This window comes from Daphnia carinata, chromosome 4 (genome assembly GCF_022539665.2).
Source record: "Daphnia carinata strain CSIRO-1 chromosome 4, CSIRO_AGI_Dcar_HiC_V3, whole genome shotgun sequence".
Taxonomy (NCBI): domain Eukaryota; kingdom Metazoa; phylum Arthropoda; class Branchiopoda; order Diplostraca; family Daphniidae; genus Daphnia; species Daphnia carinata.
The window spans coordinates 9,170,344-9,240,223 of NC_081334.1; the positions used below are offsets into that span (position 1 = coordinate 9,170,344).

Below are 69,880 nucleotides of genomic sequence, written 5' to 3' on the forward strand. Positions count from 1 at the left end.
GCAATAGCCTTATTAAGTGTGAGGTTTTTGGCCTGCTGAATGTTGGCCAAACCAGTAGAAGTTAAATGTGTAGTCTAGTACCCTTTCCGTTATGGGGTTGTCAACATTTCAGGCACCCCATGCTTTTAGGTAAGAGGGGGGATGTAGCGCCAATGGACTTTGTCGCCTATCGCGCGATGATAGGCGATCCACAAGTCAACCATTGGCTATTATTTGTCGCTCTGACCGGATGTCGGGAGCTTTAAAACCCCGACTCTGACAAGTCGAGTGAACGAGTAGTCCAGTGAGTTGGTTAGTGAGTTGGTTAGTGCGTTAGCTAAGCAGTGGTCATTCATCGAGTTGCTGTGAGTTATCACCTGCGTTTAGTGCTGTATCTTGTGAAGTGAGTCCAATAAACGAACCTTAACCCGGAGTTGTTACAGTAGTCTTGTTTAAAGTGTAGTTTGACATTTTTCTCAATTGTTTTCGTTAGATTAAGACAGACCATGTTGTTGTTGCTGTCGGTCTGGATGCTAACACGGATTTGGTTATTGCCTCTGGTTTGGAAATCGAGCCCAATTTCGGCGGTTACAGAGTCGATGCTGAACTTGAAGCCCGTTCTAACGTCTGGGTGGTAGGAATTTCTGTTTACGTAACGTTATTATGGTTATAAATTATGGTTAAACATTTTCCAATATTGATTTCCATGATGTTGTTGCTAGATAGTATATGAAGCTATTGCAAACACAAGTTCTTCTAAAATGTGAGTTGCACAAAATTGATTCGGAATTTGTTTATGGAAATTTTAGGCTGGTGATGCTGCCTGCTTTTACGATATCAAACTGGGTCGTCGTCGTGTTGAACATCATGATCACGCTGTCGTGTCTGGTCGTTTAGCGGGAGAAAACATGACCGGCGCTGGCAAACCCTACTGGCACCATTCCATGTTTTGGTCAGACATGGGACCTCATGTTGGCTATGAAGCCATCGTCATTGGAAACGATGGCCGTTTTTGCCAAATCGACGGCCGCAGACACCACGAAAGCTGTCGTCGAAGCTACTGGCGAGGGTATTCGATCAGAAACGGAAAATGTACCATTGACTTTGTCCGATGAAATCTAAATTTTGTACAAATTTTTATTTGTATAATTCAATACTGCTACAGAACAATCTTCCACATGGCTTCCTCCCGTGCTGACGCCATCAAAACTGCGCCGGGCTTAGAATTTGAGTAATTTTTTGTTTCATTATTTGTATTTTGTAAAAATAAATGAAATGTAATTCTATTACAAAGAATTTATGGTTTTATTTTAATTGGAAGCTATTTCCATTACAAATTTTCCTGCGTCCTTTGGCTGCCGTGATCCGGACATTCCCCGGATGTTCCAATACGTACGTTGACTGAACTTACGGATTTGCCATCCTGCAGACGTCCAACTAAGGACGTCCGTAGTACTCCCAACTAAGGGACCTTAAGAAACAACCTGATAGATAAATGGTTTTGTTTCTTGGAGTTTCACCTACGAAACGATTATTTTTGTTACCAGTGTAAAGCATCTTCCCGTGTGGGAAGATGGACTTTACCGAAATTAAGACAATAAATGTAAATCGAACTCGAGGCGTTTTACCCACAATGACGTCTGTGTTTATTATAAGCTAGGACATAAGAAATAAGAAGACAAGAGAACAAAAGACGAGAAGAAACATTCAGAAAACAAGTTAAAAGAGGGAACAATTAAACAGGGTCTTACCGTGAACTCACGAGTGCAAGAATGGAAGATAAAATGACACAAGACGAGCTTGGAATTCAGCTTCCACACAGACAGAGTTTGGAACGCAAGAATTGGCACAGAACGTCTGAGAAGACTCAAGACGAGAACGAGTTTTCTACTCAAGGGTTTGGTTACTGAAACATTAATTAAGGCACAATACTACTCAAATAAGCAAGGAAAAATGACTTAGGGCAACTACTCGGCACGGTTGCAACAACTTGTCTGATCTTCCTCAGATGCTGGGTTAACCACGGAACTTTGCATATTGCAAAGTGGCGTGATTGGGAGGAGCTTGTAGGCTTCACGCGGTTAACCAATCAAAAGGACGCGTTCAATATGGTGTGATATTGGTGACGTATCGTCTGCGTGAATCAGCTTGCAGGTGTTCATCTAGGTCAGCTGTACTGCGTATAGTGTTGCAATTGTCGTGCCCAGACTTGTATTTACTACTGAAGCAAAAGCGAGAAAAGTTAAAGTAAGATATATTCGGCTTCGTTACATCACTCCCGGCGGCGTGAGATTACGTCCCGTAATCAGAGTTGATGCATCGGAATCGATTCGGGAGCCGCAGGTCTTGGATCATCGGAAGGGCGACAGCAGACAGCCCAGATGAGGGTAAAAAGACCGCAGGCATAGCAAATGCGCAAGAAGATAAGCACCAAAAGACATAAAATGCCGATGAAGAAATAATTCGTGATGGTGTCCCACCAAGATGTATAAGTTCCGACACTGGCTGATGTCATTAAGACGGTCGACGCACTGTATTTGTGGTGTAAGGCAAATTCAGGTGCAGGATGTTCATTAATCGCGGCGGCTATATCGGCCATAATGTTCATATGATTTAGCATATTGTCAGTATATGCCGGGTTGCTTCGATGGTCGTAGTCGAGAAACTCGACATTTTCATACCGAAAAGAATGTGCAAGTGTTTGTTCCGGTAACACAATGTTTGCTTCGATTGGTTTCCATGTGTCGTTACGGAAGGCGTAAGGTTTGTCGTTAAAATTAACGAAACCGTTAGTCCAATAACAAGGGGAATATTTAACAAGTTCCCATCCGTCGAGATTAATGGTGTAATTTTGAAATTTCGGCTGCGGTCCGCAAGATGTCAGTATAGTCTCAAATGTAACATTTAAAGTTTTACATTGAATTAATACAACTGTTTTTCCAAAGGCTTGTAATTTCGTGCATTGTGGTAAATTTAACTGCGAAGCTGCTAACCATCCGTTATATTGAGCCGTTGTAACGGCCCTTTCGTGTTTGGCCTTGCGAGCTTCACATTGCATTAGTCGAATTTGTCTTGCTAATTCATTTTCATGATCAGTAAGTTGGTCTCGAATATATTGTATATTCGCGGGTACGTTTAAATTTTCATCGGTAGATGGCGCCGGAGTCTCCAAAGTGGTTGGTAAATTTTCCATGATGGCCGCCGCCGAAACGGTGAGTTTCGATTGGCCGATGATCTCGAACGACGAAGTTCTATTGGTGCATTCGTTTTGTAGGGAGGCACAGCGTGTTGTAGGTGTCAAATGAAAATCAAGTTGTCTGGCGTCATCTTGTAGCCTGAAAATTATTTCGTCGCCCGGTAGACGAACCAGTGTACCTATCCCATCTTCCACTAGTCGGGTTTTCGGTTTAGTCTTTTGTGTATAGGTTTTGTCCCAAATTAATGTTAAGTGATTGTGTGATAAATTTCCAGTCGTGGCGGAAGCTGTTCCGATTGGTGTTGTAAAATCGGCGTCTTCGTGTAGTTGAAAAAGTTGCACTTTCTCCAAAACACAGTTTATAATTTCAGAATCAATTGTCTGTAGCCAATATCCGAAAATGTCAGGTTCACGATCAAATATAAATTTATCGTCTGAAAAAATCATTCGATTTTCGTCACATCGTTTTTGGTTAATCATTTCATTGCACTCGGCGGGTGAAGTGTCAATCGAAATTTTATCCGGCACAATCACTAGTTGACCGAAAAAATTCATTGTTATGCGCCGTATATTCTTCCATCTTGCGCAAATATATCCAGGAAATTTAGCCGCGGCACGGTCTTCACTATAAATCGCATATTTCACTTTCACGGCCTTATTATCGGGCGCAATCGCTTGGCAATTGTCGTCGGAAAATTGGAGTATTCCCGTCTTTAATGGTTCGGAACAATCGCATACGGTTGTTTGAAATGCCTGCGGGTGTAGCCCGTAAAGACATAGCAACAGTATGAATGGAATCAGCGACATTTCTATAGAGGGCAACATATAATAAACATTACAATCAACATCAACAGTGGAAGGTATAGATAAAAGCATAATACAACATCATGTGGGTTTCTTAAAACTAAATGAGTAATATATAAAGAAGGTAAAATAAAAGCAAAAGCAGACGGTATATATGACGGCAATTAAAAAGGTCAACGATCTTCCGTCGGCCCGTAAACAGTTGCCGATGGTCGCTAGCGAGCAAAAATACGCATGTAGTGCACGGAAAAACATTATGTATCTAATATAAGAGTAAGTATTTTTATGCGGTGACTGGTGTCATTGGGAAGAAGAAAGAATAATCTCAATGATGCAAAAGAAAAATTCGGGAAACAATGCATCGTTTAGACAGGAGAAGAAGAAAATGCATGATATAATTGTAACGACGGGGAAAAACACAGGTCAATTTTCATTAGAGTGACACAAAGGCGCATACGGATAGGGTACAAGGCAAGTGAAACACGAGCAAGGGAAGAGAAAAAAGGGCGCGCTTGGTGGGCTTGGAGGGTGCATTTTTCCTAAGCTCAACGTAAGGCGTAACACAGATGCTAATAGCTCAAAAGGTAGAGCGCTCGGCTGTGATGCTGTGGGTCTGAGGTTCGAATCCTCAGTAGGACTAGATAACTCATCCATTAATGAGGGTTCTAACCTACGAAAAAGGTTATACTTCATTCTTTATGGTAAATAAAACGACGCGAAAGCTAACTTTTATTTTCTAAGTCCAACGCATGAGAAATGGTATGGGGAAAGAAGTAAAAGGGCGCTAAAGGGAATGAAACATATGGGGAAGAAAGAGAAGCGGCTCGTGCGAGACAAGGGAAATTTGTCCCAGACACACGGAGTTGGGGAAAAATAGGCGGAAGATAAAATTTTGGGAGCTTATGTCTATTGTTTTGTTTAGAAGGACCAAAGGGGCAGGGAAGAACTGCATGAAATGAGAGAGACGAGAAGTTAAAAGAAGAAAAGGAGAAGAAGAAAAAGAAAATTTAGGGGGAGTTTCAGAGAATTCTAATTTGTATAGTAAAGTCGAACGCATGAGAATATCTTTCCCATGCGCCGCTATAGGGAGGGCCCTCTTTTTTTTTTTTTTCTTTTTTTGTTGTCTTTTGGATGGAAATCTTATGGATCGTGACATATTTATTTAAAATCAAGTGGGGCGAGTATTGTTGGTAGCTGGGTGTATTTTTTGTTAGGAAACATATGACAGCATACAGATACATTCGGGATTGGGGTTACAAGGGAAGACAAAATTCAATTTTCTTCCGGCGGCGGAATGGGACGGCGGTTTTCCGGGTCCAGATCCAGGATTGAAGCAAATACTTCGGTTGCCTGGCTCCATTCTTCACGTTCGAGGAGTTGAACGAGTTCCTCCGTGCGAGCTCTCGTCAGCCTGGCGATTCTCCACCGATTTTGGAGATGGTGCTGGAAGTTTCTCAGCCCTGATCCGGATGGGCGCCGGTGGTCTAGGGCTTCCCGCATGGCCCGGTCCTTCTCTTCCACTGTTGAAGAGGTGCTAGTAGCTTCCGCCACTATGAAGGATCGTTCAGCGGTAAGACCGTGACAGATTCGTTTCCAAGGAGGCATCCCCGTTTGACGGGAGTGATTTTCGGCCATCGTGTAGAATAGCAGTGGTTCTCTTGGTAGCTTTGGTAGTGCTGTTGATCTCCAGTGATGAATTGAGAGTGGAGGCTCAGCGTTCGAACCGCGTTGACTTATATGGTCAAACCTTCCACTTGTAGGTTACCACTTCTTCACATCTATGTTTTTTTTTTCTTCAAAAGTTCGAGTTCAACACTAAGTCCCTCGAGGTGGCCCTCGATTGTTTTAGCAGGTGTCAGTTTTCGCTGCCGTTGTCATGAGAGGAATTATTTATTGCTGTGTAGGGTCGAGTAGCATTCTTCCAAGGGCGCACATGGTTCGTTTTTCTTTCATTTCTTTTTTTAAAATTTAGATTCACTACTGTTTATTAAATGGTTATAGAGAAAGAAGGAAAAGTGAAAGAAGAAATGACGAAGTATAGTGCTTCTACACGTGAATAGGGTTGATTAGGCGTAAATTGGGTATATCAACTTGAGAGGGAATCGGGTTATGGGTGATGGCTGTGTGGTATAATGCTATAGTCTCTGACTGTCATTCGGGAGTCTTAGTTTCGAATCACGCCGTGACCTTGACTAAGAATTTAACTGGTAGATTCCTCTTGAGTTGCTGAGGGTAGCTAATTCTTAATTGTTATTCTGTGGGTTGATTAACAATAAACGTTAGAAATTCTAATTATCCTGTTTCAAATTTTCGAATGTTGCTGAGTATTGAAATTTATATTTATACAACTATATGGATAGTTGTTATAGCCCTAGAATATGGTTCAGAATTCGAAGGTTCAAACCGCGCTATGATCATAGCTCGAAAAATTTTGTAAGTACCTCACGAGTTGCGAAGCTGATGAATTTATAACTAGTTTGCTATGATTAAAAATTTTTTTATTAGATATTTGAAGGTTCTGGTTTGGGCTGAGATTGGTTTGATATATAAGATGGGGTGTACATATATCTCTAGACGCCATAGCGACACAGCCCTCGACCACCACTCGGGAGTCTCAGGTTCGAGTCTCGGCTCAGCCTTCATTGCAAACCTTAAAATGAACTATTTTCTTTTTTTTCTAAATTTAGAGTTGTGAAAACTTGAGGGTCTTTGGTTCAATCCTTGCCTCGGCTGTTTTTTGAAATACCCCTAAATCGATATGTTATTTTTTTATTTTCCTACATTTCCTTTTCCCTTTTTCATTCGCCTGTTCTAGATCGTCGGTTTATTTAAAAGTTTGTTTTAAATAGTAATATAATGAAAGATCTATGCATCCTACTGTGTTTATTCGATTTACTTGTAGAGAATATAATGTGAAGGGGGAAACAAAATTGTTGGATAGAGTCCTAGCCTATGGGGAATAAACACATGTTTCTACTGGGGTAGGGGTAAATAAGGGGAAAGAGAATAATGTCTTGTTCGTGGTCTTGATCCTTTTTTGTTTTCCGTTTTCTTATTGTGGGATGGTGATAGGGTCGCGCCTCGGTCTTTTACGACCAGTGTCCCACTGCTCAGGCAAAAAGCTGTAAAGAGGGGGGTAGCGCTTTGTTGGATCCAAATCCAGAATTTTTTTCAGGGTGCTGACTGCTCCCTCCCAATCTTCGGTGTAAAGATTGGTATTTAGTTGACGGATGAACGCAGCCGTGCGTTCCTCGATATGGCGCTCGTAGCGGTCACGTTCCATGTCCCATTTTTCCATGTCGTCGAGCTCCGGGGACTGAGGCGTTTGGCTGACGATGTTGCTAGATTTTTCCGGAACGGGCGTCCAATCGGCGTAGACGGGGATGGCAGCCATTGGTGCCATTACTTTCTCTGCTTGCTCGTCGGCACTTAGCCACTCGCAAGCTGCCTGGGATTGCTGGTTAGCAGAGTTAGCGCACGGGTCCATTTTTCGGGTTTTTTTTTTAAATTGTGGAGCACGATTGAGGAGAACTTTACTCAACAAGTGTCGAAAACGTTGTGAAGTCCCTTTGAAATGTCTCGCTGTTAAATACACGACGGTTGTTATGTGATCGTTTTGATTTTGTTTCGACGAAAATATACTCTTCTAATTCCTATAACGCATTGGTAGTTTTCGATTTCTTTGCGGGCGTCCGGTAGCATGTTGGGGTGGCAGTATTTCTGATTGATTGATGGCAGGCGCCACCTGTCGGGCGTCAGATTCAAGATTTATTACCGCAGCTGCGTTGTTTCCGTGAATTGTTGTAGTGTTATTTGTTTTATTGGACGCACCAACATGAGTTGACTCATTATCGTCTGAATTATATATTCCTTGGGTTTCGCTGACGATATGAGAATGTTTATTGTTTTGGGTGGCGGCCATTTGCAATTCCGCTGCCTCCAATTCCACAGTTTCAAGTTCCACACTTTCCGCATCCACATTTTCAACATTTCTTTCCGCACCCACATTTACTGTTTCCAAAGGTTCCAATTCCATATTTTCCCATTCACTCGCGTTTCGCTCTATGTTTTCCATAGTTTCGATTGTTTGGGTGGAAATCGATTTACGAAATCGATTCTCGAACTTCGAAGGCGTCTCGATAGGGGGACAATGTTCGTCTTTCCATAACATTGTTTCGTACAGGGGTTTTAGGCGGTTAACATGAGTGCGTTGACAAATGTATGAATTATCAGCAATATCTACTGTATTATTGGAATATACTTTTACAATTCTATAAGGACCTTTATATTTAGAGGTAAATTTCCTACTATCGCCTTCTTTGACTACTCTAATATCTAATAATACTCTATCTCCTACCACATATTGTTTTACATTTGCTCTTTTATTATATTGTTCCCTCTGACGTTTTCTTGCTTTTTCGCTCTCCTCACGGACGCGTTGGAAACTATAACGTAAGCGATCAGCTAAATTACCTACGTAATCTGATGCAGAGATAAATGTTTTTGGGGAAGCGTCAAGGAATTCATTAATAGGTATATTAGGATCTCTACCGTGCAGTAAATAATATGGGGTTTCACATGTCGAAGAATGGACAGAACTACGGTAAGCAAATAAAACATCATCCAACATTTCTTCCCAATTGTGATGCGCGCCGTCGTCTAATTCCTTTCTTAACATTGTGGTGAGTGTTCGATTAAATCTCTCTGTTTCTCCATTACTAGCTGGGTTGTAAGCGGTAGTTAGCTTTTGATCAATTTTTAATTTCTTACAGAAGTAACGGAATAATTTGGACGTGAAATTAGTTCCACGATCGGAAAGGATGGCTTTAGGCATACCATGTCGAACTATAATTGTTTTATATACACAATCGGCTGTCGTCTGCGCTGTTTGATCTTTTAACGCAATAGCCTCTACCCACCGGCTAAAATAATCGGTAATAACTAAAATATAATTATTTCCATTAGGTGAAGCCGGCGTAATAGGACCCAAAAAATCCATTCCAATGACCTGGAAAGGGGCCTTTGCTATTTCATGAGGATGCAACAATGCTTTATATGAAGAAGAAGTGTTGGCAATGCACACCTCACAAGCTTGACAGTATTCTTTAATTTACTTTCTCATATTCGGCCAATAATAATGATTCTTTATTTTCAAATAGGTTTTATAAAAAGCTAAATGCCCACCCATCGGTGCGTCATGTAGTTCTTTGAGCACTAGATGGCGTAACGATGCAGGCAAGACTAACTGATGGTTAGTTTCGTTTCTTTTGCTATCGGTAGATGGCAGCACGTGCCGGTAAAGTGTTCCATCAATAACTTCGAAATACTCAATTTCTTTCACCCAATCTGGTTTAGATTGAAGAAAAGCTTGATCAAGTTCTCCGTTATCCAAATAATTACGAATGGCTATGCAAAGCTCATCGTCCAACTGTTTTTCACAAATTAAGGTAATATTGCTCACTGTTTGGATACTAGCTATTTTTAAGCGGGACAGGCAATCTGCGTTTTGGTGAACACGTCCTGGCCTATATTTCAATTCATAATTCGTTGCGGCCAATAGTATAGCCCATCTCCCTAATCTACCATTATTATCTTTCTGTTCTTTAAGCCATTGCAAGGGACGGTGGTCACTAATAATTTCAAAGGGTTTATCTAATAGGTAATGCCTAAAATGCTTAATGGCATCTACGACTGCTAAGGCTTCCTTTTCTGTCGTACTATAATTCGATTCTGCTTTTGTCAACTGTCTACTGGAATAGGCTATGGGATGTTCCTGGCCATTTTGAATTTGGGATAGCACTGCTCCAATACCGTAGTCGCAGGCATCGGTGAAAAGAATAAAATTTTCATTGAAATTGGGGTAAGCAAGAACTGGTGGCGTTACTAGAGAATTGCGCAATTTCTCGAAAGCAACTTGTTCCTCAGGTCCCCAATAAAAAGGCTTTCTGCTAAGATCTTTATGCGTTAATCGAGTTAACGGTTTGGCAATTGATCCAAAATCTTTAATAAATCTTCTGTAATATCCAGCTAATCCGAGAAACGATCTGATTTCGTCGACTGAAGTCGGTGTTTTATAATTGACTATTTTGTCAATTTTGCTCGGATCCGGTTTAATACCATCGGTCGATATTACGTGACCTAGATAATTTACTGAGCGTTTAATAAACTGGCATTTCTTGAGTTTCAATTTCAGATTAGCATCTCGTAATAATTCGAAAATTTCTCGAATATCACGTAAATGATCGTCGAAAGTGTCTGAAAAGATGATAACGTCATCCAAATAAACTAATGTTTTACGCCCCAAGACGTCTCTCAGTACGTAGTTCATTAGCCGTTGGAATGTGGCCGGTGCATTGCACAAACCAAATGCCATACGTTTAAATTCGTAGAGGTTGTTTTCTACCACAAACGCTGTTTTTTCAATAGCTGGATCGTCAATTTGAATTTGCCAATAGCCTGAAGCTAAATCAAGAGTTGTGAAAAATTTCTTCCCATATAATTTGTCTAATGTTTCGTCTATTCTAGGCATAGGGAATGAATCTTTTTTCGTAATACTATTTAATTTTCTATAATCAACACAAAATCTTACTTCTCCACACTTCTTTTCTACTAAAACCACGGGTGAAGCCCATGGGGAATGCGAATATCGGATTACATCTGCATCAAGCATTTCTTGAATTTTATCATCTAATAATTTCCTTTGGTTATTTGTTACTCTGTATGGGCGTTGTCGAATGGGGCCTCGTCCTTGTGTATCAATCGTATGTTTTATAAGGTTGGTGTTTCCTAATTCCGAATCTTTGGACGCAAACAAGTCGTGAAAGTCGAGTAATAATTTTGAAAGCGGTTCTTGAAATTCTGAATCTACTTCTGTGAGTAAAATTGGCTCAATTACTGGTTTAGGATTATCTTCTAATTTCGCTAACGAAATTTTTCCGATACAATGTTTAATTATTTCAATTACGCCTAATTTAGTGTTCCTATGAATTTTGATTTGATGTAGTGAATGATTCTCGACCAAAATTTTATAAGTTCCATCTTCCGATACATTTCCGATAAATTCTTCGATATAAATGCCTGCTGGCAAATCTTGTGCTGGGGTAAATATAAATGCCGTATTTCGTGGGACATACGGAAATGAATCTTTCATTTCCGCTGCAATTACTGTCGACGTCTGACGAAATAGCGTCGTCTTTTTGACCGTAGTAACCGCCATGTCGGGTACCTCAGAGATGGCTGATCCCTGCTCATCCCTCGCTAGGTAAATGCTTCTGGCTTCTCCGTCAAGCCGAAATCCGTGCTTCTGGATTGCATCCCATCCAAGGATACAGTCCTCAGAAACACCATTAGTTACAATAAATTCTTGTTCAAAAACTGTTTCTCCGTATCGTACGGGTAAAATAACTCCTCCCAGCGTATGTAATTTCTTCTCCCCTACATCATATAAATCGAAATCAAGTTGACTGCAGATCACCTGACCTCTAGGGGGTAACTTATTAAACAATCTCTCGTGGATAATACTTTTAGACGCGCCTGTATCAAATAATGCTTGTAACGGAATCTGGAATATTTTTAATGGAATTCTAGGGGTCGATTCATTCGTAATAGTGGTTAATTTTGCGACTTGTCGGGGTTTAATATGAGGCTCGTTATCAACTGACCCGAAGCTACAGTTGATATTTACTGGTTTCCCTGATGTTGCGGGGGTCCTGGAATATTGGTCTTTGTGAATTCCTAAATTTTGGACAATTATTAGACTTATGTCCGATCTCTCGGCAGGAGTAGCAGATTGGAGGCTGGGCTTGTTCCAGATTGTGACGCTGAAATTGACGACAATTGGACTGAGTGTGACCGCGGTGACCACAAAAATTACAAGTTATTATCTGCTGATCTGACCTGTTACTATTATTATTGTTAGGGGCCTCGAGAAAGGGGCGTAGCTTGCGCTTGTCTGTTTGGAAATCGAGGAGGTTGGTGTTGGTAAGGATTAAGATTATAATTGTTATTATTATAATTATTGTTGTGGCGTTGCTGGGGAGGCCTCCAGTTCCTGCCTTGATCAGGGTTAATCGATTGAAATGAAACTTGTTTCCTATAAGGAGTTCCTGGTGCAGCAGAAGAATAATCTTTCCTATCTTGCTGGAGTTGTTTTACAGCCTGTGTGAGTTCGTGAATAACCTCCTTAATCTCATCTTTATCCGACTTTGGATTATCCCCTTGCTTATGGCTGTGGCGAATATTAGCAACGGCACTGCTTACAATTTCTTTCTGGTCAAGTAACATTTGCTTAAGTTCCTTTAATTCCGAATTTTTGTTGCTAAATGACTCGTCAATTGCCCTAACAAATTCATGCTTCTCGCGGTCTGTTTCTAAAGCTTCCAACCGAACAGCATAGACGCGTGTTGCTGCTACGAGTTCGTTATAATCTTTAAATTCCTTATATCTGACTTTAGCTTGTAATTTTGAATCTAATCCTTCGATAAATTTCTGCATGAGAATAACTGCGAAGGATTTTTCCATATACCCATCAGGATATGCCTTTTTAAAAATTTCCTGTAAACGATGAGCATAGTCAACAATTTTTTCTCCAGGTTTACGTTTAGCTTTATTGAATTTCTTAATATACACATCAACATTTTCATCACCGTGGAAGTGATCGAGCAAAGCTGTTTTAATGGAACCATAGTCGTATGGATGATTTTTGATTAAGGTTTGTATGACAGAAAAAGCTTTATCTGTAAATTTTGCACGCATCATTTGAATAATTTTCCCTTCAGACCATCCTGCCCCATCAATTATACTCTCAAAAGATTCCAGCCAAGAGTCAAAACGAGAAATTGGACTTCCTGAAAAAGGAGGGAGAAGTTGTAGACGTGAAAAGGTATGCTGGTTGTTTTGCATATCATTCAAATCATTAACTGTAGCTGCCTTGATAGGGGAATAAGAGTAAGCCATATTGTCGGTAAAAAAAGTTACAGGGGAGTTTGGAGCTCCGTGATGGTGAGTTTGCGTGATGCCTGGGATGCGGTTTGAAACCGACCGGGATTCGCTTACTTTATTGTCGGTCAGTTGTATCGACGGTTTTTGAATCGTAGTCGTTCTGTTTGGCGCTTGTCTGTCTGCTGTGATGATGTCGGACAAGTTGGGTTGATCTCCAGCTCTTCCTGATTTTCCCGAATGGACGATAGCAACTGTTTCAACTGTTTGGCAGTCGCGGTGAGTACGTTTTTGATGATGGCCGACAGCTGCTTGTTGCACGGTCTTGCCACTCTCCGGAAGTGGGTCAATCTGGTCTCGAGCAGTATCAGTTCGGGTAACAGTGGTTCCAAGCAGGTGATTGATTGAAGCTTCCTCAGGAACGAGAGTAGGTTTAATATTGCCGTGAGAAGAGTCAGCTGGAACTCTAACAATGTTTTCTCCAGGTGGATCGAGAATTCGAATGTTTTCAGGATGAGAAACTCGTAATGCCTCTCCTCCTCGCTTGCTTGCGTTGTCACCTTCGGCACAATGCCGAAGAGGGCCTTGTCCTTGGCTGGTACGAACGTCTGTAGTTCCTCTATGCTGTACGTTTGTCCTAACAGGAACGTCGTAAACTGCCTCGCATACGTCGTAAAGGACGTTGTCAACTCGGTCGCCTGTTGGTCCGCCTTTCGCGTTGTCCGCTTTATCCTCCCGCTGGCCCTCACTTCTTGAATCGCAGCTAGGTATCTCAGGAACACTGTTGGCGTCTCCACGTCTGTCAGCAAATGTGGTTTGCCCAAGGGGCGGCTCCTCAGCCCGAAGTCGTTCAGTAGTTGGGTCAGCTGGCTCCAAATTTTCGGGTCGTGTGACTGGAAGTCCAACACCCTCTCCTTCAGACACTTGAGTGCTAATATTAGGGATGGAATCGGACTCGACGGCGTCGGAAATACTTTGGATGGATTGCTCTGGATCTCGTGGTATAGGTGATGGAGACTCAGGTTGAGGTGATCGTCCATTCACTGGGCTTTTCTTTTGAAAGAAGCTTAAAAGAGTACTCGAGAGGAGACTAGCCTTTGATTCGCTTTTCGTAGGTGATTTTGGAGGAGCAAGACGAGAAAAGAATTTAGCATAGACCGATCGTGGACGTTGAGTGGCTGCGGCGGTAGACTTAGCACGTGTACCAGTTTGTTTATGGGTGGGTTTAACGAACGGAGCGACTTCCTCATAAGCAGGATTCGACCGTAATTTACGTAACTGAGTATTATCTGTCTGCACTTTAGGTTTCAAAACAGGGGAAGCAGATTTCGTAACGACCTCAGTGTCTGCTTCTGACGCTTTACAGCCCTGAAACTTATCTAACGTGGACGACGAACGACCTGGTAGTTTCTCAAAATCAATTAACTTAGCAACTGTTTCGTCGGTTATTTGAACCACTGGCGTTATGGGAACAAGGGGGGTGCTTACAGGTGTGCGAGGTATCTTATGGCCGCCATAAATAACATCATCAGTCATTGTGGTTGAGTTCGAGAAACCGCTGCCACCATAATGTAAAGCATCTTCCCGTGTGGGAAGATGGACTTTACCGAAATTAAGACAATAAATGTAAATCGAACTCGAGGCGTTTTACCCACAATGACGTCTGTGTTTATTATAAGCTAGGACATAAGAAATAAGAAGACAAGAGAACAAAAGACGAGAAGAAACATTCAGAAAACAAGTTAAAAGAGGGAACAATTAAACAGGGTCTTACCGTGAACTCACGAGTGCAAGAATGGAAGATAAAATGACACAAGACGAGCTTGGAATTCAGCTTCCACACAGACAGAGTTTGGAACGCAAGAATTGGCACAGAACGTCTGAGAAGACTCAAGACGAGAACGAGTTTTCTACTCAAGGGTTTGGTTACTGAAACATTAATTAAGGCACAATACTACTCAAATAAGCAAGGAAAAATGACTTAGGGCAACTACTCGGCACGGTTGCAACAACTTGTCTGATCTTCCTCAGATGCTGGGTTAACCACGGAACTTTGCATATTGCAAAGTGGCGTGATTGGGAGGAGCTTGTAGGCTTCACGCGGTTAACCAATCAAAAGGACGCGTTCAATATGGTGTGATATTGGTGACGTATCGTCTGCGTGAATCAGCTTGCAGGTGTTCATCTAGGTCAGCTGTACTGCGTATAGTGTTGCAATTGTCGTGCCCAGACTTGTATTTACTACTGAAGCAAAAGCGAGAAAAGTTAAAGTAAGATATATTCGGCTTCGTTACACCAGCTGCAAAATTTGTTACTCGACAAAGATGGACACATAACGATTGCTGACTTTGGACTTTGTAAAGAGGATACCACGTACAGACGGACTGCCAAAACATTTGCTGAACCCTCGAGTACCTTGCCCACGAAACTTGGAAGAGAACGACTACGGGAGTGCAGTACGTTGGTGGGGCTTGGGTGTTGTCATGTACGAGCTCATTTGCAGTCACTTTCCGTTTTACGACCGGGTTCGCGACATTCTCTTTCACCGTATTCTTTTGGAAGAAGTTAGATTCCCTCGAACACTATTGTAGGAAGCGAAAGATCTTCTTGGTGGGCTTTTAGCTAAGGATCCACATAAGAGATTAGGAGGCGGCTCGGAAGATTATCAAGAAATCATTCTACATTCATTTTTCCTACCAATTTCATGGACAGATCTAGTTCAAGGGAAGGTACGTAGGCGTACAGGTTGTATTTGAATGTTTTGATTTTACCCTGTCTCCTACACGCAGATTCCACCACCGTTCAAGCCGCAAGTGGTAAGTGAAAGACACCCAATAATTCTGTATCTATGCTTATGCTCAATGAGAGAAATAAACTATTTGTACAATTGATAAAAATCTTACGAATGTTTGCGTAATCCATTTTTTAATTAGTACTTAAATTGAAAATTTTAGGAAACTAATTCCTAAGTGTGAAATGCATGCTGCGGAATTAAAAATGTGATAAAGAAATAAATGGTATTTGAATCAAGATTGAATTATAGTAGTCTTTTTCTTTTGTCCTTGCTTCAGACGATAGTTTATGTAAGATTGTAATAATATTCCTATATACATAATTCATCAAATGTTAGTAATACTGAACTAGACATCATGATAACAAATCTCGTTCCTAGCACCCACCAAAAACCCCACGGAACTTATTCAATTTTCGTGCTTACTATGTAGGCCTAGTTCTTTCCTTTGTCCACAAAAGGCAAGAACATAATTCAAAAAAAAAATTATGATGGATTGAAAACACGTCATATTGATACCGGTGTTTGAAGTGCAGAAACCAATATAAGCCGTTCGGTTTTCTTCTTAAATATCGGACGAATAATGCTCGTTCGATTTTTAGTCCTTTGAAGCTGGAGAAATAGGACCCTTATGGTGGAGAAATAGGACCCTTCAAAAAATGTTTGAAGATTGGGTCCTATTTCTCCTGGTCCTATTTCTCCAGGTCCTATTTTGAGGTCCTAAATCTCCGGGTCCTATTTCTCCAGGTCCTATTTCTCCGGCTACCCGTCAGGGCACATTGCAGAAAAACGGGTTCCAAGCGTATAGTATCAATTCCACTTGTTGTTTTTTTAGGTATAAATGATACCAATTCATTCGATGCGTTCCATTAGACACTGGCCATAAAAGAAACGTGCTTCACTTGTGTTGGGTTGGGAGCATCTCTCGGCAGTGGAAGTGACGAGCGAGTTCTCATGTGGACGGCTGTGACGATCGAACTGACACTCGATTGTCAAGGAATAATGATGGCCGTATTCTTCACTTCAGTGACAATAACATAAAAGGAAAGGGTCTGTTTTTACTGATTATTTATGTTGTTCGCAGTTATTGCAGAATTGCAACCATCCTACTATCACCTGGAACTGCCAAGGTTGATCGAACTGACTTTGCTCTCACAACCGGACTGTCTGCCTACGTCGGCTGCTCGGTGTTGTGTGGCACCGTTCAAAAGCGATCCGGATCGATTTAACATCTGCTCCGAAGATGGTTCTCTTCACACTATACGAATCCTAAAATTTGTTTTGATTTTTTTTAAACTTCATTTTAATTAGGATTTTCTATTAGTTTTCTTTCCTTCAAAATTATGTCCCACTCTTAACGAATCAAAAGGCATGCCGGGGCAGTTGTTCACATGGAAAGTACGTTTTACATTAATGAAAAATTAGATTTTTGTAACACTTAGAACAATGAGGCAGGATAGCTTTCGTTCCCAGTTAAGCACTAAATTTAACATTTTTGAGCTGTTTGAAGTAAAAGCAATTTGTGGGAAGGTTTATTATGGAAGGTGTGATAGGTTTGGATGACAAGATTTGTTTCATCACAGGGATAGATTTTGAAGACAAGGAATTTGTAACGAACTCAACAAAATACAACTTTTAATTATATTTTATCTTGCTGTTTGTTTTCTTTATATTCAAATTCTATTTTGTGTTTGTTCTCCGTTTTGCGTAGAAGTATAGCTTATAAATATAAGAATTCAAGTGTCATTGATATTTCGTTGAATTCTATTTTTATATTATACTTTGTGTCCTACTTATTACTATTGGATGAGTCTTCATGCGTAGGACATCGCGCCATGCATTTCCGGGAATACGAAATGTTGCTGCGTGTGACATCCGGAGCTCATCTGTCGGAAATGCTATGTTTCCCTCAAACATGTAAACTCTATAAAAGATGCCCTTTTGTTCCCAAAAGTTAGTTCTCTCTCGTTCCTGTTTCTGTTCTCAGTTCTCTTCCGTTTTATCCCTCAAGTTCCAGTTCTAGTGCTATCGCACCCATCAGTGCTGTTCAATTCAACAAATTTAGTGAGTTCAGTTTATATCTATTTCCATAATATTGTGGATGCTTCTCATCGCTTCCGGTGCGACTGGCGACTGGCCTATTATCTTTATTTTTCCCGTACAACATTTATCATCTCTATTCTATCTTCGCCACGGCGGTAAGACCAAATTCGCATAACTCCATTTTCTATTTCCGTTTCCCATTTATGCCGTATAACTGTGTATTCTTTTGTTATCAGTTTGGCCTATTAGAACAAAATATATTCGACATTGTGGTAACGCCTTCCGAGTTTGTTTATTCATTTATTATTATTATTGCTATTATTGTCTTAACAACGTAAAACATTTATTTTCACGAAGAATGTTTTACAAATCCCTCATCTCTCTTGGAAATGATAACATGATATACGTAGAGACACTGCTAGCAAGAGAGAAGAGTCTCTTACCTCTTATTTCCAGAGCCCTTGGTAAAAATATTTATTTTGCCAAATTAATAATGCTGTGTGAGTAACGCACAATTTATTTGTGATGTCAAACAGGGATCTATCATGAATTTCACGTGTAATCCTGATACTCCAGAGTTGATGGCCACCTTGAAACCTGATTCAATCGAACTGTGGAAAATATTTCCAGCGGCCATGTTTTTAATCAGCGATCGCAGAATGCCTGATCCCGCCTGTAAAACTTCACGACTCACTACCGTTTGTTTCCTTCCTTATTCAAACGTGAATCAATGATTCGATACTTTAATGTTTAAGTGCCTTAATTTCAGCTCCGGATTTTACCTTGTTGTGTATAGGCTCTTCTCGTAGGCGATGACATTGACAAAATCCATGTTTATTCTCATACCTACACATCGTGAAAGTAACATGTATTTATTGTACTCATACACAGCAACCTTGTCGTGTCTTTAAAGTAAACTCTTACAATAAAACAATCACAACTCGATTACATTCATCAGACAGGCATATTTAATTGCGAATAGTTTTGTTGCCAATAAAAGGATTTCATTTTTAACTGCATAAAGAAAATTTTATAAATTCTTGACCAGGTCAACTTGAAACAAAACCAGGTTCTAAAAAATTATATAGGCTACAACGTATTCACGTTTAATAATGTACATGTAACGTGAAACCAAATTGTTTTAATTACAAGGTGTCATTACAATTAAGGGACAGCGGTGACCGTTTCCGAATTCAAACGGGCAATAAAACAACTTATATGTCGGTCTATTCAAACGATTGACAAAAACTGCAAACTGCATATTGGGAAATGGGGTCTTACGAATAAGATTGTCTTATATTGCCCAAGTAGGATTGCCTTATGAATCAAGGCAAGCTCAAGAACTCGAAAAAGAGCAAAAAAAAAAGATCACATGCCAAAGTACATAACTAAAACGTAGCGACAGAGGTATTAGCACCGTGAAAGGAAGTTCATCGTAAACATACTTGTGGCAGATTTGCACTGCAACATGATGAGTTTCCATCTTATATACGTACACTTCTTCCTATCATCTTTATATAGCTATACTTGAGAGCTCTAAGAGCAAAAAAGTTAACTAGCACCACAGTTCTATTTAGGCTAGATAAGATAAGAAGGCGAAAACTATTATTATACTGCTTCGCTTTGGTAGAACATGAAAGCAAGCCGGCAGGTAAGCAAAAATTTTGTCATCCCACGTTCATCGCAAATTGACGCGAAACCAATTTGTTTTATTATTTCATTGTTTTTAATACTTGCATACTATTAATTATTTTAATCCGTATCTTAATTGAGCAATGCTGACGACGCAGGCTCGGTGCATTCAGCATAAATATTCTGTACATAAACAAGTTCTTGCATGGAGGTCTGCTGTCGAGGCAGAGAACCACTGCAGTAAGCGAGGCCCCAAGAAGACATTGGCTAACAAAAAGTATTGAAACATCTTTAATATTCATATTATATTTACACTATAAAGATTAATCTGAATTACATAGCCTTGATTTTTTCTTTTCCTTGTTAAAGCGATTGACCAACCATATTCGTGATGAAGCAGAAAGTTGCAAGCAAAAAAGGTATTCAGTTAACTGTTGCAATTTTAGCTCTCGCATGGGTTTCAAGCTTCAACTTGGCCACGGCGGCTTCAATCGAAAACACTGATGGCATATCGACCACCAATTCGTCATTAGTACGAGCAGCTGCGATTAATCCCACGGCCGAAGACAGTAGCTTTGGTAGAAGTGCGGCTGCCTTCAGTAGCGAATTGAGCGAAGGTTCTTCACAATCATCCAGCGTCGCACAAGAAGCAGGATCCTCCTGGACAAAGCTTCAAATATCGCCACTTGCTCTAGGATCAATGCCGTACGGTGCGTTCAGAATTAACATTTACGAGCACTCGGCCAATCTACTGGCCAGCACTCCCGAGTCACGCAAACGATACTACTACGCACCGATTGCTCTCTTGGACCACATCAGCGTCTTCAGTTGGTTTAACAACGTTACTGGAGTGCCTGAATTGCGATTCCGCGTACAGCTCTGGCAAGACGAAATCGAGAAGAAAATTACAACTTACACCACCAAACTGTTGCAAAGAACGATTTTACAGGAGCAGGTCGAGGTGATCCCATTCAACAAGGTGATCCTCGTCACAACGTCTCCGTCAAAAGCTTACTGGCCGTCGAACGACTGGATTCCGTATCAATTCCACCAGTCGATCGAGTTCCAACTAACCTGCAACGAAATGATCAATGTCACCAACTCGCGATCAATATGCGCGTAAATCCCTATCAGTTCTCTCACTTCAAATTGCTTTTTAGTTTGGACTCGCAGACGACGCAGAGGCGCGAGACTGTCATCCGCGTGGAAAGCATTTTGTCTGGCGAAATGATGAGCACACTACATCAACGATACCCAGGCAAGCCCGACGCTCTTTTAACAGCTCAGGACGAGAAGCGATTGTTGACCGAATCGGCCACCAACGTCATTGTCGATTCTTTCGACGATTCCGAGGTCATCACGTCCACGTCCGAAACGCAGATCTATAGCATGTTGAAAGACATGCTCATCAGCGCACGAACAACGATCAAAGATCAGGGAGACGAAATGTGGGAGTCAGTATTCTGGAACGAAGACAACTACAGGCCTGACAAAGCAACCAAAACATGGAACGAGATATACAACAAACTGGACACGGAAACGCAACGTCGCCTAAGAGAGGAGTTCAGCGATTCAAACAGTTTCAGTCTTTCAACAGAAGTACGCGTACCACTAGTTAAGGTGGGCGCATCTGTGAGCGCAGCCTGGAGTAAGAGTGGCTTAACCGAAAGCGAAGCCATGGATAAATTCTACCAAGAAACCAAGAACTCCGTGCAATGGGAAGGTGAACAGTTCAAGCCGAAACAAATGGATTTGAGCCGAGTGAACCTGAATGCTTTGCGAGACTCGCAGAACTATCAAGACCGAAGTGTTCGCGTTAGTTACTCGATGGCCGTTTTGTCCATCGGAATCAATTTTGCCGAGTACAGTGACGTTCAGTCTAACAATATTATTTTCCAGCTCCAGAAACAAATGGACGGTAATAGCGTTTGCCATGTCTATGTTTCGATGGGTCCTAAGCTTGCACTTTCTTAGATAAAATTTAATTGTGCTTTTGAATTTTGTAGATTTGAAGGTATCTCTGGACGTTACTTTAACAAGTAAGTATTTCAAAAAATTTTACAGGCTACACTTACTTTCAATTGGATTGTTCTACATCGTATAACGAATGTTGCCGCTTGCTGTTACTCTTTACCTTTATCTCATTTACAAAGCTTGAATACGTTTTCAGGTTTGAAAACTTCCCAGGCCGCTTCAGACTCAAGTAAGTATAAATTCTTTTAAAATATGATTTGTGTACCAAACTTTTAAGGCGGTACATGTTACCGCTTAGTGGATCGTTTTACTATTCGACCAGAAGTGTACATAGGCTTACATAAATAGTTTAGAGATGGATATGCATTAGAGAATTGTATTTAACGCTTAAATCCTTGAATTCAAGGAATCACTACCAACGAAAACCGACTCACTTTTCTCGAGACGAAGAAACCTGGCGTTTACTTCAGCGTCTACAGAAATTCGTCCTTTAACATTCAAAACGCTGTAATTCCTTTCCATGCCGCTCGTCTTAACATCGGCAATGGAATGAATATTAGAACAGGAATTTTCACGGCCCCCGAAGCCGGCATTTACGCCTTCCATTTCAACGGGTTCAAACACAAACTATCCGATGGTTTACTTACTAACCAAAACGGCGCAGTTTTTATCGGTTTCTATTTGAACGAGCAGCACATGGGGAGAGCTGAAGGTGGACTTTCAACCGAAATGGGAACAATCGCCTACAGTACAATTTTAGAACTAAAAGCTGGTGACCAAGTCAAGTTGATGCTTCACTACGGAATCCTCCACGATTCTGGAATGTATCACACTCGGTTCTCAGGAGCATTGCTGAAAGAGAATTAATTCGATATGCAATCGTGACTGTATTCATCTTCTACAAAAAATGACATGTATCTTTTCTTTGTTAAATACCAAATGAGTGGATATCTATATTCATTAATGGTACCGTAGGCTACCAACATCAGATTTGATAAAGCAAATGGGTTAGTATAGTTCCACTGTAATAAGTGAAAAATATAACAACTTCTGCTACTATATGATACGGAGTTCTTTTTGTTGACGTTATTACAATAAGACAGCCACAGTTCAAATACATTCATCAGACAGACATATTCAATTGTGAATAGTTTCGATGCCAATAAAAGGATATAACTTTTGGGTGCATAAAGAAGATTTAATGAAATTCTTGACTAGGCCAACTTAAAACAAAAACCATATTACGCGAATATATATTAACATGAAACCAAATAAGTATAGTTACTACGTGTGATTACAATTAAGAGATAGCGGTGGCCGGTGGCCTTTTTCGAATTGAAACGGGCAATAAAACAACTGGTCTATTGGTCCATTCAAACGATAACGAAAACCGACAAACTGCGTATTAGGAAATGGGGTCTTACTAGTGAGATTACCTTATATAGCCCAAGTAGGATTTCCTTAGCAAATGCAACATCAAGAACTCAAAAATGAGCAAAAAAAAACTATATACCAATAAAGCAGCGACAGAGATATTAGCACCGTGAAACGAAGTTCATCATAAGCTTACACGTGGCAGATTTACAACGCAACATGGTGAGTTTCCGAAATGTTTCGCAGTCCTGCGATAGATATACCATTTGGAATAAAATTATGATAAAAGTCATATTTATATACATTTAACAACTCTAAGAACAAATAAGTTAACTAGTACTAAAGTTCGATTTAGATAAGGTAAGAAGGCGAAAATCACTATGATATTGCTTTATGTTGGTAGAACATGAAAGTAAGCCGGTAGGTCAGCAAAAAATTTGTTAAAAACTAGCGATGTTTTGTTACGTTTTAAGTGTCATCCGACGACCATGGCAAAGTCACGCAAAACCAATTTGTTTTATTGTTTAATTGCTTTTAATACTTCATGTTGTTAATTATATGAATCACGTATTTTAATTGAGCAATGTCGACGACGCCGGCTTGGTGCATTGGGTATAAATATTCTGCATATGAGCAAGTTTTTGCATGAAGTTCTGCTCGCACGGCAGGGAACTACTGCAGTAAGCGATAACACAGGAAGAAATTATTCCTTGGCTAACGAAAAGTATTGAATGTCTTATATATTTACACTATATAGATTTATCTGAATTCTATAGCTTTATTTTTTTCTTTTCCTTATTCAGGCGATTGGCCGACCATATTCGTGATGAAGCTGAAAGGCACAAGTAAAAAAAGTACTCAGTTAACTGTTGTACTTCTAGCTCTCGCATGGATTTCAAGCATCAACTTGGCCACTGCGGCTCCAATCAAAAACACTGATGGCGTACCGGCTAACAATTTGTCATTAGTACGAGCCGTTGTGAGTAATCCCACGGCCGAAGACAGTAGCTTTGGTAAGACTGCGACCGCCTTCAGTTGCGCATTGAGTGAAGGTTCTTTACAATCATCCAGTGTCGCACAAGAAGCAGGATCCTCTTGGACAAAGCTTCAAATATCGCCACTTGCTGTAGGATCAATGCCGTACGGTACGTTCAGAATTAACATCTACGAACACTCGGCCAATCTACTAGCCAGCACTCCCGAGTCACGCAAACGATACTACTATGCACCAATGGCTTTAATGGACCATATCAACGCCTTCAGTTTGTTTAACAACGTTACTGGAGTGCCCGAATTACGATTCCGCGTGCAGCTCTGGCATAACGAAATCGAGAAGAAAATTACAACTTATACCACCAAACGGTTACAAAGAACGATTTTACAGGAGCAGGTCGAGGTGATCCCGTTCTACAAGGTGATCCTCGTCACAACGTCTCCATCAAAAGATTATTGGCCGTCGAACGAATGGATTCCCTATCAATTCCACCAGTCGATCGCGTTTAAACTGACCTGAAACGAAGAGATCATATGTGAACAGCTCGCGAACAACATGCGCGTAAATCCCTATCAGTTCTCCCACTTCAAATTGCTTTTTAGTTTGGATTCACAGACGACGCAGAGACGCGAGACTGTCATCCGCGTGGAAAGCATCTTGTCTGGTGAAATGATGAACACTCTGAATCAACGATACCCAGACAAGCCCGATGTTCTACTAAGAGCACAGGACGAGAAGCGATTGTTGACCGAATCAGTCACTAACGTCATTGTCGATTCTTTCGATGATTCCGAGGTCATCTCGTCCACGTCCGAAACGCAAATCTATAGCATGTTGAAAAATATGCTCATCACCGCCCGAACAACGATCTAAGATCAGGGAGACAAAGTGTGGGAGTCGGTATTTTGGAACGAAGACAACTACAGGCCTGACAAAGCAACCAAAGCATGGAACAAGATGTATAGCAAACTGGACATAGAAACGCAACGTCGCCTAAGAGAGGAGTTCAACGATTCAAACAGGTTTAATCTTTCAACACAAGTAAACATACCACTAGTTAAGGTAGGCGGATCTGTAAGGGCAGCCTGGAGTAAGAGTGGCTTAACCAAAAACGAAGCTATGGATAAATTCTACAAAGAAACCAAGAACTCCGTGCAATGGGAGGGTGAACATTTTAAGCCGAAACAAATGGATTTGAGCCAAATGAACCTGAATGATTTGCGAGACTCGCAGAACTATCAAGACCGAAGTGTTCGCGTTAGTTACTCGATGGCCGTTTTGCCCATCGGAATCAATTTTGCCGATTACAGTGACGTTCAGTCAAACAATATTATTTTTCAGCTCCAGAAACAAATTGACGGTAATAGCGTTTGCCGTGCCTATATTTCGATGGGTTTGGCACTACGTAGTCCTAAGCTTGTATTAATTAGATAAAATTTTATTGTATTGTAACAGTTTCACTGGATTTATTTATTCGTAGACAGGTTACAGCTTTACACAACAGCACTACACGACAACAGCACTAACACAGCTTACAGCTACACAGACTTACTACACTGGACTGCCCCTTTAGCCGGCCGCAGACGGGCTATTAAGGCCTCTGACATCCGGCCAGATTGGCAAAGTCCATTGACATCGCACATTTAGGCCACTTAGCATCCGATGCTAAGCGCCAAAGTACATTGGCGCTACATCCCCCCTCCTACCTACAGAAACGGGTTCCCAGGGAATGACATAAAGAATGCCCATGCTTCACTAATAGATTCTAAATGGCTAACACATACAGGCCATACTCACTACTTTAACATAGGGCAAAATAACTGAAATTTAACGGAGACAATCACTGCACTGCATGCGGGCCGGGCTCGCCTTGATCTTCATCTCTTGACTCCCGCACCTGCCTAAGACGATCCACCAATAGGGTATCCACGTGACTGCTCAGCCTCCGATACTCGAACCATAGGTACACCAGCAGCGGCACCGGGAACAGGCATCCAATTAACCATTCGAAAGGATAGCGCTTGGCGTTCCCTTCTTCTTCCCACTGGCGCCGCAGACGTTCCACTGCTTTCAGATGTGAGCTCGCTCCTGCTAGGTCTATCCGCGTAGGCGTTCGAAGGGCGGCTGGCGCTTCCTCCATGATGGGGCTCTTTACCACCGGTTGCGATTGCTCCAGGACTGGTGCTAGTAGGCCGCTCAGCATCCCGGCGGCCTCCTCATCGATGACACCCGTCACATTCACCGGTAACATTTGTCTAAAGCTTGCTTGTAGGACCCAATCGTCCGACGTTGCCGAACACAATCTTGGAATTTTTATTACTCCCGCTGCCGGCAGCACTTGCGGTAGGCCTATTCCCCCTATTCTTTTCCCAGGACACTGAAGCACTATGGTTACATTATTTTTTCCTGCGTAACCCCATTTTCTTCCTCCAATGTAAAACAGGTCAATACCGGTCCACTTTTTACTGTCTAAACGGCAGTTCCTCTGAATCCCTTCCGGCTCCTGCAGAAAGACTGCCGCTGCGCAGCTCCTCATCCTCCCTTTCCGATCGATAGGCTTCAGGAAAGGGCATACACTGCCCACGTAGGGTGCACATTTTCGGGCCTCGTTGACGTTGAACTCGACGAATAGTTGACGGTCTGGCGATACTCCCAAGTATGGAGCCAAACCTTCGTAGGAGTGGGATACTGACTCCTCTTTGCTGGATGCTACTGGCATGGGAAACACACTGTAGATCTGCGAGGCGTAATTGAATTCGAACACCGGCAGATGAATAAACAATAGAACGTTCCCACTCACAAGCGCCGCCTCCACCCTGGCTTCCTGGTACGCTCTCCAGCCATTTCCTCCTTGTAATGCTGGTGTTAGTCCCCAGCCTTGGGGCAAAGCTTGTCGAACCGAATCCAGCGCTTGAGCTAGTACATTCGGAGGACAAAGGAGTGGTGACAATCTCCCTATAGCTGCATCCGCTAGGCCGGTTTGCCAACCGTGTAGGACTTCGGCCGTCCAGTCCAGCGCTCTATTTGCTTTCTCCACAGACCTTGTTACTTTTTGCAGGAACAGTAACTCTCGAGCCAGGTGAGTCCAGCTATCATTGAAGACCTTCCTCAGCTGTGCCTGTTCTCGACGCTTCTGCCCCGCCACTGCCATGAGAGCACTGATTTCCGACTCATGCTCCGCCAGGTGTCCCATAGTCACATTTAACAAGGTCGCTTGCTCCTGGAGCAGGTGCACCACCTCCAGACCCCTCTTGTCGAATGACTCGAGCTTCGAGTGCACGGCTTCCAAGTCCTTCGTCTTGGCGGTTCCAAAGAGCCAGTTAAGAAGCTGGCCGCCCCCGTCGATCAATCCGCGCTTCCGCCGGGTTCCGTCGCCTTTCAAAGTTCGTTCTAGTTCTCGGAATTCCCGCCTCCGACGCTCCGCTCTTGCCTTGATTTCAGCCAAATTAAGCGCCGGACCTTCCAAAAACGGTTTTACTTCCATAGGGAAATTCCCCGTTACCGCTTTGCCGAAGGCACTCGACATATCGTCTATCCAAGCGGTAACCAATTTAATTACCTGCTCCGCCCGCTTGGTGGGCACGTCGTAAATGACAACCCATTCTGAGTCGCCCAGTGCCAAAGTACCCTCGGGGTGAAACACTGCTCCCTCGGTAACAACGAATTTTCCCTTCATTTCGTTCCCTTGAACCAATTGGCCTACGACACAGACTAATGTAAAGAACAGCATGTTCTTCATCCATCCGGGTGCCCGTTTCTTCCTGGTAGGACGACCCGTCGGTGCTTCCGCCGCCTAGTCCATTGCGGAACCTTCTTCGTCTTGTAGGCCTTCGTCCAGTTCGGCGATCGGCTCCAATGGACGGCGCCTCACTCTCCCCCTTTCTCTTTTCGCTGGCTTTCCACAGCTACTCCAATAGGGTCGGTGTCAGGTGTCACTTCACTGTCAGCTTCGGGTATCGGCTCCGTGTCATTATCGGCACGCGCCCCACCCGCTTCCATTTCGGCACGTGCCTCTCCCGAGCCGGTGTCAACACACTCGACACCCGACTCGGTTTCGGCATCCACTACCTTCTCACTTTCTTCTTCGCTATCGGACTCGTCGTCCGATTCCACTACAAACTTCTTCATTTGAGACACATGCACTACAATAGTTTTTTTCCCACTTGGTTTCCGAAGTTCATAGTTTAGTTCAGTAACTTGTCTGACCACTTTATAAGGACCCACGTATTGATGCAGCAACTTCTCCGCGAGCCCCTTCTTTCGCTGTGGACGAAAGATTAACACTAAATCACCAGGTTCGTACACTGGTGGCACACTCGCTCTGGCATCATATTGCGTCTTTTGCCGTTGCTGTACTATGGCCAGTCGGTCCTTGACGTCCTCTCTCAGCTCCATCATTGCCTTCATCAGGTCTTCTGCGTCGACGAGTTTTGGCTGGTTTGGTTCTGTCGCCGCCAGAAGATCCGCCGGAATCACTGCCTCTCTTCCATACACCATCATAAAAGGCGTATGGTTGGTGCTTTCCTGTCGGGCAGTGTTGTAGGCAAAGGTTACAAATCCGAGGAATTCGTCCCAATCCTCGTGGCTCTCATCCACGTACATCGCTAGCATAGTCGCTAGCGTCTTGTTCTGTCTTTCCACCAGGCCGTTTGCTTGTTGTTGGTAAGGCACCGTCATGCGATGCGACAGTCGCAGCAATGCCAACACTTCGCGGGTGACTTCGGCTGTAAAACACTTCCCTTGATCTGAAGTCAACTCCCGTGGAAATCCATGTCGAAGCACGACATCCTCGACGAAGAATTTTGCGATTTGCCGGGCCGTGGCATCCGGCAAAGCCCGTGCTTCCATCCATTTCGTAAGGTAGTCTACTGCAACCACAATGTTTGTGTTCCCACTGCGGGATCGTGGGAATGGGCCAAGGACATCAATTCCGATCCTCTCGAAAGGTCCTCCCACTTGTGTGATCTCCATCAGACCCTTCGTCTTTCCCTGATCCGGCTTCCGCGTCTGGCAGCTTTTGCAGCTCTGGACATACCGGGTAACAGCTCTGTCCATTTTAGGCCAATAAAATCTTTGCCTAGCCTTTTTCAGGGTCTTTCCTTGCCCCAGATGCCCTGCCGTAGGTTCATCATGAACCCACGACAACGCTTCCTTCCGCCGCTCCGGAGGCACACGAAGGCGGTCAAATTCCTGACCGAATCTGATCGTCTTCAGGTACAGCAAGCCTTCCTTCAGCATAAAATTTCCGTACTGCGTGGCCCCGTTCTTGCCCATCACTTGTTTGATCCATCGCCACTGCTTCACACGGTCTTGGCCTTCCGCCCACGATCCTATATCCAAGCCTATAGCCGCCACTGGAAAGACCGCAGCTTGCGCCTCTTCTTCCCCTTCTTGTATAGGATACCGCGATAGGGCGTCAGCGTCTTCGTGTAAACTTCCTTTCTTGTAGCGGATGGAGATGTCGTATTCTTGTAACGCCAGACTCCACCTCTCCAACCGGCCACTGAGATGATCGTGATCCCTGATCACGATCAATGACCCGCCCTACTTGTCGCTCTTCGGCTTCCGCCCTGGTCCGTGCTTTTACTCCTCCTTTGTTCCCTACCTCCCGAGCCTCTTCGTACTGCCTACGTGCAGCTATCGGCCCGACTGCCCCTTCCGACGCACCACCCCCTGCTTCCGGATTCCCAGAATCCTGGTAGCCCTGAGCGTCTTCAAATTCCTCGCCCTGTGGCTCAGAATCTGACTGGAATTGCGCCTGATCTGGGACTTCCCGCGGTAGGGACTCTTCACTGAGCACACACGTACCTTTTTGTCCCAAAGTGAGCTCACTCACTCCTCCAGGAGGGCCTCTTGAGCGGCCCTTTGCCCGCACCGGTGCTTCGTTTGCTCCCTGCAATCCCGCTGTCGACCGTGCTAGGGGTGTTGCCGCCCTCAAACCCGAGTAATAGGTTTGAATCTCCTTGGCTGCCTCTTCTGCCGCCCGTCTACGGCTTCTTTCCCCAGCGGCTGTGACCACACTTCTCCCGTGTGACATTCACACGAGCATCCTCTGCGATCCCACTGCCAAATCCACGCTTTCCCCAGACCGTTGCTGTGGCCTCGTGCCCGGCAATAAATTGCCGAGTTCGACTTCCAGAGACCCCTCACAGCCAATGCCTACCCGAGTTAAAACGTGTATCTTAGCAGTGAAAAAACAGGAGCATCTCCACCATGTAACAGTTTCACTGGATTTATTTATTCGTAGACAGGTTACAGCTTTACACAACAGCACTACACGACAACAGCACTAACACAGCTTACAGCTACACAGACTTACTACACTGGACTGCCCCTTTAACCGGCCGCAGACGGGCTCTTAAGGCCTCTGACATCCGGCCAGATTGGCAAAGTCCATTGACATCGCACATTTAGGCCACTTAGCATCCGATGCTAAGCGCCAAAGTACATTGGCGCTACAGTATTTTTGAATTTTGTAGATTTGAAAATGTCTCTGAACGTTACTTCAACAAGTTAGTATTTTTTACAAATTTTTTGGTTACAGTTAATTTCAACTGAATTATTTTACATCGTTTAATGAATGTGCTGCTTTCTGTTACTCTTTACCTTTATCTTATTTTAAAAATTTTAATACGTTTTCAGGTATGAAAACTTCTCAGGACGCTTTAGCTTCAAGTAAGTATAATTTCATTTAAATAATGGTTTTTGTACTAAACTATTAAGGCAATACATGTTGCTGCTTAATAGTGAATCGTTTTACTATTGCCAATCTGGCCAAAAGTGTACATAACCTTTTGTCTATCAGAATCAATTTTGCCGAGTACAGTGATGTACAGTCTAAGCGCATTCTTTTTCAGCACTCAATTAGATAAAATTGAATTGTACTTTTGAATTTTGTAGTTTGAAACTCTCTCTGCATGTTAGTTTAAAGAGTATTTTTTCTAAATTTTATAAGACTGCAGTTAATTTCCACTGAATAGTTTTACATCGTCAAACAAATGTTCTCGTTAACTGTTGCTCTAATACCTTTACCTCATTTACAATGTTTTAATACGTTTTCAGGTTTGAAAACTTCGCAGGACTCTTCAGATTCAAGTAAGTATAATTTTAAAAAAATGCGATTTCTTTACTCTTCTACTGAGGCGGTGCATGATGTCGCCTAGTGGATCGTTTTACTATTGCCTATCCGGCCGAAAGTCTACGCATCCTTACCTAAATAGTTAGAGCACTATCCATATGCACTAGAAAATTGTATTTGACGATTATATTCTTTGAATTCAAGGAATCACTACCAACGAAAAACGACTCACTTATCTCGAGAGGAAGAAAGCTGACGTCTACTTCAGCGTCTACAGACATTCGTCCTTTGAAACTCAAAACGCGGTCATTCCTTTCCAGGCCGCTCGTCTTAATATCGGCAATGCAATGGATATTGAAACAGGAATTTTCACGGCCCCCCGAGCCGGCATTTACACGTTCCATTTCAACGGGTTCAAACACAACCATCCGATGGTGAACTGTGGGGCCAGTTCACATTGTTTTTTTTTTAACGGGCAGTACATGGGGAGAACAGAAACTGGAAAGGGAACCAAAATGGGAACGCTCTCCTACAGTACGATTCTAGAACTCAAAGCTGATGACGAAGTCACGTTGAAGCTCCTCTACGGAATTATTCACGATTCAGGTAATCTTCACATTCGGTTCTCAGGAGCATTGTTGAAAGAGCTCTAATTCGATACGCAATCGTGACTGTATTCATCTTCTTTAAAAAATGTCATGTATCTTTTCTTTTCAACACCAAACGGGTGAATGTCTAGGATCATTTAAGAACGTGGGCTACCAACATCAGATTTGATAAAGCAAATGGGTTATTAGTTATACTGCTATATAAAGTGAAAAATATTACAACTTCTGCTACCATATGATGCGGGTTTCTTTGTTGTTATTAGGGGAGACCGGACCCATGTTGGACACCGTTCCAAGTTGGACAGTGCCAGTAAAATAAAGCTATCAAAATAAAAATATAATAATTACATGATATGTTCAAAATAGGTTTTTATACATGGTGTAAAAATTTGATTCCCGTATCTGTATTATTTATTGAATATTTTAACAAAAAATAAAAATACAAAAAGGTCTGTATTTTTCTTCGTTCTTAATCGATGATTTTTTTTAATGTAATTCTATAATTATACGTTAATAGATATTAGAGGTAAGTAGACCATAGTTTTCTTAATAATATTTGAAAAGAAAAATAATTTTCCTTATTCAACTTTCAACAGCATCATTTATTCTGCGAAAGTTGTTTTTTGGGGCCAATTTGTACAAACGGCAGGGGTGATGTTGGACACCAAATAGGCGTGCATGGGATGGGCCAAGTCTAAGCGCGAAAATTTAAAATTTTTAAATTTAAGGAAACATTTAGAATATAACATGACTAAGACAAATCAGAGAAAAAAACTTGAAAAATTTCTGTTAGCAAATTATCGATTCTGTCTTTGCTCCACCTCCTCCTATGTCTTCCTTATCAGTAAAATGAAATTTTTCAAGTATAATAAAAGTATTTTATTTCACGTCACATCCTATTAAAATTACATTTAAATTGTTCGCTAATTTAGTAGTTAATAGTATGAAAAAAAATTAAAATTTTCATCCAACACAATCTACCTCTTTTGACCACGTCCAAAGTGGTACAGGTGTCCGTACAAAGTCACCCCGATTTCGTCGAAACTCACCGCAAAATGAAAACGGTAATAAATTCTAAACAAATTATATTACATCTCTGAAAAAAATTAAGGGGGTAGCGGATACGTTGTAGATTCAGTTTTAACAAATTTTATTTATTTCGCGTAAGTAGGATGGTACATAATGGGGTAAAACCGAAACTGTCCAAGGTGGGTCCGGTCTCCCCTACAATAACACAATCATAATTCGAATACATTCATCAGACAGGCACATTCAATTTTCAATCGTTTTGTTGCCAATACAAGGATTTCATTTTTGAATGCATAAAGAAGATTTAACAATATCTTGACTAGGCCAACTTAAAACAAAAACCAGATTTCAAAAAATAATGTACAGTACTTCTATATGTAACAACCTTGAATCAATAAAAACTTATGTCAAAACAATATCCATATATCACAGGTTCATATTACATATACGTATAAGTTATATAGTCAGTGTTCGGAGCTCGGAAATAGGGCAATAAGTTTAAGCGATGGCGGTGAAGGTTTTGTATTGCCGTAAGGGGTGGGTGGAGTATCAGAGTTGATCCTCCCGTACACGAGGTAACACACACACTATCTTAACAACTGTAACTGACAATAATCTAAGACAGGACTCACCCACACGAACTTGAAAGCAACACTAACTCTTGTAAAGTTTCCAACCTCGTGTATTACAGTGGATTTGCCGAAACAATTCCGAATTACAAGGTACAAACATGCGGTATTTATACTACTAAAGAACACACATATTGAAGGTAAAATGGGCAGAGACGTTCACTTTCACTTGTGTAACGCTTGAGGGATGTAAGAGGTGTGGCTGTCTTTGGATAGTGTAAAGCATCTTCATGTGGGAAGACTTACTTTACGGTATTTAAGACAAAAAGGGAATAATAACGAGCTCGGAGGCGTATTTCCCACAATGATGAATTTATTATTCTAGATTAAGCATACTACAATAAGCAAGAACATAAGAAGAAATAAAGATACAGTAGGGAAACTAAAAAGAGGAAGAGAGACAATTGTAACCAATTCTTACCGTGATAACAAGAGTGGGTAGCGGAAAGAAGTTAACACGGAAGCGAACGAGATAACCTCACGTTCACGAAGCCAATTCACAATCGAATAGATTGAACAAGTGTTTAAGGAAAAAGGACAAATGCACTGTCCAAGAATAACTAAGTTCGAACCGCAAATTAAAGCAAGTTAAGTAAATAAAGTTTACACGGAAGAGTACAGTCTACTATGCAATATTGCTAACCAAAAGATAAGAGCAACAAGAATAAACTCAGGCGACTGTCTTACTCAGATGCAAGTTCTTGTCTGCCCTTTCCCATATTTTGGGTTCATGATTATACTTCGCATATTGGCAAATTGGTGAGTTGCTGTGCGAGTATTTGTCACCAATCAAAGAGGTTTAAAATGGCGTGATAATGGTGCGATGATGGGCGTCGCCCGTGCCGCCAATCCAAGATGTTTAGTAAGTGGTGTGATGCTGATGACACATATAGATGCGTCAGCTAGCTAGCAGGTGTTCATCTAGGTCACCCGCGCTGCGTATGTTGTGGTGCAATTAATATGTTCACCCTTGATGATTAAAAAAGATGTGAAGAAGAAGTATATGTTGAAGATGTCTATTTGGCTTCGTTACAATAGCCTTTGGGCTCGTTACATTCCTCCCCCTCTTCAATAAGAAGAATTGGTCCTCCAATTTGCGTTTCCCTTAACTGGCTACATTTCTTGATGAAAATCTTGTTCCTTCACCCAAAAATTTTAGAAGAATTTGTTTTCCTTTTTCTTTTCCCGTCACCGGCTACAGTTGCTGCTATGAATATAAATGATGGCTATGGTTGACTAATCTGGTTCCTCCACCTAAAAATTTTAAGAAAAAGAATTGCAGGTGATTTGAATCAAGTTGCGAGTGTATTGTCTTCTTTCTTTTCTTATTTTATTCTTGCTTTTTTTTAGGCCCGGTATTTTAACTTTGTTGATGGTTTTTTCGCTTTTCTCGCGGCGATATTGTATTTGTCCTTTCTTTCCAGTCTTTGTCAGGGAATAACTGTTACGTTTTTGATCCCATTTTTGGAATATTGCTCGAGCTCTATCACTGCATGTATGTGATTCAGCCGTGCGTCCATGGGAGTCTTTTATCCTTGGGCTTGCTCCGTGTAACAGTAAAATTTCGATCAGGTCGATTCTGTTGAATCCGGCTGCTACGTGTAAGGCGGTTGTGCCTGAGTCGTTTTGTTTGTTGATGCAGATACTTCTTGTTGCGCAAATTTGGATGGCCACATCTTCCAGGCCATATTCGGCTAGATAATGCAAAACGGTTGTTCCATGTGGTCCTGTAATGTTGATGTTAGTTGCTGTCCATATTAACTTTGCACATTCTTCATTTTTATGTGAAATTGCCACCATCAAAGGGGTTTCTCCACTGCTGTCTTGGGCTGTAAATTCGCAGTTATAATGCTTCAGGATTCGTTGTAACAGTAAATCGTTGAAGGCTACTGCTTTATGGCCAATTGTTTTTCCGTGGTATAATACTTCTGGATCCGCTCCGAAGGATAGTAGCAGGTCTGTGATGTCGTACCTATTTTTTCTTACGCTTGAGTGGAGTAATGTTTGTCCTTCTTCAAATCTTTTGTTTAGAAATGTTGCCATCTTCTGTCTTGGCCAACCTTGTTGCGTGCTGAATTTATTTTGAATGCAGCTTCTTATCACCTGCATTGGGGCTCCCATCATCGTCAATGAAAACTTACCGTTTTCTAAGTCTATCGTGGCTTGTCTACGCAAATGAATTTTCTCTGCTCGGTCTGCTGATATGGATGCTATCGTTTTCATCCGGCAGTTTTTACACGCTTCTGTTTCCTTGTGTTGGTTTTCTGGCTTGTTCCGTTCTTGAGGAGGGTCACACTGAAGATACGTGTCACTGTCGAATTCAATAAACTCAACACTGTAGTCACTTTCATAGTCGGGTTCTATTCCACTATACGCTGTTAATCCATCATCTTCACTTGATTCACTGCTGTCATTCCGTTTTTCCTTATTTCCGTAAGAATTGTTCTTTTCTGTTTCTATTCCGTTCCATCCCATGTACTGCACTAATTGCGTGTTGCTATCTGCACTTTCCTCACTTTCTTTTGCTTTGCAGCCCTGTTGCGTATCCTCATTTTCGGTATCGCTAATAGTAATTAGCTCGTATACCCTCTTCGTCTCCTGGTGTGTGATTATTACTTCCATTTTGTTATTGATGTTGTTATAGGGCTATTTTTAGATAAACTTTTGGCTTATAATGCGCACTTTGCTTTGCGAAACTTTGTTGGAGTTATGTCGTTGAGACACTGGGAAGAGTTTAGTTTTCGTATTTTGCAAAATCTTGCATAGTCAAGGGTCTTCAGGTTGTTGTTTCTTTTCTTGTGTTCTTGCTTCTGTGTTTTTGATTTGAAAACAGGTTTTCATGCATTTTAATGTATTCCTTCTTCCCCTTGAAGTTGACTTGGATTCTTTTTCGTCGCGTCTTGTCGCACTGACCTGTGGATATGTCGCCGGGTGAATAGACGAATATTTCCAACTTTCTTTATTCCTTTTTTAGTCATTGTCTTCTCCGCGTAGGGGTTTTTGATTTTACATTCCTTTCCCTGCGTTAGTTCTTTTCGTTCCTTTGTAGAATACTGTTCACTTTGTTGCCTTGTTATTTCGTCTATATGGAGGTGTTTGAATTTGCGTACGTTCTTCAGTATCGTGCACAGGTCGATATTGCCTTGCAGGGGTTCAGTGACGCGATTTTTTCTACCCCTGCTTGCCTTTTCAGCAGATTTACTGCAGAAGATCGGAGCCTCTTCTTTGATTTGTTTCGGCTTGCCTTTAAGGTGTCCGGTTTGGCTCCGCATGATTTTGGGTATAAACGTCCGGGGCTTAGTGATTATTATTATTTGTAAGTATCCTTTTTAGTTATTCCTTTATGAATTTATTACTTTTCATTTTATTTTATTTGTTGTTAATTATTATTATTTATTTTTTTTAAAGGAATTATCTGGGTTATGTGCGCTATCGCGACGTTTACCCGCTCAAGTTTGCCTGTTTTCTTTGGTGGCTTGAGTCGGGTGATGATATTTATCATCCCACCCCAACGTCTTCTCGTCTTCAGGAGGAGCGACTCCAAGAAGGGAGTGATGATCGCTGGGCCATCACGGATGTCTGGCAGATTTATGATTATCTTCTCCATGGCGCGCCCCTTCCTGAACGTGATTCCTCGGACTGAAGACTTTGTTTGTTTTTTAGTTTTTTAGTAAATGCTTTAGTTGGAAATACAGAATTATTATTTGAGTTTGCTTGTTCGTCTGTTTGTTTTACTATAGAATTTCAAGTAAGGGGTAATAGTGGGGAAAAAAATATTAGTCATATTAAACATTTTGTTTTTTTAAATTTGGTCAATTTTAAAATGATAATCTGCTTAATTATTGGGGCTTTAAATGTTGGTAAGTAAGTTATTTGCTGGGGGCGCTACTTTATTATGGAATTACCTAACTTGTTAGTAAATAGTAGTATAGTAAATTGTACTTTCACTTTCGATGACCTTGGGGATTTTTACTTTCTGGCTGAATTACTATTGTCTGTTTCTGACATGAAACGACATAGGTCTTCCCAAACCATGCCGTACCCAACGACGTAAGTACATGTTGTGTGTTTTCCTGTACATCGTTTGGGTGTGTCGGCTTCTTCGATAGATGGGTAGATTAATGAATTTGGTGCGCTTGGTCGTGGAGGGCGCACTTGACCTGGTCTTTCCATTGTCAGTTGTGTAGGGGCGGGTGTTCTTACGGACGGTTGTTCGATGGCTATTTCTGAATGATAATTTGTTTCTCGTGCCGGTATCATTGATGCGAGTTCGTGATCTTCCTCTATGCCATCATCGTATCTGCTTGTAAACTTCCGGTTTCGGCGGATATGTTCTTTAATCTTCGAGATGGGGTTGCAAATGATGAAGATTCGTAAACATACGAGGAATAGCACAAATCCAATTGCTGAAAGGCCTATTATTTTCAATTTGTCAAACCATGAAAACATATGACCTATTTGATTATCTTGTTGTTCTGACATCACAATATCTCCAACAGAATTGAAATTGCCTTCTTGCATTCTGCCTACTAGGTCATTTAGGATATTTAATTGCTCCATCTCCATTGTCTCGTGTGCTGGATGACTTTTCAGCGAGAAGTCGAAATCATTTAGGTGGAGTTCTTCAAATTCTGTAATGAGGTCTAGATTAGGCACGTGAATGCTAGGTTTCTGGCGTATCCAATCTCCTGTTGTTGAGTTGTGTTCCCAGGTATGTGGATTTCCATTTAGATTTACTAACGGTGTTTTCCAAAAACAATCGGAAAATGGATGAATTGACCATCCATCTGTTCCGATCATACAGTTCTTTCCTTCGTAAGTAAAGAATGGTTGGAATTCACATTTTGTTTCATTTGCTGATATAAAAATTCTTTTGGCTTCGCATTGTTGAAGTGTCATTGCTTGACCAAAGCCTTGAAGTCTCGTACAGATAGGTAAACCTATTGCTGCTGCGGCCAAAATTCCATTGGTTTTAGCTAAGATAACGGCCTGTGTTCTTTTGATTGCCGATAGTTGACAATAAACATCTCGAATTTCTTTTGCGAGTTTGTTCTCGTGTTCTGTTTCAATGCTGATTTTATATTGGTCGTGCATCTTACTTATTTCGTATTTAATCTTGTCGTTGAATTCTTCGATGTTTTTAGGTAGACCGCTTTCCACATTATCATTAATAAATGATTCTTCAGTTTTCTGATCCATTAGCAAGGACTCTGCTGGCGGTAATTTTGGAATGTTGTTCTCCTCGATGGCCTGAATTTGATTTTCTTCTGTTGTAGACGTTGTTTCTGTTGTAGTTAATGGGGTCATCCTGACTGTCTGTGTTGACGACTGTGGGGTCGTTGAACTCTCGTTTACTGTCGTCGTACTTTGCGTCGTTGTGCTGGGTTGGCGCGTTGTTGTTGAAGCTGTTGTTGTGGAACTCGTCGTAGTGGACATAGTTGTCGTTGACGTAGGCTTAGTAGTTGTACTGGTTGTTGAAGTCGAAGTTATTTTTACAGTTGTCGTAGGCCTAGTTGTAGTGGTAGGTTTAGTGCTTGTTGACGTGATTATTGGCTTTGTAGTTGCTGGGGGTTTTGATGAAGTTGACGTCATACTTGGCTTAGTTGTAATTTTATGCGTTGTTGTGAGTTTGTTTGTTGCTGTGGTTACAAATGGCTTAATTGTAGTCGTAGTTTTTACCGTTGTTTTTGTCGTTGTTCCCAATGTTGTTTTATTGTAGGCTTCGTAGTCGTCGTCGCGCTTGTCGTTGTTGTGGATTTCTCTCTTGTGGGCGTGGCACGGGGCGGAGTCAATGCTGCATTCTTTTCGGATTGGTTGTTGACTTCTCTTTGCATTAGTGGTGGAATGTATGGGAGGTTTTTCCCGTCCAATGGGTGTTGAGTGTGTAGTGCAATGATGGCTGCCGCTGAAAGCGTTTTTGGCTGGTGGGGGTTCCGATATTCGAAGCTAAAATGTTGTTTTTGGCTGGAGCCGTGACAATGCCCCAGACTAACACGTCCTACTCTCTGTGTTAGGCATTTTCTGTCTGATGAAGGTGAATGTAATCCAGTTCTATCTGTTGCCATGAGTTGTCCTGTGTGTTCGAATGTGCCCCAGATTGAGCTGGTGTTAGCGCATTCTTGAAGAACAAGCATTGTCGTATTTGCTTTAACACAGGGGTTTGTGTTGAACGGTCTGATGGTAACATCAGATGTGTATTCGAAAGCTTGTCCTCGTTCTGTTGTTCTGCTGCAGTTAGCAACTGTAGTTTGTGATTGCACCAATGGGTCGTTACTGGTTACCAGTGTTCTTAGTTTTTCTTGACATTTGGTCCAATCCGCGTCGCATTCTTCTAGTGTCATCTGTTTGTTTACTCCGTGGTGTGTTAAACATTTTTCATTCGGTGCTTTTCCATTCTTCAATAGTCCCCAGGCAATCATGTCCCAGATTATATTTCCACTACCGTGATTAGTTTTTAAAATTCCTCCAAATAGTGGTGAATTAATCGTGGTTGTGATTGCCTTCCGTTGTTCTTGCTGAATTTCCTGCATTTCTGCTAAAGTTGTGTCTGGGAAATTTTCTATGATGTTTGGATTGGTGTTTACAGTTTCGAAGATCCATTTTTGTGTTACGCTGTTCTTATCATCTCTGCATTCTGTCAATATGATAGCTTGGTATGTTCCTAGTGTAATACAGAGATACGATTCTTGTGAAATTAATTGATAGATTAGTCGGCTTGCTTCTCCTTCCGTGATACAGATATTACTGTTCTGGACTCTTATTGTTTGGTCAACGATGTATTCGAATTCCGATCGTTGAGGAAGTGGATCATCGTTTTTGAGACGAAAGTGAGCGGTTAACTGAGGAGGGTTGTTTGGTAGGGATATTGTGTTTACTGCATTGGACGGTGGTTCGGGTTGTTGATACGTGCCATATCCGTCCAACATTCTCGTGCAATGTGGCCTCTTTTATTGCACTTGTAGCAGATAATAATCTTACTCCCCTGAGTGTCGTGGGTGTTCGGCTGGTTTTGCCGTTGCTGTGGGTATTGTCGAGGATAACCTGGGTTTTGGTGATACACTTGTTGATTGTTGCTCGGTTGAAAGTGTGGTTGATTGTAATGGGTCGGTCCGTTGTTGTACGAAGGTCTCTGCGTTTGTTGATAAGAAGGGTAATTGGGTTGTCGATACCCTGGAGAGGTACCTTGTCTTCGTGGTGAAGTATAATTGTTGCGGTATGGGCTGTTCTCCCTGCTACGATTGAAATTTCGGTCACTACTGGGGCCTCTGCTATTTGATCTTTCGTTGAATCGAACTCACGGATTTTGTGATCTGGAGTATCGATCACTCGATCGTGAGGATCTTGGTTCGTATCGATCTGCTGCTGCTATGGTTATATCGGTATCCTGTGCCAAGTTACGATTTTTATTAGTTTTTTCAAAGTTCCTGAATTTTTTGTTTTAAGAATTCAATTTCTGTCTTTTGTTGTGAAAGTTCGTTGTCTTGCTGTTTCTCGTGATGCGTTATCCCTGCTATTACCGCATTCATTTCCTTGTCTTCTGCAGTTTCCTTGCTATACAGGATACCTTCGGATATGATTAGTTGTTTACAAAGCTGATCAAAATCTTCAGGGTCTTCGGGCATTCGAAAATAGAGCTCAGCTCGGAATTTTGGTAGTATGCCTTGCATTAAAATTTTGATTTTTGTATGATCTCTCATCCTCTTGACTGTGTTCATGAGTCGGCCTTCGACGATGGTTTGATTTTGGTCCGATTTTTCTTCTTTTCCTTCAATGGATTCGTAGAGACTGTTTATTCTTGAAATAAAGGCTTTGCATTTCTCTTTTGGTTTTTGTTTTAGCATTGAAAGTTTTTTACGTTGTGCTGCTAAATCATACGCATCCTGGAACCTTGTGATTATGGCTGTTTTCCATTCGTCGTAACTCAGATCGTCACCTTCCTCTTCTACGTAGTTTCTGTGCCAGTCTAGGGCATCGCCTTTCAGTCTGTCGGAGAAGAATCGTATTTTTTGGTTGTCGTCCCAGTCGTTGTTGCGTGCTACATGCTCTGCGTCCTTTAACCATTCTGTTATTAATTTATCAGTATTTTTCCCTTTGAAAATTGGAATTGACTTATTGTCTTCTCTCGAAAATAATTCTCCTAATGCTTTCACAATCAGTTGGGTTGTGGACGTATCGATGTCATCGCTATTGGTTGTATCACGGTCAATTCTTGAAGTTTCTTTGTGTGAAAGTCCCATTTTGATTTTGTTTTTGAGAGTCTGGTACTTTCGTTCTAGTTGAAGAAGGTTATCGTTTTGGATCTCGATTTGGTTTTGTAGGTCGTTGTTGAGTTGCTGTAGCTTTTCGACTTGTTCCGGTTCTAACTCGAAGTGAAGGGATTTGTCTCCTTCTGTTATTGGGGTTAGGTCGTTTATCTCACTCACTAATTTCGTTTTCTCTCTCGGTTCGTTGGAGTTGTCTAAGTCTTCGGTTTCAGCGAATGTTACCTGTTGCTTTCTATATTCTTTTATTTTTTCTTCCAGATACTTAATTTTTTCTTCTTGGTCTCTTGCCTGTACGTTGGTTTTTTGTAATTCCGTTTCAAGATTTTTATTCTTTGTAGTACTATCTATTAAACTTCTTCGTAAGCCGGCTTTTTCTGCTAAGGTTTTTTCAAGGATCTCTTTTGTTTCTTTTGTTTCTGTCTGAAGTTGTTTGTTTGTTTCTAGAGCTGCTTTTATCTGTTGCTCGGCGGTTTCTAATTTCGTAACCAGTTGTTTTCTTTCGCTTTCAAGTTTGCTAATTATTTCTTGCCCTTCTCTCTCAACAGCTATGATATTGTCTTCTTTTTTCCGTAAAAGGTTTTGTAGTTGGTTTTCTGTTGATGTGGCACTTTCAAGGCTTGCTTCTAATTCGTTGATTCGATTGGCAGATTTTTCATGGAGTTTTTTAGTGTTTCGTTACTTTCTTGGAGTTGTTCAAGGGAACTACTTAAGGTGTATTTGGAACTCTTTGCCTTTTTCTTGTTGCTATCTAGCTGTTTTCGTAAGCTCTGTAACTCGAAATTGAGGTCAAACGAATATTTTTTCTCTGTAATCTGAACAAGTACTACTGCTCTTTGTAAAATACGGCTGATACCTAATAGGAATTCTTTCTCTTTACCATGTACAATGCTAATTTGCTGCAATAAACTGTCAAGGTTTTCGGTGTTGCCACCAAGGGATTCTACGTAATTTTTAAATGTTTTTGTAGTGTTTGTAATAGTTTCTGCTGTTATACCACTTGGTACCTTCAACGATTGTTCTAACAACGTATATGAATACAATTGTAATGCGTTGTGGGACTCTTTAATAACTTCTTGCTTCTTGGATTCTATTTGTTGGATTTTTGCTTCTGTTGTGGTAGTCTGATAGGTTTTGTTTTGTTCTAACTCTTGTTCAAATTCTAAGTCCACAAGATTTTTCCAGTGGTCTAAAAAATTTTCTCGAGGATAGTTGGGATTTTGGTTGGTTGTGTCTGTTTCGGGAAGTATAGGGTACAACGGTGGAGATGATTTGACAACAATGTTTGGCTACAAGGTATTCTCTTTACGAGTAGTCTCTGGTACAATATGATCAAGCGGCATTCGCTTACCTTTGATGGTGTTTCTTGGTCTAGTAGAGTTGTTGGAGACTCGTCGGGGAAGTGTAGAGCACAATCACTGAAATAAGGTACGGGTAAGAAACTTTGTACTGGACAACAAGTGTGAGTTTCGTTGGGATCTCCTATTGTAAAGTTTCGAACCTCGTGTATTACAGTGGATTTGCCGAAACAATTCCGAATTACAAGGTACAAACATGCGGTATTTATACTACTAAAGAACACACATATTGAAGGTAAAATGGGCGGAGACGTTCACTTTCACTTGTGAAACGCTTGAGGGATGTAAGAGGTGTGGCTGTCTTTGGATAGCCTTTGGGCTCGTTACACTCTATTGTAAATTGCCACCTTCCACGGAGCCAAAGATTCTTTGTTTAAGCAGCGGGCAAGAGAGGGTTGGGAACAAGGTATCAAATAAAACAATAGAAACACGGATTGCGCAAATAGCCTATGCTGGCGCCACACCAGTCAGTTTTAATTTATTCCCCAGAAAAATCTTTGTTGTGGCAATCACCTCTTTCTTTCTTCGTTAGCGTCCAATGTGCAGCGTCTGTTAAACGTTTGGGCAGTTTCTCGAATCCATTTTTTGCTATTTGTGGAACGAAATCATTTCAATAAATCTAGAAATCTTTGAACACGAAATGTGTGACGTGACTCACCCTGTTTGTGACCCAATTGGACGGGACGGGCTCCGTGAAGAGTTAAAGGATCAGGTTTACCACTGCGTTTCAAATTGAACTAAAAAGCTGCCCCGCCTCAGACAGGTTTGACCGCGACGTCAGCCCGCAGGAAAGCCGTCGACCCACCGCGTTCCACGTCGTTAAGCTGTCGAATCGAATGACAATGGTGATCACTTCGATATAAAATGATGCGTTTTATGATCCTGCCAAATGTTTCTACCCATCCATCTGTGTAATTACCTATACCGAATAGCCAGCCGCAGAAACGGTAGAAGAAAATTGGAAATATCATCGAAAAAAAGCAGAACCTTGCGGTTAAAATATTGCAGCGTGACTGAAACTGTGTCTAGTACAGCTAACCGCAGACTCCAATAAATTGACGAACAATAGAAGAACAGACTTAAGGTACTTGTCTTTTCACCAGGTGCTCACCAGAAGTACGAAAATAAAGTTTCCCATAAACATCATAATACTTCACTGGTTATTGGGGTGGATCTCTTAACGAACCCGTAAACCATGCGAGAGAAAAAGGCCCTTAATATTAGAATAGCAAAGGCAGAACCACAGCCAAACCCAAACACGAAAAGAAACAAAGAGGGGGCGCGTGAAAAATGGCTTCAATATGCCGATGTAACAGTCTTCGACTTAAATTGAACGTTCGGCATGAGCAGCGAGAAACATGCCACATGGAATTTGGTCCATGAGGGACAACCGTCTAATACTCACGTGAAACATAAACGTTGCTTGCCTTGAAAGAAAAGAGTGGCATCTTTCATTGCAAATCATTTATTACTGCGATTATGTCAGCACTGGAGACTCGATTTTCTTATTGCTTCCAAGACGACGACTTAGTTCTTTCCGCTCTATTGCATCCGAAATTCAAATTGAATTGGCTAGACGAGACAGAAAAACCCTCTGCTATAAAAAAACTGGAGGAACACTATCAAAGTTTCGTACAAGAATTAACTTCGGGAAAAAGCGGTCACAGGTATATTATTATTGTCTTAAATTTCTAAGTATTTCAAAAGCTTAATTTAACGTTTTTGTATATTTAGATTGGACACAGCCATTATGTCGGAAAGAAGTGAAGACAGCGACATTAGCTGTCCCACAAAAAGGAAGAAAAATTTTTTTCGGTCACTCAACGTTTCGACTTTTAAAGACAATTGTGGTGAAGTTGTCGCTTTTCTTGGAGATCCATCAACTAGTATTTCGAGTTTGACGAAATACTCGTCAATAAAAGCGATGTTCCTTAAATACAACGCACCACTGCCTTCGTCGGCCTCAGTCGAAAGGCTTTTCAGTGTCGGCGGAAACATTTTTCGTCCAACTAGGAATCGTCTTTCTGACGCAAATTTTGAGAAAATGTTGTTTTTGAAAGTAAATAATGATTTACAATAAAAAGAAACAATAAAACTAATGCAAAAAATATACTATTGTATTTATATTTGTTAGTGAAATGATAAGACAAAGCGTAGGTCCCAATAAAACTGCGATAGCTGAAATGCTGATCAACGCCATCTATCGAAAATTTTAATTAGTTATAAGTTTCACTCCTAGATGGCGTTGAGAACGAAAAGTATCGGTATCGGTAACGCATGCGATATTTGAAAAATAGTATCGCGATATATTTTCGAAAATTGAAGTATCGGTATCGCGATACCGATACTTTTTCTTAGTATCGCTTCCAACCCTGCGCCCATTGCACGTTCATGAGGTGGCATCTGTCCCAGCTGTGAATGGTACCATTAGGGCCGCATAAAGTATGTCAGTCATGTCAACAGTGCAAGGTTTAGTTTGAGAAAAGAAGAGTTGAACAAGTGCGAAATTTAATGATGAGTTCATTTCAAATTCTGTAAATGTCTGGACATTGAAACTTAATCTTCCGTTAAAAGAATAAAAGACTTTATCGTGATAAATCGTGAAGCGTAAACGGACGATTAAATAAAAAATATGGTTCGTTTACTTTTGCTAAAGTAAACGTGTCCAACGCGATAAAAAGATCCTCTTTGTTTGCGCTAAAAAGACATTTTCCAAGCCATCGTGGAATCTGTTACCACTGCCACAATTAAAGAGATCGTCTCAAGGTGACCGCCAACAAATATGGTACCGATGGGAATGAAAACGCGATCATTGACTGAAAATGCTTCTTGTTCTGGTTGCCTACATCGTTGCAAAAACGCGTCCACTACTGGAAACAAGGAGGAACAAGGATCCCTCATAATTAAGATGAAGGGAAATTCTACTGGCGCATCACTAGTTAGAATAACAAGAAAAAAATTCATAGTTGCCTCGAAATCCGCTTTGCCTTTCATTATGTAGTCGTGATGAGGTGCGTAATGACCACCGATCCCGTAATTAGCAACCTAGGCATAAACGGAATAATTACGAAACAATTTCAGTAAGTGAAATGAGTTTTAAGAAACGAACTTGAAGTAGCTCAGCTTCGTCGTGAATGGGATTTGTTTTCAAGCCAGTAATAAGCGAAATTCGACGAGATAAACGGTTTAACAGTGGATGTAGTCCTTCAGCAAACCAGGCCGTTTTCGAAGTTCGGACGTTCGAAAATGTCCGGCCCCAGTTCTTCCTTGCACCATCGATCGAGCCAACTGCATTCAATTCATTGTTTTTCGGATCACACATTCATCCTCTCCTAAAGAAATCTAGTTACCAATGGTTTGGCCAATTCTTTGATCGTTTCGATTTCATCATCACTCACAGGACATCGGGAAAAGTGTACATGGCTGGCTCCATTGAATTCTGTTGGATTTTGATAGACATAAGAAGAAAATAAGGCTGGCGACGGGAATCGTACCAGCATTTCAGCTGCGCCAATCTCTTGTCGTTCTAAAATTACAGGAAACGTATTATAACGTCAATCTTATATTTTTTTTTAATATTTGCGGTTATACCAGAAGCGTTTCGCCCCTACACAGGGCGTTGAAATTTGTGGCATCGTCTTGATCGGTGATGTGCTTTCCGACGTTGTACTTTCGCCTGCGGATGATTTCACTGCGCTGAACGCCCACCGATTTCTTCAATGGCAATCGGAACGAGTTGGTGTGCGATAGAACAGCCAACGGATGTCGTTTTTTCGTTTGTTGCAAAGTATGTCGTGCTGCGTCATTGAAACGTTCAAGCAGTGCATTTATATTAACTGCGTTAAACAATATCCCCAAAGGTAATACAGAAGCAAGGTGAAGACAAAAGGAAGGGTTATAAGGAAGGGCTAGGTTATAATACTAGCAATAGTCACCTAGGGTTAGCCATTTAAATCAATGTTAAAAGCGATGTTACAATATGAAGGTGTAGATGCAGGGCACGAAAAACAAGAAAGTGAACTAAATGATACAATCTCTTCTAGATCTATATGAATACCTAGAGGCAACATCAGAAGTGCCGTTAAACGATATTATTTTTCTACGGCAAGGCCAAAGGACTATGGATATTTAAAAGACTTATATATTCAGCCTGTGTTCTGCCTTTTGCAATGGTTCCTTCATTTTCCATAAGGCAAATAACATTGCCGTACGACGTTGAACCGGTAATCCTTGCAAAACAATCACAATAAACCCAATTTTTGAAAACCCCGCACGTCAGGAGTGGAACCATATTTTACGAACAAACATATGATCATACAAAATCACACGTCTGCTTAAGGTGTTACATACGGTTCGAATGTGAGAGTATAAAACCGAGAACTAGATGCTCACATAAATCTTGTCAAGCATCTGATTATGAGTCGCTCGCTAAATGGCTTGAGCTTAACGTGGTGGTATACAGGTTGGGAAATCCAAAAGGATTCCACAGGTAGGATTTTAGTCCAGCAGCCTTGACATGCATGTGTGTCAGTCACGTACATAACACTGCATTTGCACATATTTTACCAAATGTGTTTATTAACAATTGCTGAAACGTGCATTCAAGAAGTTGTGACTATTTAAAAATAAGGAGCAGTTAGTCTGCATTCAGGTATATGGCTTTCTCTACTGTACTTAAATCAACAATCGGGGCAATAAAAATTTGCGATTTTGAAACGATTGCCATTTAATCATTCTAGTTATTCTCAAGTAAGTTCTTTCTCGTCAGCTTCTGATTTGTACTAGTTAATCCCGTATTGCATTCAATTTGCGATTCATTTAATTGCTAAAACTAGCCTTTTCAGTGCCGTCCATTACTAAGCGCAAAGTTTCATGCTTTCTCTTTGGCCGCATGGCCCCATATTCGTCATGTCCATCGTGCTAGTATGCAGTTGAATCGAAATGATTTCGCGAAATAAAAGCGGAATTAAAAGTTAATTATTATTTTTTTATTTAAAATTTTTTTTACGGCACGAAAATCGGCATTGTGAATATGGTGCTATCCATTTTTGTTGTATTGGCGGCATTCTCAATCACGGTCAGTTGACGCGGAAGTAACGAACAAGACATTATTTCCTCTCCGATTAAATGGGCAAGAAGTTAGTGTGCTTCGCAACTGCCACCTTTCTAGGTTACGGTATCGACAACCGTTTAACTCCGAGTTGGTCTTCTGTGTAGCTATCTGCATTAAGAGCAGCAAATATACTGTAGCTCCTTCTCGTGGGGAAGAGTTGGAAGAGAAAAAATATTTGCATACCTAAGAATAATCCAAGCGTTCCCGGACCAATTGGGGGTGGCGGTTGCTACGGGGATGTGAAATCCAAATTTGCATGGAAGTAAAGCCTCCTCAGTTTTTCGTGAACAATCTGAACGACCATTGAATCCAAGCAATAAGGAAACCAGCCATAATGGCAACAACGTCTGCAACACCTAACATTTGATTGCTTGTCTTAGGTAGCAGTGGTAGGCTGTGGGAAGAGGGTAATCCGAATAGTTATCTGCTCCCATTGTATGCTATCTCCGCCCTAGTTATCAATACAAACTATGAATTAACATTATTACTGCGTTTTAAATATAAGGCATGAAAGCAGTGACATAGGCCTATTCTTCACTGAACCATCAATTCATAATATTGTGCAACATCATTGTTCGCAATAGAAGTATGTTTTAATTAACTGCCATCACAACAAATTCTTGTCTAAACCAGCTCTCTGTTGGAGTTAGCAGCTGCTTACCTATTCAAGCTAACTTTTGGTCTTTCAAAACAAAACTATCTGCAACATTTCTGCAAGGGATCAATGTAGTGATTTGAATCAAAAGGTTCGTAGGTATGAACCGTAATTCTTATTGTTGGATGTGACAGCCCCAGCCCCATTCTTCAAACTAAGGTAAACGAGGGAGCCTGTCTTTGCTTAAAGTGTAAAGTATCCACATAAGTGTCGCTGCTGTTTGTTGAGAAAACTCATGTAACCTAACGTCACCATCACATTCAAAAACTATTAAAAATGAGTTTACCTGATGATGCGAATAGGAAAACCATCACGGACGTATTCGAAAGCACAACGCTTAAAATTGAACTATCCATTACGAATGCATCTTAATCACAGAGGTAATGTAAACGAATTCCTCATACATGGTAAAAACGTAGCTCAGTCTTCCGCGGTAACTTTTCGAGGTTGAGACTGAAAGGTGAGACAATATGATAGAAGAAAAAAAAAAAAGAGCAAAAAAACAAGGCAGTGGCCATTATGGATTTTCTGTGACCCGTCCCGCAGTTCTGGTTGCTGACAAATCCATGATAAAGAAAATGGTACAGTTTCTCGGAAACCGTCCAGTAAAAAAAAAAGAAAAAACAGAAGAAAGGAAAAAAAAACAATGGCCAATGAGATATAAAAAAAAAAACAAGAGAAGAAGTAAACTAATAAAAAGAAAACAAGACGCCAGAGCTGTTTTTCGTTATCAGCTTATTTCAGCAAATTCGCTATTTAATGCCAAGATTTGCTGTCAGAGGAGACTTAGACTCTACGCTTAAAATTTTAATTGAGAATCCGGATGATCGAATATGACAAATAATTTTGATTAGTTACTGTATTACGCACTTTCTTAATCGTCAATCTCTCGGTCGGTTTTTAATCAAAACCCAGCATGGTTTCACATCACGTTGCACCTACACATCATTCAGTCGCATCACGATACTCCCACACAACAAACCAACGCCAAACACCCAACATCAACGCAACAACTCAATTTCATGAAGAACTAGCCTACATTAAATTTCAAACAAACACGTTTGCTAGATGGTATCGATTTTATTTTTACACGTTTTTACACCGAGAGCAACAGAGGCGTAAGGCATAGATGCAGGACTTTAAATTATTTAATCAAAAAAATCAAAGAAAGAACAAACAGCTCCCTTGATTATGAATGTCGGTAACTAAATCAGTTCCTAGTTGTTATTTGTAAAATCAAAAATAACTAAGGTTTCTTAAACACAGGACCAAGACTCGCAGGCAACTGTATGGGATTTTACGGTAATTCTGACATTAATTTCGAATAATTTTTGCATTTAACACGGCATTCACAACCATTTTCTTGTTAGATTCTTATCGGGCTATAGAAGAAGACGAACTAACCGATGAAAAGCCGACTGAAACGAAAAGCCCACCAACAGTTTCCAAATTAACATCTCTGGGAAGATCTTTGTCATCTATTGAAATTGCTCCTCTATGGGCTGAGATGGTGGGCGTCGTTTGGCCGATAGATCCTCTTCAAAGAGTTGAGACTGGCGATGGATTAAGATTCAAGCTGGAATGGAAGATGATTTGGTGCGACGACAATCAGTATACCAAAGTCACCTGTGTGGCATGCAACCCACAAGACCGGGTATGCAATTTTTGCATTTAAAATACGGCCCAAAATGATTGATGTTTGCAATATTAAATGTCCTACGTCACGTTCCTAGATGCCCTTTGCTGTAGCGTATCAGAACCTGAGCACCCACAGAGGCTTTATCACTTGCTGGAACGTGCAAAACGTAACTTATCCGGAACTTGTTATTTCCTCTAGCACCAACCCAACCACCGTTAAATTCTCGATTGGAGGTTTTTACTGATAATTCATGTTGTTCACAGTTATTGCAGAATTGCAACCGTCCTACTATCATCTGGAACTGCCAAGGTTGATCGAACTGACTTTGCTCTCACAACCGGACTGTCTGCCTTCACCGGCTGCTCGGTGTTGTGTGGAACCGCTTAAAAGCGATCCGGATCGATTTATCATCGGCTCCGAAGATGGTTCTCCTCACACCGTACGAATCCTGAAAATTTGTTTTGATTTTTTCGAAACTTCATTTTAATTTAACATTCTCCTTTAGTTTTCTTTCCTTCAAAGTTATGTCCCACTCTTGACGTATCAAAGACATGTCGGGGTAGTTGTTCACATGGAAAGTATGTTTTACATTAATGAAATATAAAATTTTTGTAACACTTAGAACAGTGATGTAGGATAGCTTTCATTCCCTGTTAAGCACTAAATTTAACATTTTTGAGCAGTTCGAAGTAAAAGCAATTTGTGGGAAGGATTATCATGGAAGGTGTGATAGGTTTAGATGACAAGATTTGTTTCATCACAGGGATAGATTATGAAGGCAAGGAATTCCTCATCTCCCTTGGAAATGATAACATGATATACGTAGAGACACTGCTAATAGGAGAGAAGAGTCAAGTTACACCTTTATTTCTGGAGCCCTTGGTAAAAATATTTATTTTACCAACCTAATAATGCCGTATGAGTAATGCACAATGTTTTTGTGATGTCAAACAGGGATCTATCATCAATTTCACGTGTAATCCTGATACTCCAGAGTTGATGGCCATCTTGAAACCTGATTCAATCGAACTGTGAAAAATATTTCCAGCGGCCATGTTTTTAATCAGCGCTCGCAGATTGCCTGATCCCGCCTGTAAAACTTCACGACTCACTACCGTTTGCTTCCTTCCTTATTCAAAGGTGAATCAATAAATCAGTACTTTAATTTTTAATTGCCTTAATTCCAGCTTCGGATTTCTATTTGTTGTATAGGCCCTTCTTGTAGGCGATGACATTGGCAAAATCCATGTTTATTCACATAACTAACTTACATATCGTGAAACTAACATGTATTTATTGTAATCGTACACACCAACCTTGGCGTGTTTTTAAAGTAAACTATTACAAGACAATCACAAATCGGATACTCTCATCAAACAGAAATATTCAATTGCTAATCGTTTTGTTACCAATAAAAGGATTTCATTTTTAAATGAATAAAGAAAATTTAATTAATTCTTGATTAGGCCAACTTAAACACAAACCATATTACTCGAATATATATTCACATGAAGCCAAATTGCTTTTATTACGTGTAATTACAATTAAGGGACAGCGGTGACATTTTCCGCATTGAAACGGGCAATAAAACAACTTCCATTGGTCTATTCAAACGATTGCGAAAAGCGGCTAACTGGGCATTGGGAAACGGGGGTTTTACGAATAAGAGTGTATTATATTGCCCAAGTAGGATTGCCTTATCAAATGCAATATCCAGAATCCGAAAAAGAGCAAAAATATTACATACCAATAAAGTTGGACAGAGGTATTAGCACCGTGAAACGAAGCTCATCGTAAATCTACTTGTGTCAAGTTTGTACCGCAACATGGTGAGTTAACTAGCACTATAGTACTATTTAGATGCGAGAAGAAGGCGAAAATTACAATTATATTGCTTTGCGTTGATAGAATATGACAGCAAGCCGTTCGGTACGCAAACATTCTGTTAAAAGGTAGCGATGTTTTCTTGCGTTTCAATTGCCATCCCACTGCCATGATAAATTCCCGAAAATCCAATTTCCTTATTGTTTAATTCTTTTTGATACCCACCATATATTAATTGAGCAATGCCAACGACGTGCTGGGCTTGGTGCATTCGGTATAAATACTCTGTATATAAACAAGTTCTTGCATGAAGGTCTGTTCGCACGGCAGAGAACCACTACAGTAAGCAAGGCCCTAGGAAGAAATTTGCTAACAAAAAGTATTGAAATATTTTTAATACTCATATTATCTTTACACTGTATAGATTCATCTGAATTACATAGCCTTATGTTTCTCTTTTCCTTGTTAAGGCGATTGACCAACCATATTCGTGCTGAAGATGGAAGTACCAAGTAAAAAGAGTACTCAGTTAACTGTTGCACTTTTAGTTCTCGCATGGATTTCAAGCATCAACTTGGCCACGGCGGCTACAGCTGAAAACACTGATGGCGTATCGACTAGCAATTCGTCCTTAACGCGAGCAGCTGCGAGTGATTCTACGGTCGAAGACAGCAGGTTTGGTAGAAGTGCGGCCGCCTTCAGTAGCGCATTGAGCGAAGGCTCTTCGAGCGTCGCACAAGAAGCAGGAGCCTCCTGGACAAAGCTTCAAATATCGCCACTTGCTCTAGGATCAATGCCGTACGGTGCGTTCAGAATTAACATTTACGAGCACTCGGCCAATCTACTGGCCAGCACTCCCGAGTCACGCAAACGATACTACTACGCACCGATTGCTCTCTTGGACCACATCAGCGTCTTCAGTTGGTTTAACAACGTTACTGGAGTGCCTGAATTGCGATTCCGCGTACAGCTCTGGCAAGACGAAATCGAGAAGAAAATTACAACTTACACCACCAAACTGTTGCAAAGAACGATTTTACAGGAGCAGGTCGAGGTGATCCCATTCAACAAGGTGATCCTCGTCACAACGTCTCCGTCAAAAGCTTACTGGCCGTCGAACGACTGGATTCCGTATCAATTCCACCAGTCGATCGAGTTCCAACTAACCTGCAACGAAATGATCAAATGTCACCAACTCGCGATCAATATGCGCGTAAATCCCTATCAGTTCTCTCACTTCAAATTGCTTTTTAGTTTGGACTCGCAGACGACGCAGAGGCGCGAGACTGTCATCCGCGTGGAAAGCATTTTGTCTGGCGAAATGATGAGCACACTACATCAACGATACCCAGGCAAGCCCGACGCTCTTTTAACAGCTCAGGACGAGAAGCGATTGTTGACCGAATCGGCCACCAACGTCATTGTCGATTCTTTCGACGATTCCGAGGTCATCACGTCCACGTCCGAAACGCAGATCTATAGCATGTTGAAAGACATGCTCATCAGCGCACGAACAACGATCAAAGATCAGGGAGACGAAATGTGGGAGTCAGTATTCTGGAACGAGGACAACTACAGGCCTGACAAAGCAACCAAAACATGGAACGAGATATACGACAAACTGGACACGGAAACGCAACGTCTCCTAAGAGAGGAGTTCAGCGATTCAAACAGTTACAGTCTTTCAATAGACGTACGCCGACGAATAGTTAAGGTGGCCACATCTGTAAGCGCATCCTGGAGTTCGAGTGGTTTAACCGAAAGCGAAGCCATAGATAAATTCTACCAAGAAACCAAGAACTCTGTGCAATGGGAAGGTGAACAGTTCAAGCCGAAACAAATGGATTTGAGCCGAGTGAACCTGAATGCTTTTCGAGACTCGCAGAACTATCACGACCGAAGTGTTCGCGTTAGTTACTCGATGGCCGTTTTGTCCATCGGAATCAATTTTGCCGAGTACAGTGACCTTCAATCCAAGAACATTATTTTCCAGCTCCAGAAACAAGTTGACGGTAATTGCGTTTGCCATGCCTATATTTTGATGGATTTGGCCCTACCTAGTCCTAAGCTTGTACTTAATTAGATCAAATTTAAATGTACTTTTGAACTTTGTAGATTTGAAATCCTCTCAGAACGCTACTTCAACGAGTAAGTATTTTTTTTTAATTGTATAGGCTACAGTTAATTTCAACTGGGTTGTTTTACATTGTCTACGATTGTTGCCACTTACTTTTACACTTTACCTTTATCTCATTCAAAATGTTTCAATTCGTTCAAGTAAGTATAATTTCTTGCAAAAATACGATTTGTGTACTAAACTAAGGCGGTACATGTTGCCGCTTAGTGGATCGCTTTACTATTGCCAATCTGGCCAAAAGTCTACATGTCCTTACATAAATAGTTTAGAGATGGATATGCATTATAAAATTGTATTTAAATCCTTGAATTCAAGGAATGGCTACCAACGAAAACCGACTCACTTTTCTCGAGACGAAGAAACCTGCCGTCTACTTCAGCGTCTACAGAAATACGTCCTTTAGCATTCAAAACGGGGTCATTCCTTTCCATGGCGCTCGTCTTAACATTGGCAATGGAATGAATACTAGAACAGGAATTTTCACGGCCCCTGAAGCCGGCATTTACGCCTTCCATTTCAACGGGTTCAAATACAAACCATCCGACGGTGTACTAACTGGCCAAAACGGCGCAGTTTACATTGGTTTCTATTTGAACGAGCAGCAGATAGGGAGAGCAGACGGTGGATTGGCAACCGAAACGGGAACACTCGACTACAGTACAATTCTAGAACTCAAAGCTGGTGATCAAGTCAAGCTGATACTTCTCTACGGAATCCTTCACGATTCAGGAATGTACACCCGGTTCTCAGGAGCATTGTTGACAGGGAATTAATTCGATACGCAATCGTGACTGTATTCATCTTCTATAAAAAAAAATGACATGTATCTTTTATTTGTTAAATACAAAATGGGTGAAGGTCTATATTCATTTAGGAACGTAGGGTGCTAACATCAGATTTGATGAAGCAAATGGGTTAGTATAGTTCTACTGCTATAAAGTGAAAAATATAGCAATTTCTGCTACTATATTCATGCGGATTTCTGTTTTTGTTATTACAATAAGGCAATCACAATTCGAATACATTTGGTATGCAGGAATACTCAATGGTGAATAGTTTTGTTGCCAATAAAAGGATGTCATTTTTAACTACATAAATAAAATTTTAAAAATTCTTGACCAGGTCGACTTGAAACAAAAACCAGGTTCTAAAAAAAAAATATACAATGTATTCACGTTTATACTGTATATATAACGTGAAATCAAATTGTTTGAATTACTACCTGTAATTACAATTAGTGGACAGCGGTGACCTTTTCCGAATTGAAACAGGCAATAAAACAATTATATGTCGGTCTATTCAAACGATTGAGAAAAACTGCAAACTGCATATGGAAAGCGGGGTCTTACGAATAAGATTGTCTTATATTGCCCAAGTAGGATTGCCTTATGAATCAATGCAATCTCAAGAACTTGAAAAAGAGCAAAAAAAAAAAGATTGCATACCAAAGTACATACCACGTAGCGACAGAGGTATTAGCACCGAGAAACGAAGTTCATCGTAAGTTCATGCTAGTGGCAGCTCAACACGGTGAATTTCGAAAATGTTTTGCTGTCTTGAGATATAATAAAATTATGACAGAATTATCCTTATATACTGTACATCGTATATCAACTCTAAGAACAAACAAGTAAACTAGCACTAAAGTTCTATTTAGATAAGATAAGAAGGCGAAAATTAATATAATATTGCTTTGCATTGGCAGAATATGAAAGCAAGCCGGTAGGTCAGTAAAAGTTCTGCCATCCCACGGTCATGGCACATTCATGCGAGACCAATTTGATTTATTGTTTAATTGTTTTTAATACCTGCGTATTATTCATTATTTTAATCCGTATATTAACTGAGTAGTGCCGACGGCGTCAGCTTCGCGCATTCGGTATAAATATTCCGTATATAAGCAAGTGCTTGCATGGAGGTCTGCTAACGCGGAAGAGGTCCCAGGAAGAAATTGGCTAACAAAAAGTATTGAAATATCTTTTATACTCATATTATATTTACACTTTATAGATTCATCTGAATTACATTTTCTCTTTTCCTTGTTAAGGCGATTGACCAATCATATTCATGATGAAGATGGAAGTTACAAGTAAAAAAAGTATTCAGTTAGCTGTTGCACTCCTAGCTCTCGCATGGGTTTCAAGCATCAACTTGGCCACGGCGGCTCCAATCAAAAACACTGATGGCGTATCGACTACCAATTTCTCATTAGTGCGAGCAGCTGCGAGTAATCCCACGGCCGAAGACAGTAGCATTGGTAAAAGTGCGGCCGCCTTCAGTAGCGCATTGAGCGAAGGTTCTTCACAATCATCCGGTGTCGCACAAGAAGCAGGATCCTCTTGGACAAAGCTTCAAATATCGCCACTTGCTGTAGGATCAATGCCGTACGGTACGTTCAGAATTAACATCTACGAACACTCGGCCAATCTACTTGCCAGCAGTTCCGAGTCACGCAAACGATACTACTATGCACCGATGGCTCTAATGGACCATATCAACGCCTTCAGTTTGTTCAACAACGTTACAAGAGTGCCTGAATTGCGATTCAGCGTACAGCTCTGGCATGACGAAATCGAGAAGAAAATTACAACTTACACCGCCAAACTGTTAAAAAGAACGGTTTCACAGGAGCAGGTGGAGGTGATCCCATTCAACAAGGTGATCCTCGTCACAATGTCTCCCTCAAAAGATTACTGGCCGTCGAACGAATGGATTCCCTATCAATTCCACCAGTCGGTCGCGTTTAAACTGACTTGCAACGAAGTGATCAAATGTGAAGAACTCGCGAACAACATGCGCGTAAATCCCTATCAGTTCTCCCACTTCAAATTGCTTTTTAGTTTGGATTCACAGACGACGCAGAGGCGCGAGACTGTCATCCGCGTGGAAAGCATCTTGTCTGGTGAGTTGATGAGCACACTTAATCAACGATATCGAGACGAGGCCGATGTTCTACTAACAGCACAGGACGAGAAGCGATTGTTGACCGAATCGGTTACCAACGTCATTGTCGATTCTTTCGACGATACCGAGGTCATCACATCCACATCCGAAACGCAGATCTATAACGTGTTGAAAAATATGCTCATCAGCGCCCGAACAACGATCGAAGATCAGGGAGACGAAATGTGGGAGTCGGTATTCTGGAACGAAAACAACTACAGGCCTGACAAAGCAACCAAAACATGGAACAATATGTATAGCAAACTGGACAAGGAAACTCAACGTCGCCTAAGAGAGGAGTTCAACGATTCAAACAGGTTTAATCTTTCAGCAGAAGTAAACCTATCACTAGTTCAGGTGGCCGGATCTGCAAGGGCAGACTTGAGTAAGAGTGGTTTAAGCAAAAGCGAAGCCATGGATAAATTCTACGAAGAAACCAAGGACTCTGTGCAATGGGAAGGTGAACAGTTCAAGCCAAAACAAATGGATTTGAGCCGAGTGAACCTGAATGATTTACGAGACTCGCGGAACTATCAAGAGCGAAGTGTTCGCGTTAGTTACTCGATGGCTGTTTTGTCCATCGGAATCAATTTTGCCGAATACAGTGATGTTCAAACTAACAGCATTATTTTCCAGCTCCAGAAACAAATTGATGGTAATAGCCTTTGCCATGCCTATATTTCGATGGGTCCTAAGCTTGTACTCAATTAAATCAAATTGAATTGTACTTTTGAATTTTGTAGATTTGAAAAGCTCTCTTAACATTACTTCAACGAGTAAGTATTTTTTTTATTGCATAGGCTAAGTTAATTTCGACTGAATTTTTTTACATCGTCTAATGAATGTTGCCGCTCTTCACCTTTATTTCACTTACAATGCTTTAATGCGTTTTCAGGTTTGAGAACTTCCCAGAACGCTTTAGCTTCAAGTAAGTACAATTGCTTTTCAAATTTGATTTGTGCACTAAACTATTAAGGCGGTGCATGTTGCCGCTAAGTGGATCGTTTTACTATTGCCAACCTGACCAAAGGTGCACATATCCTTTTGTCCATAAGAATCGATTTTTCCGAGTACAATGATGTTCAATCTAACAGCATTATTTTCCAGCTCCAGAAACAAATTGATGGTAATAGCCTTTGCCATGCCTATATTTCGATGGGTCCTAAGCTTGTACTCAATTAAATCAAATTGAATTGTACTTTTGAATTTTGTAGATTTGAAAAGCTCTCTTAACATTACTTCAACGAGTAAGTATTTTTTTTATTGCAATGAATGTTGCCGCTCTTCATTTCACTTACAATGCTTTAATGCGTTTTCAGGTTTGAGAACTTTTTAGCTTCAAGTAAGTACAATTGCTTTTCAAATTTGATTTGTGCACTAAACTATTAAGGCGGTGCATGTTGCCGCTAAGTGGATCGTTTTACTATTGCCAACCTGACCAAAGGTGCACATATCCTTTTGTCCATAAGAATCGATTTTTCCGAGTACAATGATGTTCAATCTAACACCATTATTTTTCAGCTCCAGAAACAAATAGACGGTAATAGCGCTGGCCTTGCCTAGATTTCGATGGGTTTGGCCCTACCTAGTCATAAATTTGTACTTAATTAGATTAAATTGAATTGTACTTGAAAATCTCTCTTGACTTTGCTTCAACGAGTAAGTATTTTTTCTTAATTTTATAGGCTGAGTTAATTTTAACTTGTTTTGTATTGTCCAACGAATATTGCCGCGTACTATTGCTCTTTACCATTATCTCATTTCCAATGTTTTAATACGTTTTCAGGTTTGAGAACTTCCCAGGACGCTGTAGCTTCAAGTAAGTATAATTTCCTTTAAAATTTGATTTGTGCACTAAACTATTAAGGCGGTACATGTTGCCGCTCAGTGGATCGTTTTACGATTTCCAACCCGGCCGGCCAAAAGTGGCCATATCCCTACATAAATAGTTTAGAGATGGATATGCATTAGAAAATTGTATTTAACGCTTAAATTCTTGATTTCAAGGAATCACTACTAACGAAAAACGACTCACTACTAACGAAAAACGACTCACATCTCTCGAGATAAAGAAACCTGGCGTCTACTTCAGCGTTTACAGAAGTTCGTCCTTTAGAAGCCAAAACGCGGTCATTTCCTTCCAGTACGCTCGTCTTAACATCGGCAATGCAATGAATATTGGAACAGGCGTTTTCACGGCCCCCCGAGCCGGCATTTACACCTTCCATTTCAACGGGATGAAACACAAACCATCCGATGGTGAACTAAGGGGCCAAAGCGGCGCAGCTCACATCGGTTTCTATTTGAACGGGCAGTTCATGGGGAGAACAGAAGCTGGAAAAGGAACCAAAATGGGAACACTCTCCTACAGTACAATTCTAGAACTCAACGCTGGTGACCAAGTCAAGTTGAAGCTTCTTTACGGAATCCTTCACGATTCAGGTAATCTTCACACTCGGTTCTCAGGAGCATTGTTGAAAGAGCATTAATTCTGTACGCAATCGTGGCTGTATTTATCTTTTATGAAAAATGGCATGTATCTTTTCTTTCTTAAACACCAAATGAGTGAATGTCTATATTCATTTAAGAACATAGGCTAGTAACATCAGATTTGATGAAGCAAATGGGTTAGAGGTTCTACTGTTATAAAGTGAAAAATATAACAACTTCTGCTACTATATGATGCGGGTTTCTTTTTGTTGTCTTATTACAATAAGACAATCACAATTCAAATACATTCATCACACAGGCATATTCAACTGTGAATCGTTTTCTTGCCAATAAAAGGATTTCACTTTTGAATGCATAAAGAAGATTTAGTAAATTCTTGACTAGGCCAACTTAAAACAAAAACCAGATTTCAAAAAATAATATACTATTACGTGTGACAACCTTGAAGCAATAAAAACTAATGTCAAAACAATATCCATATGCCACAAATTCATAACCTTACATATACGTACCAATAATATAGTCGGTTTTAATTTATTCTCCCCGAAAAATATTTTTTGTCGCAATGACCTCTTTCTTTATTCGTTGGCATCCAGCGTGCAGCGTCTGTTGAAAGTTTGGGCAGTTTCTCGAATCCATTTGTTGCTAACTGTGTAACGGAATCATTTCAATAAATCTAGAAATCTTTGAAAACGAAATGAGTGACGTGACTCACCCCATTTGTGACCCAATAAGACGGGACAGGCTCCGTGAAGAGTTAAAGGATCAGGTTTTCCACTGCGTTTCAAATTGAACCAAAAAGCCGCCCCGCCTCGGACAGGTTTAACCGCGACGCCAGCCCGCGGGAAAGCCGTTGACCCACCGCGTTCCACGTCGTTAAGCTGTAATCGAATGACAATGGTGATCACTTCGATATAAAATGATGCGTTTTGTGTTCCTGCCAAATGTTTCTACCCATCCATCCGTGTAATTACCTATCCCGAATAGCCAGCCGCAAAAACGGTACAAGAAAATTGGAAATATCATCGGAAAAAGCAGAGCCTTGCGGCTAAAATATTGCAGCGTGACTGAAATTGTGTCTAGTACAGCTAATTGCAGACTCCCATAAATTGACGAACAATAGAAGAACATACCTAAGGTACTGGTGTTTTCATCAGGTGCTCACCAGAAGTATGAAAATAAAGCTTCCCATAAACATCATAAAACTTGACTGGTTATTGGGGTGGATCTCTTAACGAACCCGTAAATCTATGCGAAAAAAAAGGCCCTTAATATAAGAATAGCAAAGGCAGAACCATAACCAAACCCAAACAAATACGAAAAGAAACCAGGCGGGAGTGCGTGAAAATGGCTTCAACATGCCGATGTAACAGTTCCCGACTTAAACTGAACGTTCGACATGAACAGCGAGAAACATGCCACATGAAATGTGGTCGATGAAGAACAACCGTCTGATACTCATGTAAAACATAAACGTTGCTATCCGATCACCAGCTGGAAGCTCTCGATGATGCATGTATTTCTTTTTCGCCTAAAACAAAAAACGAAATTGCGAAAGAACTAAGCACGGCATTCAATCAGAAAAAAAAAAAAAAAGTTAGTTCAACCAAAATAAAATCCATTGTTTTTCACATGTTCCGGAGGAAGCGTGTTAAAAGCGTGAGAAAAAGGTCTTTGTGTCTACTGTCCGTTGCCAGGGAAGAAACTATTATTTTTCTATTCGAATTTTATACACGTCGATCTACCCCCTTTTTTAAACATCTAAAGTCTTTTATTTTTTTCGACTTACGTAAAACATGAAAGTAGATATTCTGTCGCCCATTGCAAGTTCTTGAGGTGGCATCTGTCCCACCTGTGAATGGGACCATTAGGACCGCATAAAGTATGTCAGTCATGTCAACAGTGCAAGGTTTAGTTTGAGAAAAGAAGTTGAACAGGTGCGAAATTTAGCGATGCGCCAGCGAATTCATTTCAAATTCTGCAAATGTCTAGACATTGAAACTTAATCTTCCGTTAAAAGAATAAAAGACTTTATCGTGAGAAATCGTGAAGCGTAAACGAATGATTAAATAAAAAATGGCTCGTTTACTTTTGCTAAAGTAAATGTGTCCAACGCGATAAAAAAGATCCCCTTTGTTTGCGCTAAAAAGACATTTTCCAAGCCATCGTGGAATCTGTTACCACTGCCACAATTAAAGAGATCGTCTCAAGGTGACCGCCAACAAATTTGGGAACGATGGGAATGAAAACGCGATCATTGACTGAAAATGCCTCTTGTTCTGGTTGCCTACATACGTTGGAAAAACGCGTCCACTATTAGGAACAAAGAAAAACACGGATCCCTCAATTTAGATGAAGGGAAATTCTACTGGCGCATCACTAGTTAGAATAACAAGTAAAAAATTCAAAGTTGCCTCGAAATCCGCTTTGCCTTTCATCATGTAGTCGTGATGAGGTGCGTAATGACCACCGATCCCGTAATTAGCAACCTAGGCACCAAAGCAATAATTACGAAACAATTTGAGTAAAAAAATTAAGTTTAAAAAAACGAACTTGAAGTAGCTCAGCTTCTTCGTGAATAGGATTCGTTTTCAAGCCAGTAATAAGCGAAATACGTCGAGTTAAACGGTTTAACAGTGGATGTAATCCTTCAGCAAGCCAGGCCGTTTTTGAAGTTCTGACGTTGGAAACTTCATGTCCGGCCCCAGTTCTGCCTTGCACCATCGATCGAGCCAACTGTATTCAATTCAATGTTTTTCGAATCACACACTCATCTTCTTGTAAAGAAATCTAGTTACCAATGGTTTGGCGGATTCTTTAATCGTTTCGATTTCATCATCACTCAGGACATCGTGAAAAGTGTAGATGGCTGGCTCCATTGAATTCTGTTGGATTTTGATAGACATAAGAAGAAAATAAGGCTGGCGACGGGAATCGTACCAGCATTTCAGCTGGATGGTTTCACATCACGTTGCACCTACACATCATTGAGTCGCATCACGATACTCTCCCACAACAAACCAACGCCAAACACCCAACATCAACGCAACAACTCAATTTCATGAAGAACTAGCCTACATTAAATTTCAAACAAACACGTTTGCTAGATGGTATCGATTTTATTTTTACACGTTTTTACACCGAGAGCAACAGAGGCGTAAGGCATAGATGCAGGACTTTAAATTATTCAATCAACTTAGGTTTCATTAATTTAGTAGATTTTGTAGCCTTTGTCGTTGAAAAGGATATGTACAGGGGCGACTGGAAATTCGTATTGGTGGACGAGTGCGACGGGCAAGTGATCTCCTTTGGGTCGTGTTGTATAGTCAGCTGACACTGACTAGTTGTCCGGTAGAGGGCTTGAACAATACAATTAGTCTCAACCAGAACTTAGAGCAGTGCAGACTCCTTTACTACATGGTGTCAGAAGTAAATCTGAAAATATCCGTGCAATCATGGCAGAGTTTGGTCTTCGACCTCCGGGAGCATTTAACTTCGATGATAGTGATCAAGCTTCACAGTGGGATTCGTGGAATTGGTTTTTAAAGGCAACAAAGAAAAACAAGGAGGACGAAGATGTTCAAGTCAGCGTGCTAATCACGTGTCTGGGCCTTGAAGGGGCAAAAATGTATGACTCGTTTGTTTTTGCTGATCAAGGAGACAAACTGAAAATCAATCCGGTACTTCTTCAATTTGAGAATCATTTTCGGCCACAGAAAAGTGAAACGTTCGAGAGATTCAAGTTTATGTCTCACAGATAAGCAGTGGACGAGCCGTTCGACAAATTTTTGGTAGACCTCAAAAGTTTAATAGCATCGTGTAACTACGATACGCAACAAGACTCATTATTGAGAGACCAGATAGTGTTTAGCATCGTTGACAACGACACAAGAGAGCAGTTGTTGTGCCAATCAACACTCGATCTAAAAAAAACTGTAAAAATTTGCCGAGCACGCGAGTCAGCAAGAAAATTGGTCTGTCAAATGCAGCAGGGAACAGAAGCCAGTCAAGCACAAGCGCATGTGAACTTATTGAATTCCAGTAAAGGGTTTTCGAGTACTAGGAAAACACACAGTGCCAAGGAAAGTGCCAACGGATTTCCTTGCCGATACTGCGGAAATCAGCACCCAAGGGGGAAGTGCCCCGCGTATGGAAAGACGTGTGCCAAATGTGGCTTGGAGAACCATTTTGCAAAAGTGTGGAACAGTCAGCACATCACCAAACTTAGCGGGGACAGCCGAAACGCCTTGATAGAACAGAAGGAAAATATAACAATCAACAGCAGCAGAACCAAGCTAACAAAAACTGTTCGTCTCTGCAAACCGATACGGAGGTAACAACGGAAGAATTTCTTATATCATCAATTGTTTCCACAGACATGGAAAACTCATGGTTTGTAGATGTACATGTAGATGGAGTATCAGTAAAGTTCAAAGTGGACACGGGGGCACAATGCAATGTGATGCCCAAACACCTGTATGATTCTGTTGTAAAGACCAAAGTGTTGCAGCCAGGCCCACGAGTGACGGCATACAATCGTCAACCGGTGAGAGTGGTGGGACAACAGCGACTAAACGTCACGTATAAAGGCCTCCAGTTTAAAGTGCTGTGCGTAATAGCTGAGGAGGTGGACATACCAGTGCTGTGGTTGCCGTCATGCAAGCAAATGAACGTTGTTAGATTAGTTGACTCATTGAAAACTCCCCAGGCACTGAACAGCGGTTCGGAAAAGTCAAGGCAAGTCTCAATTAACACTCTTCTCAACTAGTACGTAGCAGTGTTCAAAGGAATCGGCAAACTACCTACCAAACATCACATTCAACTCAAGCAAGGAGTCGCCCCAGTAGTTCGTCCGGCTCGACGAATACCATTCAAAATCAGAAGTGCAGTGTTAAATAAACTAAGTGAAATGGAAAACCTGAGGCTAATTCAAAAAGTCAGTGAACCAACGGAGTGGGTAAATCCAATGGTGGTCGCTAGGAAGTCAAATGGGGACATCAGAATATGTCTTGACCCATATGACCTAAATAAAGCGATAAAACGTCAGCATTTCCAAGTTCCGTCGGCTCAGGAAATATTTTCAAGAATAGGAAAAGCCCGCTATTTTTCAACACTGGACGCGACATCCGGGTTTCTTCAAGTTCAGTTAACTGAGGAGTCGACATTTTTAACCACCTTGGCCACTCCATTCCGAAGGTATCGTTTCTTACGGTTGCCATTTGGGTTATCATCTAGCCCTGAAGCGTATCAGCAAATGATGACAGAATTATTTGGCGACTTACCGGGTGTGGAAATATACTTTGATGATTTTTTTGTGTGGGGGGAAACCCTCGAAGAACATAATTCCCGACTGGAGTTACTGTTCGAACGCTGTGCGAAAGTCAGTTTGAAACTAAATATGGATAAGTATAAGTTCATTCAACCAGAAATCAACTACATTGGTCACATAATCGGCAACAAAGTCCTGAAACCGGATCCTGAGAAAGTGGCCGCTATAACGTCTTTCAAACAGCCTGAAAATAAACAAGATATTCAGCGATCTCTGGGGATGGTCAATTACTTGGTCAAATTCTGTGATACACTCTCTGAAAGAATGTCTCCCCTACGAGTGTTACTCAAAGCGGACACGGAGTGACAGTGGGATGCCAATACTGACAAAGTGTTCGAGAGTATCAAAAGTTCATTGTCTAAATTTCCAGTTCTACGCTTGTTCGACTCATCTCTTCCGGTGGTTTTGTCCGTTGATGGCTCTCCAATAGGTGTTGGTGCGGTGCTTATGCAAATAAGCCAGCCGATAGTTTGCATCCAGAACTCTTACTGACACTCAGCAGAGATACGCCCAGATAGAGAAGGAGCTATTGGCTGTGCAGTTTGGACTACAACATTTTCACCAATACGTCTACGGTCAGACAGTTTCAGTCGAAACGGATCACAAACCGTTAATCGGCATTCATCACAAGCCAATTGCATCGTGCAGTCCTCGCATTCAGCGAATGAGACTTTTAATGCAAATATATGATTTTGAATTAGTGTATAAACCTGGAAAAATGTACACGTGGCAGACGCTCTCAGCAGAGCACCGGAGACACGACAATATGTGGAGGATCCCGCTCAACGCAGTGACGAGTGCGTAAACATGGTAGTCTTGTCTTTAGCAGTGACACCAACTTCTCAGGAAAAGTTTGTAGCAGCAACAGCAGCCGATCCAACTCTAAATATGGTAGCAGATTTAGTTCGCAAAGGTTGGCCAGAACACAAGAAGAATTGGCATCCCGCGGCTAAACCATTCTGGTTACATCGCAGTGATCTAAGTGAGTGTGGAGGTCTACTCCTTAAAGGAGAACAAATCGTTGTCTCAGTGGCCCTCCAACCAGAGGTTTTACGACAGATACATGAAGGGGCACCTCGGAATATCCAAATGCATTGAACGAGCGAAGCTAACGGTGTATTGGACAAACTACGTTGACCAAATAACAAACATGGTCGAGGCCTGTAGCATGTGTCAAGAACATAGACATCAGAACTCTAGTGTAACGAAGCCAAATAGACATCTTCAACATATACTTCTTCTTCAATCTTTATTAATCATCAAGGGTGAACATATTAATTGCACCACAACATACGCAGCCCGGCTGACCTAGATGAACACCTGCAAGCTGATTCACGCAGACGATACGTCACCAATGTCACACCATATTGAACGCGTCTTTTGATTGGTTAACCGCGTGAAGCCTACAAGCTCCTCCCAATCACGCCACTTTACAAGATGCAAAGTTTCTTGGTTAACCCAGCATCTGAGGAAGATCAGACTAAAACTTCCAGCCGATTCGAGTAGTTGCCTGAAAGCATTTCCTTACTTTATTAATGTTATTGTGCTTGAATTTGTGCCGTTTACTTAACATTTTATTCGCCGAGTCAGTCCAGTAAAACTGTTTAGACTTAGAATTATTCGCGGTGATTTGATTGTCTAGTTCCATTTATTTTGAACAATTGTTTGTGTATCGCTCTCGTGGAAGTTGCATATCACGTTCGCCTTGTGTCGTTTTTCTTCTCGTTCTCTATACGTGTGAACACGGTAAGACCCAATTATATTTGTTTCTTTTAACTTGTTTCTTGAATGTTTCTTCTTCTTCTTTGTTCTTTGTCTTTTTAACCCTTGTGTCTTAGCTGATATAATACATACATCATTGTGGGTAAAACGCTTGAGTTCGGTGTATTTCCTTATTGTCTTAAATACGTAAAGTCGATCTTCCCACACGGGAAGATGCTTTACACTAGTCAGCCGTGCTTCCCTGTCGCAATTCCCGATTACGCCTTTCATAAAGTGGCAACAGACCTCTATGAAATACCAGGAGTTCGTTATCTCCTAGTGGTAGATTATTCTAGCAAGTGGCCGTGCGCGGCTCAGTTACGTGGAATTTCTAGTGCATCGGTGGTGGAAGAACTCAACCGCATCTTCGTTGACTTTGGCTTTCCTGAACAACTTGTCTCAGACAATGGAAAACAGTTTGATTCGTCGGAGTTCCGGCGATTTTGCAGCCGTCATGACATCCGTTTAACAACATCCAGTCCTGAGTATCCTAAATCAAACGGATTAGCGGAAAGGACAGTGCAGACTGTCAAAGAATCCTTCATAAAATCAAAAGGCGAAGGCAAAACCCTCCTCCATGTACTACAAGTCCTTCGGTCCACACCAGTGGGCAACGGGTTGCCAACTCCAGCTGTGTTACTCCAAAAGCGCAATCTTCATGGCGGGTTGTTGTTCACTAAACGAGCTCTGACGTTCAAAGAAGTTGATGAGTAAGCCGTGAAAGCCCTACTCCAACGCCGCCAAGCAAATCAAGCGTTTAGTTCGTCAATGCAGACAAAGGCCCTTCCCGTTCTGACGGTAGGCATCCCCGTTCGGGTACGGATCTAAAAAAAATGGGTTGAGGGCGTGGTGAAGTCAGTGTGCCCGCAACCGAACTCGTACATCGTGAGCACCAATTGTGGCCGTCTATTAAGGCGAAATAGGCAGGCGATAAATGTAAGCAAAGCGGCCCTGAGTCAGTTTAAAAAACCGACAACTGTGGGAACCGAAGATTCTCAACGGCCTCGTCCAGTTAACACATCTAGAGTGATCAGAGCATCGGCACCCTTTCTGAGGGATTGGAACTCAACAGTTGTAGATCCCTATGCAACAACATTCACAAACCGCAATGTCAATCTGGACCAACACCAAGCGGTTGAGAATCTGAACAGCCCGGAGGACTCCAGGGAAGCGTCTTCCCGTGAGAGAAGACTGACTTTACGAATTAAGACAATAAGAAAATACACTGAACTCAAGAGGCGTTTTTACCCACAATGATGCATGTATTATTCCAAGCTAGGACATAAGAATTAAAAGGACAAGAGAACAAGGAAGAAGAGGGAACATTCGGGAAACAATTGGAAGAAAGAGACAATCGTAATTGGGTCTTACCGTGATCACCCGTATAGGAAAACGAGAAGAAAACGACACGAGGCGAGCTTGGCAACTCAACTTCCACACGAGCGATACGCAAAAAATAGTTCAAACAGGCAAGACTGGTCAATCGAATGTCAGGAATAATTCTAGGTGTGAACGAGTTTAAACTAAACTGACTTAGCTAATGAAACATCAAGTAAGGCACAATATAACTAATAAAGTGAGCGGAATGCCGCTAGGCGACTACTGGAATCGGCTGCAAGTTCTAGTCTGATCTTCATCAATAGCTGGGTTGACCACGGAACTTTGCATATTGCAAAAGTGACGTGATTAGGCGGAGCTTGTACACTTCACGCGGCAGCCAATTGAAAGACGCGTTCGACGTGGCATGGTGTTGTGACGTATCGTCTGCGTGAGTCAGCTGCAGGTGTTCGTTTAGGTCAGCCGAACTGCGTACATGGTGTTGCAATTTCCATGTCCAGACTTGCATGTACTACTGAAGCAAAGCGAGAGATGTTAAAAGTATTGTATTCCGCTTCGTTACAGTTCCATGGGTTTGAACCAGCAGCCCAGAGCCCTTCCCCTACTAGAGGGTCCTCAAGACGTTCAAATTCCATGGAAGCAAGAGTCTCATTCCAGAATCAACAACGCCCAAATAGATCTCGCTCGGTGTGTTCGGGCGATGAGAGAGTGACCCGTTCCGGTCTTAGATATGGAATCAACAAATAGCCCTAATAGTAATTCAATACGGTCAAGAATCAAGTTAATCTCTATCCCAGACTAGCGCTCCACCAAGTAATATTGTCAACATTCACTGTATGTCTATTGACTCAGATTGTATTGTTTTGTTTTGTTCCTTGTTTCGTTAATAAAGAAAGGGAGATGTTGTATAGTCAGCTGACACTGACTAGTTGACCGGTAAAGGGCTTCAACAATACAATTAGTCTCAACCAGAACTTAGAGCAGTGCAGACTCCTTTACTACAGGTTGGAAACCGGCTTCATCAGCGGCCCAGGTCAAAGTGATTTCTTGGCCTTCAGGAGAAACCCAGTAAGAGAATCCCTTGTTGGTGTTGCCTAGGATTTCACCATACAATTCTTTGCCGTAAGAATCGTAAGTGACTCCTTGCATCTTCTTCTGGACCTGAGACTCTACAAGAGTTGTGTAGTCAGACTGGGCATCGCTGTGGGTTAATAGAATTTATTTTTTTTAATATATGGATATTTTAAAACCATATGTTGGTGAGTATAAGGTAATGCACCTATCTCCATTGACTGCTGACATTGAGGTTGCGCTCGTCAGATTGGCTAGTGATGGTAATGTCGATGTATTTGTTTTCCTTGTTGTAGCTTGGTGCAGGGTAGGCTGGTTCAATGTAGGTTGGTGAAGGGTACTTTGATGCAGGGTAGCTTGGGGCAGGATAGCTGAGAGCTTTGTATTCCGGCTTGTAGCTGGATGGTACGGCGGCAGCAACAGCTAAGAATGCGGCGACAAAGAACTGTCGGGAATCTCGTCGTTAGCTTAAAGTTCAAAGTTTTTCCACTTTAAGAAGAATTAAAAATAAAAGCCTTACCAGCTTCATGTTGTACTATGTTAGTTTGGTAAACAACTGATGGTTTTTTGTTCTCCGTTTCTGGGCTTTTATAGTGATGTGGATGGTACGTAATATGCAGTCGGGCATTGAGTTGACCTAGTTGTTTTGGCTGCCAGCTTTCGTTCAAGTAGTATATGCTTGGGCGTTGTGCAAAATATTCTGCATTTTCACTTTTCATACTAACCACTTTATAAAATGTTTCTGTTCCTCGCGATAATCTATTCTACCACACCGTCAACATTTTTACACTTCAACAGCCCAGTTTCAGTCAAAGGTACTAAAACGTGTCAATGCGTTGTATAAAAGTACTGCATTTCTTAAAACTGGGCATTTTGATTTCCGGTTCTTCTTCAAAATGAAAATCTTTGCGGAAATCAAGAGAACGGTTGTT

General features: G+C 41.2%; 9 protein-coding genes and 1 pseudogene across 9 annotated transcripts; 7 read left to right on the plus strand and 3 right to left on the minus strand.

Moving 5' to 3' along the window:
* LOC130692724 (apoptosis-inducing factor 1, mitochondrial-like) overlaps positions 1-1,101 on the plus strand; it is a 9,016-nt pseudogene extending 7,915 nt beyond the window's left edge.
* Positions 1,102-19,605: 18,504 nt separating this feature from the next.
* LOC130692746 (uncharacterized) lies at positions 19,606-22,479 on the plus strand. Its single transcript, XM_057515826.2, is given in 6 exon segments — positions 19,606-19,659; positions 19,752-20,464; positions 20,467-21,300; positions 21,389-21,421; positions 21,553-21,585; positions 21,763-22,479. Coding segments are annotated over 5 exon segments (2,052 nt in total). The 5' UTR covers positions 19,606-19,659; positions 19,752-19,773; the 3' UTR covers positions 22,224-22,479.
* Positions 22,480-30,824: 8,345 nt separating this feature from the next.
* On the plus strand, positions 30,825-31,713 carry LOC130692748 (cerebellin-2-like). Its single transcript, XM_059495052.1, has 2 exons — positions 30,825-30,943; positions 31,007-31,713. The coding sequence occupies exons 1-2, from the start codon at positions 30,874-30,876 to the stop codon at positions 31,453-31,455; spliced, it is 519 nt and encodes a 172-aa protein (XP_059351035.1). The 5' UTR covers positions 30,825-30,873; the 3' UTR covers positions 31,456-31,713.
* Positions 31,714-45,384: 13,671 nt separating this feature from the next.
* LOC130692723 (prolyl 4-hydroxylase subunit alpha-1-like) lies at positions 45,385-48,811 on the minus strand. Its single transcript, XM_059495155.1, is given in 6 exon segments — positions 45,385-45,732; positions 45,797-45,973; positions 46,029-46,082; positions 46,085-46,213; positions 46,279-46,484; positions 48,742-48,811. Coding segments are annotated over 6 exon segments (984 nt in total).
* A 3,584-nt stretch (positions 48,812-52,395) lies between these two features.
* On the plus strand, positions 52,396-54,828 carry LOC130692722 (uncharacterized). The gene is made up of 3 exons (XM_057515807.2): positions 52,396-53,930; positions 54,034-54,066; positions 54,371-54,828. The coding sequence occupies exons 1-3, from the start codon at positions 52,418-52,420 to the stop codon at positions 54,826-54,828; spliced, it is 2,004 nt and encodes a 667-aa protein (XP_057371790.1). The 5' UTR covers positions 52,396-52,417.
* A 1,297-nt stretch (positions 54,829-56,125) lies between these two features.
* Positions 56,126-58,334, plus strand: LOC130692747 (uncharacterized). Its single transcript, XM_059495157.1, has 6 exons — positions 56,126-57,653; positions 57,742-57,774; positions 57,894-57,926; positions 57,996-58,124; positions 58,213-58,245; positions 58,318-58,334. Exons 1-6 carry the CDS (start codon positions 56,126-56,128, stop codon positions 58,332-58,334), a joined length of 1,773 nt encoding a protein of 590 aa, XP_059351140.1.
* Positions 58,335-59,169: 835 nt separating this feature from the next.
* Positions 59,170-59,487, plus strand: LOC132087951 (uncharacterized). Its single transcript, XM_059495158.1, has one exon. The coding sequence runs from the start codon at positions 59,170-59,172 to the stop codon at positions 59,485-59,487; it is 318 nt and encodes a 105-aa protein (XP_059351141.1).
* A 58-nt stretch (positions 59,488-59,545) lies between these two features.
* LOC130692750 (prolyl 4-hydroxylase subunit alpha-1-like) lies at positions 59,546-61,359 on the minus strand. Its single transcript, XM_057515832.2, has 3 exons — positions 61,239-61,359; positions 60,165-60,330; positions 59,546-60,098 (listed from the first exon to the last, which is right to left on the minus strand). The coding sequence occupies exons 1-3, from the start codon at positions 61,290-61,292 to the stop codon at positions 60,028-60,030; spliced, it is 291 nt and encodes a 96-aa protein (XP_057371815.1). The 5' UTR covers positions 61,293-61,359; the 3' UTR covers positions 59,546-60,027.
* Positions 61,360-61,797: 438 nt separating this feature from the next.
* Positions 61,798-62,397, minus strand: LOC130692752 (prolyl 4-hydroxylase subunit alpha-2-like). Its single transcript, XM_059495159.1, has 3 exons — positions 62,248-62,397; positions 62,003-62,185; positions 61,798-61,938 (listed from the first exon to the last, which is right to left on the minus strand). The coding sequence occupies exons 1-3, from the start codon at positions 62,353-62,355 to the stop codon at positions 61,798-61,800; spliced, it is 432 nt and encodes a 143-aa protein (XP_059351142.1). The 5' UTR covers positions 62,356-62,397.
* A 3,188-nt stretch (positions 62,398-65,585) lies between these two features.
* On the plus strand, positions 65,586-67,253 carry LOC130692721 (uncharacterized protein K02A2.6-like). The gene is made up of 2 exons (XM_057515806.1): positions 65,586-65,825; positions 66,693-67,253. The coding sequence occupies exons 1-2, from the start codon at positions 65,586-65,588 to the stop codon at positions 67,251-67,253; spliced, it is 801 nt and encodes a 266-aa protein (XP_057371789.1).
* Positions 67,254-69,880: the final 2,627 nt, after the last annotated feature.

Bases quoted from the DNA above. Each gene is read 5' to 3' on its own strand.
- LOC130692748 (XM_059495052.1), top strand. From the start codon at position 30,874: ATGATGTCGCCTAGTGGATCGTTTTACTATTGCCTATCCGGCCGAAAG. The intron at 30,944-31,006 runs GTTAGAGCACTA...TTTGAATTCAAG, and splicing joins TACGCATCCTTACCTAAATA to GAATCACTACCAACGAAAAA.
- LOC130692721 (XM_057515806.1), top strand. From the start codon at position 65,586: ATGGTAGTCTTGTCTTTAGCAGTGACACCAACTTCTCAGGAAAAGTTT. The intron at 65,826-66,692 runs GTTTTACGACAG...AAATACGTAAAG, and splicing joins CAGTGGCCCTCCAACCAGAG to TCGATCTTCCCACACGGGAA.
- LOC130692722 (XM_057515807.2), top strand. From the start codon at position 52,418: ATGGAAGTACCAAGTAAAAAGAGTACTCAGTTAACTGTTGCACTTTTA. The intron at 53,931-54,033 runs GTAATTGCGTTT...TGAACTTTGTAG, and splicing joins GCTCCAGAAACAAGTTGACG to ATTTGAAATCCTCTCAGAAC. The intron at 54,067-54,370 runs GTAAGTATTTTT...CTTGAATTCAAG, and splicing joins TCAGAACGCTACTTCAACGA to GAATGGCTACCAACGAAAAC.
- LOC130692752 (XM_059495159.1), bottom strand. From the start codon at position 62,355: ATGTCTATCAAAATCCAACAGAATTCAATGGAGCCAGCCATCTACACT. The intron at 62,186-62,247 runs GTAACTAGATTT...AATTGAATACAG, and splicing joins AAGAATCCGCCAAACCATTG to TTGGCTCGATCGATGGTGCA. The intron at 61,939-62,002 runs GTTCGTTTTTTT...TTTGGTGCCTAG, and splicing joins AAGAAGCTGAGCTACTTCAA to GTTGCTAATTACGGGATCGG.
- LOC130692750 (XM_057515832.2), bottom strand. From the start codon at position 61,292: ATGCCACCTCAAGAACTTGCAATGGGCGACAGAATATCTACTTTCATG. The intron at 60,331-61,238 runs GTAAGTCGAAAA...ATTCGATTACAG, and splicing joins TATCTACTTTCATGTTTTAC to CTTAACGACGTGGAACGCGG. The intron at 60,099-60,164 runs GTGAGTCACGTC...TCCGTTACACAG, and splicing joins CTTATTGGGTCACAAATGGG to TTAGCAACAAATGGATTCGA.
- LOC130692747 (XM_059495157.1), top strand. From the start codon at position 56,126: ATGAAGATGGAAGTTACAAGTAAAAAAAGTATTCAGTTAGCTGTTGCA. The intron at 57,654-57,741 runs GTAATAGCCTTT...TGAATTTTGTAG, and splicing joins GCTCCAGAAACAAATTGATG to ATTTGAAAAGCTCTCTTAAC. The intron at 58,125-58,212 runs GTAATAGCCTTT...TGAATTTTGTAG, and splicing joins GCTCCAGAAACAAATTGATG to ATTTGAAAAGCTCTCTTAAC.
- LOC132087951 (XM_059495158.1), top strand. From the start codon at position 59,170: ATGAATATTGGAACAGGCGTTTTCACGGCCCCCCGAGCCGGCATTTAC.